The sequence below is a fragment of the Ammospiza nelsoni genome, chromosome 5, assembly GCF_027579445.1.
Source record: "Ammospiza nelsoni isolate bAmmNel1 chromosome 5, bAmmNel1.pri, whole genome shotgun sequence".
NCBI lineage: Eukaryota > Metazoa > Chordata > Aves > Passeriformes > Passerellidae > Ammospiza > Ammospiza nelsoni.
Genome location: NC_080637.1, coordinates 3,706,084 through 3,756,883, shown reverse-complemented (window position 1 = coordinate 3,756,883; position 50,800 = coordinate 3,706,084). Strand labels below are relative to the sequence as shown.

The window sequence follows — 50,800 nt, the reverse complement described above, 5'->3', positions numbered from 1 at the left end:
CAGAACAATCATTTTCCAGCCCCAGAACCAAGGACACCTTTGCAGCTTCAGGCCTAAAAAGTGTTAACAACAAGGAATTGAGGAGAGCTATCTGAGAGGATGGGATTTGATAACTTGGAGCTCTAATTGGACAATTAACCCCAATATGGAAATGGACCAAAACTCATTAAAGTGTGAAAACTTGTGTCCAGTTGTCCATCTTGGGTGTAGCCTCTGCCAGGCTCTTGTACTGGTCAAGATGTATCATTTGAACGCCTTTTAATAAATTCCTACTTTATTCTTTTAACTCTGTCTAGCCTCTGTTCCAGGCAGCCTCTCAAGGCATTGTGGGCTCCTTCTGATGCTTGTTGCCCTTGACAGCCAGTCCTTGTCATGAAGCTCTCCTCTCTTAGCTCCTCTGGTTTCCCATGTATTGGAAATTCCCAATTGTTGGTTATGATTTCTCATTTCAAAGCTCCACACTGGGGCTGGATGTTGCCAGAATGGAGCATTCCAAAGGCAGAACCAGGCTGTGCCACCATGGGGAGCTCACAGCAATGCCTGTGACAATCTGTGAGTGCCAGCAGCTCTGATCAGACAATGCCACTTTTTGGGGAGTGTGAGAAGCTGTGGTTTGGCTGTGCATGGACATTTGAGATGCCACAGCAACCAGGATGCAAACCCAGTTGCATTAAAATGGGTGCAGTTACTGTCTTTGTGAAAGTATTTAATTTTTTAATTTTCATGATCCCACTAAAGAGAAATTATACAGATGTAATCATCTTGGTGAATACTGAACAGCCAAGCAGGTAGATACTATCATTCTATTATGATAGATTTTTTCATATTATCTTTCATCTATTCTTTTATAGTCCAAGCTATATCTGCACATATCTGGCAGAGCATCTGAAGTACTTTCCACTTTTAACTTTAAATGACCTGACAAAAACACTCCAAATTGAGAAAGCTCAGTGTCTGGCTTTTATTAGTCACATCAGATATTCAGGTTTTCCACTTGCTCCCCGTGAAAATGACTAATGAGGTGTTTTTTGAGTGCCACTCTTTATATCATGCAGGTGACAGATAAAATGAAGATGGTCATGAGGGCATCTGAGCGAGGGGCAGTCTGGCTGATAGGAAGTAAATCAGCCCTGGAAATTGTCCTCTCTTTGGTCCTTCAACACAAGTGACATCAGCCTCTGTGGGACATGGGGACATGTGAAACTCTACCCAAAATATTCTCACTTTCAAAGGCTTATTTAATAATTCCCTATATTAAAAGTAATACAAAAAGCAAGTCAAACTCAAGATGAGGGAATGTTGACCTCTGGGAGCTAGAAATAAAGAAAATGAGGAGTTGGAACCATCCACTTTAGGACAGAGCCTAAAATTATAAGATTGTTTAATGTTTTCTTCAGAGGACTGCATAGGGTTATGGTTATTACCATGCAGGGATCAATATAGACAGGACTTCAGAAGGGCCGAACTGTGATAATCAGAGGTATCAATAGAGAAGAGGGCAAGTGTACATCCAGGAGAGATATAAAAGATCCCACATGTTGTTTTTTCATCTGATCTCCTGCCTGCAGTGTCACTGTACCCTTTCAAAGCACAAGATCATCCCACACACGATGGAATTCTGCTGGATGAAGGTGACCTCCAGCAAAATCTGCACATTTTGTGCAGTTGGTAAATACAATCAGATTCTAAACCAATTGCACTCACTGTGTGAGCTCAGCATTTTGGGGTGAGGACCCCTTTTCAGCCCTGAATGTCCTTAAGTTACAATGAGCTTTGTCCTGATCTCTGGGAGAAAGCTTGAGGCCGTTTGCCCCACATGAATGATTCCTCTGCAACTTCCAAAACCAACCACCAACCACTCAGCTGGATGGATGCAGGTGGTGAAAACAGGTCTGGCTGTAAAATGTGGACAGTTTCATTCCTTAGGGTCAGAGGAGAACTTCCTCAGGGCAAGAGTACTTGTGAGCAGCCTGATAAATAGCTGCTGTTTCCTTGGAAGAACAGCTCCAGGGCATGAAATATGAACTGCTTTATGGAAATAACTCCTGTATTTCATTAGCATGTTTTACTGTCTAGGTCACAACAGTAGAGAGGCATTGACCATCAGAGGCCCTGGACAGAACAGGTGTTTGGATTCATGTGGACATCTTGGACCTCTCCATAGTACAGATTTGCCAGCTGCAGTCCATTGCTTTCACCTTTAATTGCATTACCCTTCAAGAGTGAAACTGTGCAGAATCCAGCCCCAAACCTGCTGTGCTCCAGCATTTATAACCTGTGCACAAGAGTCAGAAAGATGGTGAGGGTCTGAATCCAGGACAATTTCTAGGTCATCTAATTGAAGAGATTAAAACTGGTGGTAAGGAAGTTGTTTTTGCCCAGGTCTCTAAGCACTGGGAGACTGTTATGGACACCAAGGCAACACAGGGCAATGTTTGGTGCTAATTATAGCAGGCAGAGTTTGTTCGTGCTAGTTGAATGCCAGCTGGGAGGTTTGGTGGGTGTCCTCAAACCAAATGTGACATCTGCAGCATTTGGGTGCTCACAGGCAGTGCAGTGAAGCAGCCACTTCACAGTGGAGCTCATCTCACCCCATTGCAGGCATCAGAAATAGGTCATCTGCTGTGACAGCAGACGGGTGACTAACTCAAAAGTCTGGGTCTGCACCAACATCTCATTAACTGACAAAATGTGAAAAACACCTTGTTGATCCAAAATTCTTTCCTCATCTTGTCTCAGCAGGTGAGCTCCCTCAGGAGAAAGACACGAAGTGCCCTGGAATCCTCCACAGGCCTGTCAAGTTACTCAGAGCTTTGCACCTCGAACATCCATTGTCTCCTGGTCAGGGAGACCTTAGAGCAGCATTCCAGTATCTAAAGGAGGCTCACAAGAAGGCTGGAGAGGCACTTCTCACAAGGGCATGGAGTGATAGGACAAGGGGAAATGGCCCTAAGCCAAAGAACAGTAGAGTTGGATTTTATATTAGGAAGAATTTCTTTACTGTGAAGGTGGTGAGGCACTGGAACAGGTTCCCAGAGAGACTGTTGACTTCTCATCCCTGGAAGTGTTCAAGACCCAGTGGGACAGGGCTTGGAGCAACCTGGGATAGTGGAAGGTGGCACTATGGCCAGCAGGGAGGTAGAAACTGGATGATCTTTAAGGCCCCTTCCAACCCAAACCATTCTGTGACTCTATAATTATATGATTTAATAATCCAAAGATCCCATCCCAACCCCACCCTTCTCCACTGCACAAATAGTGCTCAGTCAATGAAAATTGTTTTAGGTCAACAGCACCAACCCATCTTCTACTGGGAGATCTAACCCAATGCAAAGGGTACCCACCAGTGAGCTATTTATTTAATATCTCATCCATAATTTTTGGTCTTCAAGTGTCGGCTCTGTTGAACATCAGTGCTCCCTCATTAATTCATAATTGTCCCATTTTAGTCTGCCTCATCTACAACTGCTTGAATACTGGTGTCACTGGAGTATTTGAGAACCACTGAATGTGCATTAGGAAAATGCCCTACAAAAAATCCTACAGCAATCACAGGACATCATGGTTTCAAAATTCTGTCCCAAATCACCAGGTCTGACATCTGTAACAAATCTCAGCCTGGGTTACTCTGGCAATAATTGGAAGGATTGCACTTAATTCTGTAAGAAGAGGATTTGAGATTCATCACAAAGATGTTGGACAAAGTCCTGAGCCTCATTAGAAGCAAAGAAACAAGGCATGAACCCTTATTCTGCACTGAAAGAAAGGGTCAGGTTGAATAATTTCTGCTCAAGAAGGAAAAACTGTTTTCTGTTTCTTTAGCCTGGCTGAAGCGAAATGCATTGAGCTTTCTACACAGCTTTTCATTTTCTCACTCTGTACTTGCTTCCCAAGTGCCACACCAATTTTCACACTTGAACACCAACTTTTCTTGGTTAGCGGTTAAATCTAGAAATTTTCCAAGTTACTCAAGCTGAAGAACTTCTCTAAATAGTTCCCACTACTATTTGCATTTACAGCTTCTATTTTTTTTGCATTCCTATAAGTAATCCTCAAAAACCATCCAGTTCAGAAAGTTTTTTCACTCCCAGGGTAAGGCACAACATTAGAGTCTAAGACCTGAAATGAAACTGTTTGCTTTTAATTTCTGTGGCAGAGAATTTAGCCCCAGTTCTTGTAACATCTACATCAGCTTCCTACAAAGTGGTAAATTCAGGGCTGACTCAACAAAATTCACGAAGACAAGATTAACTGTGCCTTTACTGAGCTAAAGGAAGGCACTGAGCTCTGCCTTTCTAAACAGAAGCATCTACCCAGCCCATGAAGGTAAAGAAAATGCAGAAAGGCGCCTTCTGATGTGCAGCAGAAAGATTTCTAATGGTGATCTTCAACCATGGGAAGTTGATTTGGCAATTTAAGGGCCAAAGGTGCAATGGCAGTGGTGGGATGTGCCAAACTGAGCATTTGAACTTGCTCACATTTATCTCTCTTGATTTTAGATGCCTCTAATAAAGGGAATGTGCCCTATTTAAATAGTCCCCAGACTCCAGTGCTGGAAGGAGATTTGAGGGCTCATCTGGTCCATGCCTAGACGAGCTCCGTCACTGCCACTGCTAAGGCTCTTACCTTGTCCCCTTCTCCATCATCGTTCCCCAGACAGCTTCAAGTTCTTTGGTTCTTTCTTTTGGAAAAGGTTTTCTAGACCCTTTTTTAGTAGTGGGATAGAATATAAGTTAATGAAGGTAGTGTAGAAAGTAATCTTACCCCCTAAAGAGTTGCAGCTGGGTTAATTATTAAAGATTAGGAGCAGGCCTGACTTTAACAGGCCACAGCTGTTGCCAATAAGAAGAAGAGTGTTTTGAAAGAGTGGATGGGTTGGTTGTTTGAGGGGAATTGGAGTCAGCTGGTTGCTGGGAGAGGAAGAAAGAGTGCTTGGAGGTGCTGTCTATGAGAAACATCAAGGAGATATGAAGCTCTTGCACTAAGGAGACAACAATATGAAACCTTTGCAAAATGATGACAACATTTTTCATTCCCATTGCTGCTCCATGCTTTTCTCAGGGTGCAGTGCCCACAAGTAGCACCCTGTCTGTGGCTTCACTGTCACAGCACAAACCAAGAGATTTCTTTGCATGTGCTGTGCAGTTCAGGGTTAGATTGAAGTTTTTCATGTGTGACATTGCCAGCTGGTCTTCATCATCCAGGGAACTGCTGGAAATACTGAATAACCAAAGTCTCACCGTGGCACCACCTTTGAGTGCATCCTTCTCTTCTGGAAGTTAATCAGAGCCTCTCAATATGACCTTTCATTTGACACAGTTTTGAACCATTTTAAGGGTGCTTTTCTTTTTGGAGATTTTCCAATTAATTTCATACTCACCTCATAATTCATCTAGATTATATTTCCATAACTTTATAGGTAATATAAAAATATTACTGAACTAAAGCAAAGAAATGGTATCTTGGGTAAGAAGTTCACTGCAGGGTGCACTTTACAGGATTAAATAGAGTTGATTCACTATAACTTCCTGGTAAGAAAAAGGAGAAGGAGCAAATATGGCCATGCAATAATACACTTCATTTACCAGTTCCTCAATTTTTGTTTTTGCTCACTCCAATGGAATGATGAATGCAAATAAGAATAGGAAGGAAGTTATCTGTACTATTCAGCTGTATTTTCGTGAGAAAGTATTAAGGAACCCAGTCTAGGCATTGGTGTGTTAAGAACATTGCAGCAGTACTCACTACATGGAAACTAAATATATCCAAGAGTTTTTCATGTTCCTCACATATTTATCTCAGCATCAAAGAAAGAAATAGTTCATATGAACCATGATGACCCATATCCAGGATGTTTGGCAGAAAAGACTGTTCTCAGTCACTAAACAATCAATTTAAATTCCATTTTTACACCCAGTATGGATCTGCCTCATCCAGCTGGGGCTACCTAAAAGAGCTGTTGTGCTGGTTTAACAGTTGTGTGCAGATGGAAGGGAGAGAAGATAAGAGTGACTCATCTGGTGGATGCAGATGTTCAGAAGAGGAGGTGAATCACTCTCTAGATCTCTTATTGACTCTACACTGACTAAAGGAGGAACTCTGATAATTGTACTGACCATACAGCTCTCTCTTGAGTTGAGCTCTGTATGGACATGGTAATGATGCTCCATTTAAGGTGTGAAATTTATGTCAGCTCCATCTCACTTTTATGGGAAATAAAAAGTGATTAAAACCTGTTTGGCCCTTATAGATAATTAGGTTGGATGAAAATTTTCTGAAGATAATTTTAAGGGGGTGGTATAACTCAGGGTTCCCCAAACCTCTGCCCTGCAGCAGAGCTGGATGCTGCTGTGGAGGTTGGGAAGGGCCCTTGTGGGTGCACAATGTGAGTTCACAACCTCCATTACCATAATCTTAAGGATGCATAAGCAATATGCTGATTAATAGAGTTTAGGTAGCTGCTAGAGCCACCCCCACACCCTCCCTGGGTAGGTCTGTATGAAACATTATTCCCTTGAATACAGGACTGGTGTAAGAATGATTAACAGCAGAAAAGTTGACTAAAACACAAAGCTTGCTTATTTCTGTGAGTTACATGGATGTTTACAACTGCTTTGAACTGGGAAGGGCTGCAGTGAGATCACAGCGTTGCCTTTTCTTCAAGCTGGCTGAGAGACCAATTTAAGCAAAGGACAGTTCTCCAGACCAAATGAGTTTGTGCAGTTTTAAAAGCACTTACAGGATTTCAAAAAGCCCTTGTTAAACCTAGACCTAAGAAGGCTGTAGCTGTGTTTGTGGTTTACTCCATGGCAACTCCATTTCTGTACTTGTGACGTTGTGATATTGAATAAAAATAATCTTTATAATCTTGTCTGTGGTGGCCAGAGCTACGTGACAGGCTCTTTTCCTCCCAGTTCTCTGCTGAAACAGAGGGACTTACCTGAGCAGCAAAACTCTGCTGATCAGTGGAGGAAAATCAAGGAGCAACAGATATCCTTAATTCTCAAGATGCCTTTTTTCTTTTTTTTTTTCCTTCCACTACTTCCCAGATACCCACTGAGTTTTCACAGCACCTCCTGTCCTTTATTGCCACACCTAATTCTGTTGCTAACATCTCATGTTGATCATCTAAATTATAATGCTAGTTATGGTTTTTTTTCCTCATAAATCCCAGTTTTTATCTGTGCCTGGGTGCCTTTTCCCCTTGCTCTCCCCTCCTCTACCTCACTCTACTTTGGGTCTGTTGCTTGCAGAATCTGCTCTGGGGTTTTTTTGGTGGGTTTTTTTTTTTGGTGGTTTTTTTTTTTGTTTGTTTGTTTGTTTTTTTTTTTCTTTTTTTTTTTTTTTTCTTTTGTAGAATCATTCAGCAAACTGACCTATTTCCAAAGCTGGTTTGGCTAATTCCTCTCACAAACCACAACCGTTTTTTCTGACCTTTAAGAGGCGTAAATGCTGCCTTACAGCTCTTTGTCATACAATCTGTGTTAGTAGCAACGAGCCACCTGAAGTCAGCATTCATCCCAGTACAACTGACTGTGCTTTCCATTTATTCCTGGATAAAAACTCACCTTTTCTGATAAAACCTTAGTGGCTGTTACTCACCTGTGCTGAGGTTTGCTACCTAAAAACAGATGGCTGCATGAAAGATTGAGCTGGATGGAGAACTGCAGAAAACATCCCCCATCTCTGGGTTCATCATTAAAATAGTTGTGGAATTTAATAGTTAGGCCAAGCAAGAAATTGAAGCAGATGTTGGCAAGTGAAGGCAAATCCCTTCACCTCAAAAGAACAGATCCTGTATTTAGTAAGGAAAGGATAAAAAGTTTGGGATTTCTTTCCAGGCAATATAATAAATTTTACCAGCCCAGATGACTGCAGGGTTCAGGCAGTTACATATCTCCAGACATCTTGGAAAAAGGTGAAGAATTGGGTTCTAAGACTTTCAGACAGATTTTTCAGGAGTGAAACTCTCTAGGTCCTTCAGAGGGCTTTGGCATGAGCTTTTCCTATTACACTGTTAAATGTGGAAGATGATTTGATAGTGAAGCAAAGGCAGTAAATACTGTGGAGCACGAAGCAGCCCCAGGGTGAGCAGAGCATTTTACCCACAGCAGTTGCTTCAGAAATCTCACTTGTTCTCCATGCCCTGTTGCATTTGGATTTGAGAAGTAATCTCCTGGCAAGGCCTGCAGGAGGATTTGTCACCCGCATCACAAAGCTGCACAAAATCTCTCATGGAAAGAGCAAAGGGAGATTTGTGAGGAGAAAGGTGGCAGACTGATGGATACAGCCACAGCAGCAGTTAAAAATGTGTCACATCTGTTCCTCAGCTTGCCTGTTAATATTTAATTCATTGAGGAGTTATAAAGGAGAAATAAATGCCCAGCATGTAAAAATCATGACAGAATACCACAGATAGTTTAAATCTTTTCTTCTATAGTCTATCCCTGTTAATTACTAACAGGAAATAATTTCTGTGGAAATGGCTGAAGAGAAACTACATAAAGCATGATATTTCCAGTTTTCCACTGGCATTTGCAAAATTTTCACTGAAGCATGTCACACCCAGACAATTTAGGGAAGAGAAACCTTTTCCAAACCCGGCAGTTTCACCCTCATGTTTCTTGTTTTTGTTTGTTTTTTTAATCAAGCTGTCCATCCTTCAGAAGCTCAGCTGTGATTCAGAGAAACTGCGCACATGCTTCCATCAAAACCAAATGCAGTATGGCTTTATCATCACTAACAGAAGACCTCTGAAACCGAAAAGGGTGAGCCATGGAACCTTTTCTTGGCAGGTAGAGCCTGAGATCCATTGTCACACACCAGACATCTATTCCACAGCCCCTGGTCCATCTCTAATACCTGTCCAGCCACAGATTTGGGGCTGAGTGCCTGAACAAACCTATTAAAATCTTCCTGCTCCTACTGACCTCAGCTGTAGTGACATGTGAAAGAGCTGTGGAGCCAGGAGCTCTGATGTGTCAAACCACTTCCTATACACGATGGCACGCTGAGCATCGACTTTGGTTTCCTGGATAACAGACTAATGCCTGAACAGAAAGCAGCCTTTGTTCTTTCCTGTGGAGCCAGCAAAACGATGATTTGCTGACCAAAGCCCTGTCTGCACACGTGGGTGATGCTGCCAGACAGCCTCATCAGGCAGTAACAGCTCCTTGGCTTGGCTGGCAACAGCTCATCGCTTCTGAGAAACTTCACCATCCCCAGAGGTGTGGAGAAAAGATGGGGACAAGTCCCATGGAGCACAAGTGGCTTTTGATGTGGCTCTTGTTTGGATTCAGCAAAGGGAACAGGACAGGTAAAAGACTCTTTTTGCCTTTTGGGGAGGGAAGAAATGGTTTGGGTTTTCTGGTGGCTCTTAGAGCCACCAAAACTTAATCACAACATCCTGACTCCTTTCAGCAAAGGAATGGTGCGAAGGAGCTTAAGGAATTTATTATTCTAAGGAAATGAGAGAAATGGGTTCTGTGCCCACAAGCTGTCAACTGCAGAAAATCCAGAGCTTTAGAGGATATTTTTTGTCTGACTAATGTATGTATCCTCCAACCCATCACTGGAACAGTGGGCAGATCAAAGCAGCCTGAGGCAGCCCTTTGAATTTCCTTTTTCCATTTTGCTTGTAACTTTAGGAAACAAAAATAGACACTGAAATGCCAGCACCCCTGTAGGTAAAATTGATGGCAATGCTATTAGTTAAAAGATACCATCCAAATTTGCTATGGATACTATAGAAATGAAATATTTTTTCAGCCATGCCTTTCAATCAGCAGTGCCTATAAACTGTGAATGGAGACAGCTAATCCAATTCAGCATAATTTTACACATTTATAAATGGTGACACTGCTTAGATTTGGCTTATTTATTGTGACAAGTGGGTGCATTGAAAAATGGTCTGGTGATGCATTAGTGTATTTAAATTTAAACTGCTTTGTTCAAAGGCAGGGGGAAAAAAATCCCTTCCATTCTCAGCGCTCCATAAATCTGATATTTCTTTCTGTGTCTGAATGATGATGTCCAGGCTGAGAGGCATGAACAGACACAGCCTGAGGCAGGCTCTCAGATATGCTGGTGCTCTAACTGCTGATGGATCATCCTTAGCAGGGCTGGGAATTTTCCTCAGGGCTGGCCACCTCAAGGGAAGAGTGTGTTGCTAATGACTGAACTGATTAATGCAGGAAGGACCTGCAGGAGTGTTGAAGCCCCAGGTGATTTTATTCTCACTATTCTGCCAGTAAATGCTGCAGCTTCTCCCTTCACTGCCAGATGAGGAGCCAGAGCCCGGGGGAAGTGTTTGGTGCTGCGTGCAGGAGCAGCACCACGAGCTGCTCAGCCAGAGATGTGTCACTGGGATCAGTTCTGGGATGAGTCAGGTTCCCCAGATCACACTTTCTGAATTACTCTGCCTGGAACATGTGAAATTTCTTTCCGGCAGTTCTGGTTTATCAGAAACCGTTCTGTTTTATTGGAAAAAAAAATCGAGGGGTTTCAGAGCAGTTGCATTTTATGCTATTTCATGTAATTTTATTCACCACTGAATGAATTAATGCACAGGACTGCATTCCCCACTGTATTTCTAAGCTCTTCTTTCCTCAGCTTCCTATACTTATTTTCAATGTCTTTCCAAATGCTTAAACATAATATTTATATATATATTTGTAATTTCTCCCTGCACATGCTAAGGTAGAAACACCACCTTTCACCAATTTAGGGGTTTTTAATCATGGTTTTTAAGGCATTGTGGCTGTAAGACCTGTTAATTTAATTCCTTAGGGGAATCAACAAAGAGACCTGGGAATAGACATAAGCAAAGCAAAGGGAAAGGGGCTGGGTCAAACTGATCAGAAATCAACCAGGCCTCAGCACATACAGTGCTTTATTTTATTTTTTTTTGCCTCAGTATTTTCAGTTTGTTCCAGCACTGCAGGTTCAGTTTTGTAAATACATCCAGCCCTAGATGGGGTTTGTCAAAATGCACAATCAGGAATAAATATAATTAGAGGGAGAAGGAAATAAAAACCATTTGTTTTACAGAACAGTTTCACTGATAGTTCTCAAAGAGTTTTGAGAGGGAAAAGTCCTGGGGGACTGGGGAAGAGCAGGCATGGGATGATCATTCATTTAATAAAAATTAAACTACACCTCAGTGCTAAAATGAAGAGAAATACTGGTTTTCCTGTGAAGAGCATCACATTTATCTCATTTATCCTGCAGCAGTGCCTAGAAGCTGCAGGCATGGGGGTGAAGCCTGAAGTGAGGGTCAAACACAAGGTAAAATCTGCTCTGTGCTCCTACAGCCTTTCCATCTTGCTGTTCATCATACAGGGATACACTGAACAGATTTGCAACTTAAACCTGGAAAGGATTAAAATTCAGAAAAGAAAGAAATTCATTCATGTGAATTTCATTCACACAAGATGGGTACCAGATCTCAGTCATGTAAATGAGAGGGATTTCTTTCCCATTATACTTGCATATTAGTGCTGGCTCCCATGGATTTGGAAAGCAATGCAGAATACATTAAAGTTGTCAAACGCAGACAAATGATTATTGTAAGGTCAACTAGAGAGCAAATACCTTTATAAACCTTTCAGCTACAGTGGCCTTCAGCAACAAAGGGCTCAATATGCAGCTACAAGTAAAAAAATGTAAAAAGAAAAGTTTTAAAAGTGTGATGCTACTGAGGAAAGCAGATATTACAGACAGAGATCCTGCAGTACCTGCTTCTTGAGCTGGAGGAATTGTTTTCCCACCTCATCAGAGGTGAGATGTAATGTCCTTTTTCCTTTTATTGCAGAAAAAAATCCACTCTTTAGCTACTTCTATCAAGCCACTGCTCCTGACTTTGCTCACTGTTGCCTTCAGATTGTTGTTATTTTAGTCTCCCTACCTCTTCAACTTTCAGCTTTGTCTGCCCTGTTCTCCCTGTTTTATTAATGCTATTTCAAAGCCCAGCTTCTGGATATTTTCTACCCACGGATTCCATTCCCTGACCTTGGTCCTGAATTTTGGAACAACGTGGCTCACCGAGTCCTTGCTCCATCTCCTCCAATGCTTCCCCAAAACTCACATTTCCAAAGCCCTTCCATGACTTCCCTCACTTGACTCCCTGTTCCTCAGCCCTGCCAGGGGAGCAGCACTCAGTCACCTGCTGCTTTTTCTTGTTATTCTTGATTTGTAAAGTGTGAGCCTTCACATAAAGAATATATAACCCGCTCTATGTGGAAAAACACTTCATTTATGACATCAGAAAAATCATGTTCATGTGCAGAAAACTTCCATTTCACTTTTGAGATCTCCAGGGCAAAGTTCCATGATCATGCTAAGTCCCTAAGTCAGGTGAGATGAGTCCTTAGGGCATATTTGAAATCAAAATTTCCCCACTAGACCGTTTTTCCTTCACTTTTCCAAGACTGGGACACACATTTCTCAGACCATTCAATTCTTTTCAGAGAGGATATTCTCTACTGCCCTTTCAGCCCTACAAAAGGCAAGGCTGAGAAAATTCCAGACAAAGGAAAGAATCTGTATCTCTTCTGTTGTTTAAAAAGACAGTTTTTGTTTCTTTTCAGATGAAAATATCAAAGATATGTGGGTTACTGAGATTCTCTATTTAAGCAGAAGTGTCACACACCAAAACAAGGCTTTCATGTATGATATTCTCAAAACTTGGCTCTGTGCTCTGCTACAAAACCATGTGCCGTGGTTGCATTCAGAGTGAGCTCTGTGGCTTTACCACAGAACCAAGGATGTTATAAACACGCAGAAACAAAAACAAACGGTACCCATTCTTTACTTAGTGCACTTTCTATGCAGCACTCTGTGCCCAGGCTTGTTTTCCTTCCTCTTCCTTCTTTGTTAATGTTTCCTCTTCCAATTCCACATTCTGGGTTCAAGTCCCCAGCCCAGCCTCTCTGCTAGGGAGGTGGGAGATTATCAATACATCAGGTAAACCACTCTTATTATCAATATCAGCATGGAAGAATGTTCTTCCACCACTGCAGCTGATAAAAAGAAAGAAGCACCTTAAAGCTTTGCTTTGGAAAGTAAATTAGGAGTCTCTAGAGAGGTTTGCCCAGCTCCACTTCTCACAGAAGGAGCTAAGAATGTCACATTCCTGAGGCTAAATTATGCTTGGCATGACAAAGCTGTATCCACTGTGCAACCTGCTCTAGCCTTGCTGTATATAGAATTTTTTTGCATCAGATTCCACTGTCTAGGTCAATGGCAAACAGCTGCTCAGCAGGATTAAACCAAGAGGTAAGAGAAGTGCATTTCTCCCAAAACCAGTTTTCTGTGGTCCCAGTTCATATTCCACTTTATTTTACACTGTTTTTTGAACAGAGATATCTGGTACAGCAAACTCAGCAGGGACTGAACTGCCAGATCCTTAGAACAGGACATTCTTGTTCTCCACTGCTGGGAATATTCAAACCCACCTCCATCCCCCTAAGGCTGGTCTCTCCTCCATTGCTGTTTGCATTAAAACTTGTGCCTGGTCACTTTATCTGCATTGTATTTCTGTCACTTCCTGCAGACTCACTATTACTCAAATTATTGTTTAAGATAATCTCTCTATAATCTAATGAACAATTAATTATAATCTCACAAGTAAGTTACAATAAAATTGGGGTCTGTACCCCAACCCCACATCTGGGATCTATTTCCATCTTACAAATTCACATAAGCAATAAATGACATTAATGGGGGAAAGAATCCTGCAGAGCTGAGGCTTGCTTGTTAAAGGATCCTTTGGGAATAAGTTTTGAAGTAAGAAAAAGTTCATTACCATTTCAGTCCTGTTGTTGGTATCAATTCCTTTGCCTCGCCTGTATCAGTTTCATCTTCATGAGACTGCACCATTTAGAGAGCCCAGTTTCTCACAGCACATAAATCCCCAGGGCTGATTTAGCTTTTCAGGCACAGCTGGGGAAAAAAAATCTTCATTTTCACCTGGTTTGATTTGTTGTTGTCTCTGGGGAGAGGTGCTCTTCATCTCTGAACTGGGCGCGTGTGTGCAGTGCCTGGTTTCTTCCACTGCTTCTGCCCAAAACTTCAGAGCATCCACTTTCCTACCGATCCCATCCTACTGCCTTTGTAGTAAGGGGAAAATTGTCCTATTTTTGCACCTTGCTGCTTTAACTTGAGATCAGAGTAGTGTCAGCGCTGGTGACACACAGCCACGTGACAGAGGAAGTTCTGAGTTTGGGTTAGTGTGGCATGACTCACTGTCTGTGTTTTACCTAGCACTAAAAATACCTGTTACAAGTTTTCCACACTCACTTCTCGTGGACTAAAGGTGTTGTTTTAAAGCCTCATCTGTCACTGCTCTGCCAGCTCAGACATGGAAGAGAAACAGGAGGGAGGGAGGGTTTCATGAAGCCTGGTACTGCCAGCACACCCACCAAGAGCAGTTTTGTGGTTGGGTGACTAACAGAGGTGAATGGGAAATGTGAGGGAAGAAATCTGAAAGTGTTGATGCTGATTTAGATGCTGGGTTTCTTTCCCTCCAGTATCTCCTGTCTGATATCTGACAGCTCGCGTGGAAATCCCAGATGCCCTGAGACATCTCAAAGGGCATCAGACACCCCAGCTCACACCTATCTGTTGGCTCTGATGACAAGGCTTGCAGGTCTCAAAAAACTTTTCAAACTTAATTTAGGGAGCGCTTCAGCAGAACAAATAACTGCTTTTTAAATTGTTATGCTTCATGGCTGTCTATTGTCTCAATACACAAGTCTCCTTATTCCAAGGGTTTTTCTCCACCCAATCCATCATAAGAATTGAAACCACCTCCAGAACTTACACAAATGACGTAGGCACCAAAAATCCATGAATATGGGGAGAAACAGGAATTCCCATCTGCTTTAGGAGAGCTAAGTGTTCTCATAATTCTGCAACTGACAGAAAGGCTAAATCCCTGAGAACACAATTACACCAGCCTATCTGTTTGGCCCATTTACTGCCTCCAAGTGCAGAGAAATGGAGTCCCAGGACACTTTTGGGGTGTGGGAAGTGACAATAATTGGCAGGGGCTGATGAATTGAGTGAATGAAGGAATGAGAGAACAGTGGACATCAGGACAGCAAGAGAAGGAAATAGTGGCACCTTGTCATGGGGACGAAAAATTGGAATAAGTGCAGAGGGAAAATGAGGAGGCAAACAAAACATCAAGACATCTCAAGGTAATGTGAGGGCAGTATTTCAAACCAGTAACAGCAGGATTGCAACCCTGGAGAAGCTGAGAAGGGATGCAGAATCCAGGGAAAGCTGAGCTGTGCAAAATACCACAGGCTGTGAGGCAGGTTATGCCCAGATGGGCTGGCCTTTTAAAAGATGGACATTTTCATATCATGCCAAATCAAATTGATTGGCTACTTACCAGCAAGGTGAAAAACAACAAAAAAACCCCCAAAACCACAAAGCTAATCTCCCCTAAAAATGTAAAAAGTCAGAAATCTGGTGAAGAAAAAAAATCCACCCTGCCATTCCCTTCTCCCTGGATTCTTCCAATCCTGTGGCTATTTTACCACTCACACAGCAAAGATGTTGATTTTTTTTTAGTGGCAAACCATGTAGTTTCCTTGGGCACAAAGATGGAATGAAGTTTTAGGCACAATTCACTCCAGAGGTCAGTATGGTCCTGACCTCACCAGGTCTGCATCCTCTCTGCATCTTCCCAAACTATTCCAGGAGGTGCCATGACATGAAACTGAAGAAAGACATGGAGGTGCTGGAACAGGTCCAGTGGAGCTGGGGAAGGGTCTGGAGCCCAGGTCTGATGAGGAGAGGCTGAGGGATCTGGGGGAGCTCAGCCTGGAGAAAAGGAGGCTCAGGGAGGATCTTTTTGCTCCCTAAAACTGCCTGGCAGTAGGGTGCATGGATTACATGCTGAGTGCCTACTTTTTCTAAAAAGAGGAGTGTAAACCACATAAAGATAAGCACTTCTGAAAATATAGAAGATATTTTGAGACAAGAGCAATCATAGCAAAGGATATTTTGCAATATCTGTATTCATTTACAACTCCTCCTAGTGTGAGGACTTGTGCAACAATAAACCCAAAAGTTGACAACTTTGATCAAGCACATTGGTGAGAAGTATGGGAGGAGAAGCCAGTGTTTTAAAAGGTTATGATGGTTGCAAAGGAGACAGTTCTTGAAAATGGGAGCAAAATGTTTTATGTGACAATGAAGCAGTTAAAAGTCAAAGGGAGGCAGGCACAAGGTCACAACAAGACCTGGGAAATTCCTCTTCCAAAATTCTTTCTGGATCGGAGAAAGGAATATAGTTGTAAAGGTCAAAGAAGATACTGCAGTTATTTAGATGTGAGAAGACAAGAACTTGAGCAATGTGGATGAAATGAAAAGGCTGGATCCAAGAAAGGCTGTGTGTGATCCAGCTGCAATGTGGATGTTCACCTTCTCTCAAGTGCACCATTTCTGCACAATCTCTGTCTGATGTGTGCAAGTTCAGAAGAACCCAACATCTGATCATCAATTAAAAGAATGTTTGCCCTTTATGATGAGTTGGTTAAACGTTGTGGGTTTTCTTAAGAAGAGACTAATGAGTTGTAGGTTGGAGTGCCTTATGCTGAGATTCAGATCTGCAATCTGCTTCAAAGAGGCTTTTGAAGTCTTGAGGGAAACAAGCTTTTAGCTTTCAGGGAAAGTGAGAGTACATGATCTCAACTTGCTGCTGATCTGATAACTCTTTAATTTTAATCACCCTGACAGTCTGTGGTAAAACATGTGGTTAACTATTTCGGGTGCAGTCGCTTCTCTAAAAGCCACACTCTGATGTCATTTACAAGGCAAATCCTTTGATAACACAAAGGTACAAGGGGATTAAAACAACCTTTATGCAGATTAGCTGTTAAACTGCTCACATACCTTTCATTATTGGCTTCTTTAAACTTTGTGACTTACTAAACAGGAAGACAAAGTAAAGTAAAAAGGGCAGAAAATGTCGAAGTGAGGAAATGAAAGAAAAGGGCATTGCAGGGCTGGGGCTGGGAGTCACTGATTAAGTTGCTGTTGGTCTTTCAAGGAGAAAGGACTTTGGGAGTCAAGGGCAGACACCAAATGATGAACAGCTCTCAGGGACTCGAGGGCCTTTGGCAGTCATTCCTGCTGGTTGCTAAGGCTGCATTAATTATGGGTGTAGAAAATGTGAGGATATGATGACTAAGAAATTTCAGTCCTGATAGCTGTTGCTGTTGTGCATAAGCATAAAGGACCGTGGATCATGCACCCAAAGATCCAGAGTGCCAGGCCTGGTGCAACCAGACTATGTGATTCTTTAATTTATCAGCCTTTAGACCTTAAATAATCATTAAGTAGTGCCTTTATCAACCTCTGGGTCCCCAGCTCAGCTTGAGCAGGCTTTTTGAGTGCACTGAAATGATCTAACTGAATTCATTCCAACTGATTGAGAAGTATATTTAGATATGATTTGCTGATGACACAACACTTCACATCCTTGTTTTGGGACAAGTTATATTTAGGTTTGCAAACTTATTTCACAGTAATCTGCTCTTTGGTGTCCTCAGACAGAACGGAAAGTCTGTGCCCATTCCCAATGTTTGCTTATAGACAACTGCAACTTTTAATTGCTTACTTTTGCCTATTGTGCCTCACTCCATAGACTGAGGGCTGCAAACTCTGGTGGTGGTAGCTGCTTTCCAAAACAATTATTAACAGCTTCATTAAGAAAATGTTGATAATAATGACTCTTCATTAAGAAAATGTTTCATGTTGTCCATCTGCTGGACATGTGTGGTATTGAGAACAGGGCAGTCCTTGATCCATAAAGTAAAATGCCAGGCTGTCCTGATTCTCAGGCTTTCTATTTGCAGGTGCATGCCCACGTCTTCCAGCGACTGAATTTGCTGATGTTACTGCTCACATGTATCCACCACCAACCAAACTGTACTATGCGTGTGAGCCTGGCTATGACAGAGAATATGGTACATACCAAGGAATTGAGTGTAAGATTGAACAGCAGGGAGCTGTTTGGATATACAACCAAGAATTTAAATGCTTGGGTGAGTGAGTGTTGGGTTTTTTTCTATACATAGAGGTGTTTGTCCTCCATGTGTAACTTGGTATAAAACATTAACAAAAGATCTTTTGTGCTTATTTTTCTAAGTTAGAACTTGATGCAGTTTCATCCAACCTCTAGAAGCTTGGGTGTTCTGGCACTTTGTTCTGATATTTGTCTTATTGTAACTTAACAAATGTAATTTCACCACAGATAAGAAAAAATTGTTGTCAGGGGCTTCCACGATGACGTTAGAACTGACAGAGAAGCCAGAATTAGAATCAATGAGCATTGCACCCCAGAAGCAAGAAGACCTTTCAGAGTCCAAACAAAAAGGTAAGTAAGAGCTCATTCAATACTTCTCCTGGTGATTTCCATGGAACTAGTGTAAAAATGGTGAATAATTAATTATTTTGCAGAGCGAAAGAAACAATTTCTGTAATATCTTGTCTGAATAAGGTGATACAGTAAAAGCAAATGAGTATTTGACATCCTACTCAAGAATTAGAAAGGCTTGCTATGTCCTGCCTGTTTATATTATCTAAGAACACAAGACTTTCAAGAACAGAAGCAGCATGGAAAATCTGTCTGCTTTAACCATGTGCTCCCACAGGTTTCTGTGGTCCTCCCAAGACTATTCCACATGCCTTCATAAGGCTGCCTCAACAGCGTTATTACGTGGGACAAGTCTTACATTTCAAATGCCAGACAGGTTACGATAAGAGACCCCCCACCTTTGGCAACAGGACGTGCAAGGAGGAGAATGGCAAAATCTTCTGGACTCCCCTTGACATGAGATGCACCAATGACAGCACCCAGTGGCCACCACAGACCATCGAGCCAGGTAAGATGGTTGTGATGGTTGTGATTACACCACAGCAATGTCCTGACCTGCTCATGTGGAGTTCAGACCCCCCAGCAGTCATGGGGAGAGTGGGAGCTTCAAAAAATTTCCTAAAGAAGCCCTGCCACTGAGGAAAAGAAAGAACTCCCTTGTGTATTCAAACACCTTCCCAGAAAAGGGCTGAAATGAAGGCAAATCCTTCCTTAGCCTCAGATTTTGTCAACAGTTTAAATTTAAGGAATCACTCTGTCCTGCAAGTTCAATTGGTGGAAAATCATATGTATTTATATATAAAGGAATTGTTTATTAAGACAAATGAACAGGAGGTAACAGACAAAAGACTTTCATCAGAATTACTTACTATCCAGTATAAAATTAAAATAACTACTAGCAGATTATAGCATAATATTAAACTGTATCAAGATATCTATATTAAAGCCAACAAAAGAAATAGTATTGATTAGGAGTCAAATATAACTTACCACTGATATGATGATAATGTACACAGACATTAGAGTGAAGATTCCTTCACTCAATCCCTTGGGAAGTAACCATGAAATAGGTGTCCCTACTTATGGGAGAAAACTCCACACATTTCTAGGAAAATGTACAGATTTCTGCTTTGTGAAAGTTTATTGTGGCTTTTATATCTGTAAAATGAATGGCTGTCAACGAGAAATTCAGCCCATTTTGTCATTCCAGCCCTTGTGACCATACCAGACCACACACTGTTTCAGCATCAGGCCAGCACTTTCTCCCCTATTTCATAGATCTATTTCTCTGTGGCACCTGGTTCAGAAGTAACAATTTGGTGTCTGGTCTTTTCCATCATGACACCATTGAAAATTTCACTTGGTGCTATCCAGATAAAAGAATTTCTTGCTGTGATAGATACAACCCTTCAACAAACCAGTCCTAGAAAACAATACAGCCTATTGGAATTACATCTATTTTAAAATCGCAAATATTTTAGAATTTTTAAATTGGGATTGTGAAAATCATGGGACTGGATAACAAAAGAAGCCCCCTTGGCCTTTAATTTAATGGAACAGTAATTCCAGTTTCCTGCGAAATGCTCCCAAACCTTAGCAAGGTCAGGTCCTTGCAAATAGAGTACCAAATGCTTATTCCCCTAAAGTGTTGACTTTGTTATAATCTGATGTCTGTAATGAGACTGGAACTTTCTCAGTTCTCCTTCAGCATTCAGCACAAAAAATTTATCAAGAAACCACTATTACAGGACACCTTGTTAAAAATCTTACCCCATATTAGGGCAAGTTCAGACCTTCCCTTTCAGGATAAGAGAGAAATTCAATTAATTTCTTGCACCAGGGAAGGTTTAGCTTACATTTCTGGACAAAACCAGGTCCTGGTTGAAACCATGTTTTCAAGTACTAGCTTGACACTTTGAAAGTCATCCTTCTAGTCTTATATGAAGTAAAGCTCTTAGATGGATCCCATTCTAGTTCACTTCATGCCCACAATTAACAGGTATCAGGTAAGCAGATATGTTGGTATCCAGGCTGGAAAGATCTGTTGATGGCCAAGAAACAAACATGGCCATTTTAAAGTGTTCTGTGCAGAGGGAGAGCTGTCAGACTCCACCCTTGGAACTGCTTTGGTGCTGGGATGAGCTGGCTCTTTGCCTGACTCTGTCCTCATCACTGCTCTGGTGTGTTCTTCATCAGAAGAGCAAATTGATGCAAAAATCAAGAATTTCTCTCTCTCCATAGATTTGAATCTTCTGTCCTCTTTCCCTTCCTCATCAGGGACACTGCCAGTGACAGGTATGCCATTTTATTAAAGACTTCACTCCACTACCCAGAGCTCTTAGTTGGTCTTTCAGTTTGGTGTTCTATTCCAGAGAGATCCATTTCTGTTAGAAGAGCCACTAAATATGCTGCAAGACAAATCTATACCCATGTATTGTGTGAGAAGTTAGTAAAAACAGTATAAACAGATTGTTTAAGCACTTAAGCTTTTGTAAAGAAATTTTCAAATATTTGTAAGGAATGTAAAAGAAAATAGATCAACCAAAAGTCTGGTTTTTAAAATGGAACGATTTTCAGATTCTTCTCTGAGACTTCTGTGAATTCAGTGAATCACTTTCATTGGAAAAAGGCAGAAAAAAATGTAAACTTTTAAATGCTGAGGTTTTTTCACATTTTCAAAGGAATAAAAAAGATGGGCAAATAGAACATTTCCTCAGAGCTACACTAGTGCATTTAGATCAGTCTGAAGAGATTTTCTTCTCCCCCTTCCCCATCTTCCACTCAGCCATTAGCTGATGAAACAGAAATTATGTCTGACTGTGCACATGCTCAAGACTTTGCACAAGGGCTCTTGATTCCAGTAGTTTTGCAAACTACTCCAGAGACCACAACGTCAGCAGTCCCTGGTTATTTGACTGTGGTCAATCTCTAGTTGCCCAAGTCCCCTCTGGTTGGGTCCTGGGAGCAATGGGGAAACATGGAAAAATTCCTGCCTCTGGGCAGAGGGGCAAAATGAGACCCTATCCCTAATCTTGCCTGTTTGTCCCAGACGGAGTAAATGTAATAACAAAGATAACTCCAGCTGCTAACCATATTAATTTTCAGGTTTTACAGCTATCTGGTTTGTTCTGCTTATCATTTCCACTGCCTTTGTGTGACTGACCAAGCAGCCAATAAGGTAAGTGAGACAGAATGAGGAAAACATGAAATCTAACAAAAAAATCCCTAGAGGTGGAAGAGTTGTCAACTGGATCAGCCTTTCCCTATTGCACTGCTGAGATTTCTGGACATCCTCTTTGATGTTAAATATGACCCTGGATTTTGGGATTGTCTGATTCAGCTGTTAAATACTGGCCCAACTCGAGGAGGAATCAGAGTTTTTGAAATAAAAAAATCTTAGAACACGTTGCCCAGAGAGGTTGTGGACTCATCCCTGGAAGTGTCCAAGGCCAGGTTGGATGGAGTTTGGAGTAACCTGGGATAGTGGAAGGAGTCCCTGCCCATGGCAAGGGGATGGAATGAGATGGGCTTTAAGACCACTTCCAACCCAAACCATTCTGTGATTCTGTAATTCTAAAAAGAAGTCTTTGTCCCAGCCATTGTGGAACTGAGAATGGCAGTTCAAATAATGGGTGGGAGATTAATTCTGTGGGAAAATTAAGGTTAATTATGCAAATACGTTGTTTCAGATAGATTATGCAATCAGTTTTTTCTCTCTGGCCAAACTGTGGGAAGTCTGGGGGAGCATCTGCCAACACAACCACGTAATTCTGTTAACTTCATCCCTCTAATTTCAGAGTTGTGTCATGACAACTTTGTACTTCATATTTATTTCAATCTGGCCTCCTTCCTGTTTCTGTTACTACACTGAGATGCACCAAGGTTGTTCCTGTTCACAGGGTCCCCTGCCAAGTTAAGCCAAGATGTTCCTATTTAACATTTGGGAATTCTCCTCTTCTCCTCTCTCTTTGCTAATCCTCATCCCTGTTTCTCTTCATGTTTCCTACTAATCACTGCTGCTTCTTAGCTGAATGGGGACTTTTCTTGAAAAGTGGGACGGGAGGACCTTGTGAAACCACACTAAAAGTGAATTTTTGTCAATTCATGGCTGGATAAAGCCATAGAAAGTGTAAACAATGCTTTGAAATGTGCTTTAGTGAAGGTAGTCAACCATAGTGCATGTTGCCTGGGCCATTTTAGGATTTCTGAAAATGTGCTATGGGACAAAGTGTCAAGAATGATCTACATTGTACTGGCTCTGTGGTGGAACAGAGGTGAAATAGCCAATGCCAGATGAAATAGTAACAGACAAATGAAAGAGCAACTGAGACCCTAAATGGTGTCTTCTGCAAAAAATACTCTGTTGTTTTTCATAGTAAATATTGAAGAAGCCATAGAAAACCTGCGTTTTCCCATCTGTAGTAAAGTGGTTTTCCTGTTGTAGGGAAGACTTCTCAAGGATTTGTGGCATTCAGATGCAAACTTGTGAAAACAATCACTTGCCACAGAAGAAACCAGATTGTACCAGCGATCCCAAGACCAGCAGTGGCAAATGAGGAGGAAGCCTGGACACTCAAACCCAACGTGTGAAGGTGACAGAAGATGTTACAGCTCAACTCTTATGAGGACAGCATGACTTCTGACCTACAGTGTGGGATTCACATTCTCTGAACCTGAGAGAAGCAGTGAGAGAAGCAGAGGAAAGAACGATCAAAACAATTCTTATCTCATTTGCTGCTCCTGTGTTGTGCCAAAGTAGAATGCAATGTGGAGACTGTTTACCCAGAGTGATGGTGTTTTTTTTCCTTGGCCTATCAGGACCAAGTGTGTGTGCAGACTGTGGGTCAGCAGACAGTCATGAGATGCTGGGCAGTTGAGCTGAGTGCTTTGTGCAGATTCAGTTTAGATGTAGTGTAATATAACACAGAATAATATAGTATAATATAGTAATTAATTAGCCTTCTGATAAGGTGGAGTCCTTCTTGTCATTTCTCCCAGAGGTCGGGCAAAAATATCACCAATACTAAGATGAGGACTGCACCCCATCACTGCCTGCTGGGGAAAGAGCCCTGCCTGGAACTGCTTCCCAAACCCACTTCTCCTCCTCCTACCACACAGCAGATGTGTTTCTAATATAACTGCAGCCCCTCCCAAGCCACCAGGAGCACATATGGACCATTCTCCCAAGCACACTAAATGGTGCTGCTGTCATTTCAGCCCACACACCATCCTCCCCACAAATAGAGCAGCTTTGCTGGACACCTGGTGTCCCCCTGCCTCTTCCTCATCCAGGTGGGTCAAGCACAGGCACACTTTTCTCCTCAAATTGTTCCCCTTGGGAATAAAACCCCTTCACCCCCTGCACTGCAGCTGAAAATCTGACTGGATTCCCTTATGGTTTGCTATATACAGGCATTCCTCATCACTCCCCTCCTCCCAATTATTTTGGATTTGTGCCTTCCATGACAGTTCCTCCATCATTCCTTGAGCTCAGACAAGGATGATGCAGATCATGGCAGCCAATAATTTGACAGCTCCTTTCGTAGCTGCAGAGAGTAAGAGAGCCCAGCACAAAGGCATCTGAGGACAGGCTCAAACACACATAATACTTGACAGGTTCTTGGATTATTAGGAATTTGCAATGTCTGGATATTCTTCTGCCTCTTTTTAGCCATGTTCAGCTGGGTAAGTTGGGTTTCACCTGGATGAATGCATGTCATGGCAGGGAGTTGGAACTGGATGATGTTTCATGTCCCTTCTGGGTTTTTTCTGGGATAAACAATTCCATAAATCAATGAAACCCCAGGAAGTGTTTTTTTCCCCTTTTCCTATAGTACTATGGCTGCTTAAAACAAGTTTTCTGCAACTGTTAGAAGAAAAGGATGTAATGTGTTAACCTGGAATATCTGCATGTGTATGTACAAGAGCTGGCTTATACATTCCCAAACCATCAATGGCTCATGTTCTGCCTTCCTCACCTGTGCTCACTGATAATCACAATCTGTCTGATACTCTTAAACTGCTGTTTTCTGAAGACTTGTCATGCTTGAAACTGGAAGACAGCAGCCAAACCTTCTCCTCATTTTTTCTTTTCCTTTTTTTTTTCTTCTCAAAAATCAAGATAAAACCACTTGCTTTTAAATCTTTTTACATATCTAAGATCCAGAGTTTACCTAGACACAAAGTGGTTGTGGGTAGCCATAGTAATTAAATTCCACCTGCATATGAACCAGCAAGGGAAGGGCAGAGATAAATCACTGCATTTACTCCCTGAAGGATGGAGGCAGTGCAACCTGTTTACTTCCAGCTCAGAACCACTGGTTCAGCCTTCTTGAGCTTGCAGGTTTTTCTATCATATTTATATCACACCATTTCATTTGCTTGGGGCTTTGAATATTTTGTGAAGGTAGTGGGGGAAAATGTAACTTCATATGAAAAGAAAAACAAAAGGATGCCAACTTGGACTCCCAAGGTACAGTACTGCCATTGAATGGGGTTGGCATTTTCTGGACTTTTTCAGCAGCTGATGTAAAACCCCTCAAACCCACTGGCACAGCAGAACCATGCATCCAGCACTTGAGACAGATCAGGCTGATCTTGAGTATATTTTCCCTCTTAGGTCCCTTTGATATATGTATCTGCCATCTTGGAAGGTGCTTTAGATTATGAAGCAATTTGAGGCTCTGAGTTTACAATGAATCACAAATTAGCAGTTCCTAAAAAAATAATGTCAAGTGAAATCAGTCTTTGCTTAAATTGTTGCTGCTTTCAGAGTAAACATGAATGTGACCTGGATTGTCAGAAGCAGCTCATGTGCTCATGTTTTGGCCTTTAAGTATTCTTTAGAATGGATCTGATGTTTACATAGATATTAATCATCTGGATAATCTTGCTGAGCCACCCTTAAATAGCGTGCCATCCACCAAGGATATATTTGAAAGTATAAAAGACTTTATATGTTTGGGGTTTGTTGTTGGCAGTTGGAGCTCCAATATTTGCACAGTTGCTGTGTGAAATCTGAATTTGTAAATCCCATTGGAGGAGAATCCAGACAATAACCAAGCGCAACAGTAAAAATAAAACAAAACAATAGGGAAACTCTCCTATTGTGTAATTAGTTTGAATAGGTTTGGTGGTTCTTATGTAAATGGAGTGTAACTTCACACAATCCCATCCAGGTACACAAGAGATAAGTTCCTCAGATATCAAAGGAGGTTTAATCCTATACAACTTTTATAATAGGTGTGGCCTTTGTATCCAGAGGCTAAGATGGTTAAGGAAACATCTAATATTTACTTAATGTCTTAATCTGATTTTGGATGTAAAATTAACAATGAGAATAAATATTTAGGTATTGATAAATTTGCCTTTCCTCTTTTCTAAAAGCTACCAGCAAGATAAAGCACTTAGACTAGCAAAAGTAGTCTCTTTTTTCTAGATTAGCATTTAATTTAAGACAGGAAACTTCCAGGGGAACCTCCTGTGAGATCAGGAATGACCCTCATGCCTTTGGTCATCAGTTCCCAGGAAAAAGCCTCTCCCTGCAGGGTGAGATGAAGAGCTGGGCATTTTCCCTGGAGGAGCAGCTGGAGACTGGCCGGGCAGTGCCACAAACAGAACATCTTTCATGCAGAACCACACACAATACATTTGCTGCCTACATGAGAGAGATCCGGTGTCCAACCTAGGAGATGAGGATGGCATCTGCTTTGCCCAGGGGATGGCAAAGCACCAGGAAGCAGCTCCCAGGCTGCCTTCCCAATGAGCAGCCAAAGGTACTCCTGGATGGAACAAAGGAGTTATGCCCAGCAGAGGCCAGGTTATGAAAATGTCTTAATTTTCTTGTTTCCTTCTCTTCCAGAACAGCACTTGACAAATGGTTCATTTAATGCAATCTGAACCCACGGTGTTACTAGAGAACAGCTAAGTCAGCTGCATGATACAACACTTTTCAGTAAAGTGGCTTGAGGTAGCAGTGTCTCCTCACAGCTCCCAGCAAAAATAACTTTTTTATGGTGGCTAAAACCCTTGTGACACATTGGAGCCCAGAGCTCTCCCCAAAGATGGACAGACACAGAGCAAACTGTAAAATTACCCTGCCATGGCAGTGCAGCTGCACATTCCCAGAGAACTCAGGCGCTTCCCGCCCCACTGTAGGCATGGAGCAGCTCTGGGCTCAGCAAAGGGCTCCATCCCTATTGCCCATTCACAGCAGGCTCAGCAGAAAGCAGAGGCAATGCCAGCTGAAAGATGCCCGGCAGCATGCTTGTGGAGCTGGGGCAGCCCTGCGCTCAGCTCCAAGCTGGCTCCCTGGCAGAAGCACAGAATTATTTCTGTTGGAAAAGGCCTCTGGCATCGTGGAGTCCAACTTCGGACCAATCACACCCTGGTCAAGTGGACCATGGCACTGAGTGCCACATCCAGTCTCCAGAGATTGGGATTTCACCACATCTTCAGGCAGTCCATTCCAATGTTGAATCACCCTTTATGTGAAGAAATTCCTCCTGATGCACCACAAGAATCTCCGCTGGTGCAGGTCGAGGCCTTGCCCTCTCACTGTCTCGCTGGTTGTCCAGCAGAAAATGCAGATCCCCAGCTGGCTACAGCCCCTTTTCAGGGAGCTGTGGAGAGAAATGATCTCTCAGAGCCCCCATGTCTGGGCTAAAGAACCCCAGCTGCCTCAGCTGCTCCTCACAGGCCTTTCCCTGCAGGGCCTTCAGCAGCTCCATGGCCTTGCTCTGCACGGCCTGCAGAGGTGGCCTCGGCCCGTGGATCCAGCCTGTGCAGATCCCTCTGCAGAGCCTTCCTGCCCTCCAGCAGCTGAATTTTCCTCCAAACTTGGCACCATCTGTGATCTTGCTGAGAGTTCCCTGCATCCCCTCATCCAGATCATCAGGAAAGATCTTCAACAGGACCAGGCCCCTCCCTGGGGACAGCGCTTGTGGCCGGACGCCAGCTGCGTGTGGCACTGTCACCAAGGCTCTCTGGGCCTGGACATGCAGGCAGCTCCTGAGGCAGCCAGGAGAGCACCTCTCCAAGGCCTGTGCTGGCAGCTTTTCCAGGAGAATGCTGTGGCAGACTGTGCCAGAGGCTTTGGTGAAGTCCAGGTAGACACTTCCACAGCCTCCCCCTCATCCACTGGGCCGGTCATCTGGTCATCAAAGGAGATCAGGTTCGCTATTGTGTTTTGATTTTCTTTTCTTTATTGTTTGGATTGGGATGAAAAGAGCAGGAGATAATGTCTCTCTTTTTTGGTCTTAGTGTTTATTAATTCTTATTTGTCTTACAAATTGTGAGTTCTACAGGATTCAACTAACAAGATACAAAATGGCCCAGTATCTTTCTCAACCTGGTCTTTTAAGGCTGAACTATCCAATAAGGAATGACACCTAAAGTATATTTACTTTTAACCCAATAACTAATCACTCAAAGTCCACAATGCAGATTTTCTAGCCAATTACTTAATGCTACCTAAACCGATGAAGAGGAAGGTGAAGAACAACAACCAGCCAACACCCCAAAATCTCCATCTTGCTTTATATGCAATGTAATTTGCTATGTTCAAAAACCTTAATCCCTAAGTTTTTCGCCCTGTGACGTTACATACTTCTTTTCAAACTACACACCTGTAATTTCAGGGTAAACAATCAATTTTGGAAGCCTTCTCCACAGCCTCAGGTCAAATGCAGTGTTCCCAGCAGGGTTTGTGCCTTTCAACAGAGAAAGTTTAAAATTCTCAGCATCCAGGCTTCCAACAGTTCCCTAGGCAAGACCTGCCTTTCCTAAAGCCCTGCTGACTGGCTGGGACTGATGGCTTGGTTCTCCTGGATGTGTCCTGTGATCACACTCAGGACAATCTGCTCCAAAACCCTTCTGGGATGCAAAGCCAGCTGCACAGGCCTGTAATTCCCCAGATTCTCCTTACAGCCCTTCTTGTGGATGGGTGTCACAATGGTCAAACTCCAGGCATCTGGGACCTCCCCAGTGGTCCAGCACTGATAGAACTAATGGAAAGCAACAGTCCTCATGAATGGAATAGGGCAGAATCCAAGCTGATCCTTTTCACTGTTGGGCTTCCCATGTATTTCCAAGCTTGCTGGGGATGGCAGGGCATTTCTGATTACTGCCAGGGCTGAAGGTCCTAGGAGGAGCCTAGGAAGTTGACAGAGGTGGCACTGATGGGGTTGGTGTGTTGGTTTTGCACAGATGGGATTCTGGGAGTGGGGGGCCCACATAGGTGGCTTCTGTGAGAAGCTGCTAGAAGCTTCCACCATTGTCCAGCAGACCCAATCGGTGTTGGCTCTGTAGATGGACATGCTGCTGGCCACAGCTGGGCCAATTAGAGATGTTTGTAACACACCTGCAGTAACATATTTAAGAAGGAAATCAAAGAAAATTGTGGCGTTCAGTTTGATTTCCAGCCAGAGATTAGGAGGAGGTGAGAACCTATGAGGGAACAGAAATGGAGACACCATTGGCACCAAGGTCGGCATGCCACAGAAGTTTTGGGAGGACTGTGTGCCTGTGGGAGGACCTCATATTGCAGCAGTTTTGGTTGGGCTGCGGCTAGTGAGAGTAGAGCCACACTGGAGAAGTTCAAGGAGAACTGTTTCCTGTGGGAGGGACCCCACAGTGCAGAAGGGAAGGGACTCCTCTCCCTAAGAATCAGTAGAAAGGTGTTAGACCAAAGTTGGCTTTAACAAGCTGGTTGAGTCCTGTGCTTCCTTTTGTCTCTGTCAGCATGGGACTGATGTCTTAAACAAAGTAGGGTTTATCCAGAATGAGGGAGAAGGCCAAGAAGAAGCAGATCTGGTGGAGGTGGGGCAATTCCTCCTTTCTGATGGGGCCCAACTGAAAGAACAAAGCAGGGCCCAACAGTGGTCAAATCATTAGAAGGGGCCATAAACCATCAAAGACCCCAAAGTGTCCCCCAACTCCACAGTGCTGCATGACCCAATGTACAACCACTCCAAGGTGAAAAGTAGGGTAATCCCACATAGTCCTGAATTCACAGAACACATAGAACTCTTCAATGCAAAGGCCCCCACCCCAAAGGATCAAGAGTGAGGACATCAAAGTTGGGAGTCTTATTCCTGGATCAATGGAGGTAATCTCGTAAGTGATGTGGGCACCCTGGCACACTTGGTTCATGCCATTCACAGGAGAATAACTGGTGTCTGATGCTGACACTTGTGTGGGTGTTGTGGCATCCTCTGATTGCATTTGCACACCCAATGTCCTGCAAGGATGCTCTGGGCACTGTGACTTTACTGGTGGGTGTAGAAATTTCAGTGAGAAGCAAATTGTGGTTTATAGAAGACGTGGCCTTGCAATGCAGCACTGCAGCAAATCACTTTTATTGTAAGCTCTTGCAAACTCCATGATGGGGCACACATTGAACTTTGATAAGCATTGAATACATTTCCCCAAATCAGTTTGCCATCAATCTGCAGAAAAGCTTCAGAAGCAGAGCAGAGCATGAAGGTGTCCAAGGAGTGCAGCACAGGAATTCAGCTGTGGCTGCTCCAAGCTCTCTATGGATCTGATGCCAAAGCCTGCCTGATACAACAGCTGCTGCTCCCAAGGTGCAGTTTCAACAGCAAGCCAACAAAAGCATGTGCCAGGATCACAGAATCACTGAATTGTTGTGTTTTGGAGGGACTTCTCAGGACCTTCTAGTCCACACTCCAGGCTGCAGCAGGATCAGCGAGAGCAAGTTGTCCACAATCATGTATTGTTGGGCTTTGGGGATCTCCAGACATGGAGATCTCCAGACAGGATCTCTGGGCACCCTGAGGCGCCCTGGTGCCACAGCCTGGCCAAGGAGGTGAGGGACAAGTCAGCTGCACACTCTTGGGTACAGCTGAGGAGGACAGGACTTGTTCCTCAGAGCTCTCTCCTGCCATGGGCAGCAAAGCAAAGCAGCTGGAGGCTCTGCCCACATCTTTGTGCCTTTGAGCAGAGCAGGAGGTGCCCTGAGGGACAGAGCTGGAAACACACCAGAGAAGGAAGCAGCACAGACTCTGCACAGCCCATTTGTCCCCCTCTACTCTGCTCTGCTCAGACCCCACCTGCAGTGCTGCCTCCAGCTCTGGGCCCACAGCACAAGAAGGATCCAAAGCTGTTGGAGTGGAGTCCAATGGAGGCCATGAAGGTGCTCCAAGGGCTGGGGTGTGTCTGCTCTGGAGTGAGGGAGAGAGAGCTGGGGATGTTCAGCCTGGAGAAACTGCTGAGAGTGCAGTACCTCAGGGATCTCCAAGAGGGCTGGAGAGGGTCTTTGGACAAGGGTATGGAGTGAGAGAACAAGAATAAATGGTTTCACACTAATGGAGGGCTGGGTTATATGGGGTATTATAAATGATAAATCACCCTGAGCAGGCTGTGGTATGAGTTACCCAGAGCTGTTTTGAAGCAGTCCAGCTGGAGGAAATGGTCCTTCTTGGACGTCCCGGCCAGCTTTTTGGCACCGCTAGCAGTAGGTGGGCACTATCCCAATCTCTGTGGCTCAGGACAGCGCCTAAGGCATATGCTCTGTGCTATGACAGCAGTGTTACCGTGTGGTAGGATGTGGCTGGGCTCATGGCTACAGCCAGCAGAAATAAGAAGAGAGTGCTCTCCAGCTGTGGTGAATGCAGGTTTATTGAGTCCCAGGGGAAACCGACAGCCAAGTACAGCAGGAAGTTACAACAGCTTATAAGGAGGGAGGGACACAGGGGAGGAGTTAGTCCTTGGACGAATAGGGCTTCAGCAGGGAGTGGGATACAAATGATTGACTTAGGGAGAACACCAATGGGGATAAGATGAGGTTGGATCCCCGGCCCCTGAGCCAATCACTCAACGCTCTAGTTAGAAGTTTCTGGAGAGTTCCAGAGAGAAGGGTGGGAGTGCTGAGTGATGGACAGGGCACGGAGGAGGGATTTGAGAAAGGATACATAATCTCCAAGGCAACTGGGGAGGAGTTGGGATAACTGGCAGCATAAAGGAGGGAAGGGTGAACCAGGGCTACCATTACATGATGGGGGGAACAGAACAGTCCAACTTATACAGACACAACACAACACTGTTTTGACTGCCCCATCCCAGGAAGGGTTCTGTCACCCTGTTTTTTTAAGATTTTCTAAGCCTTCTGATGTTGACATTCTTGTAGTGATCATTCTCACACACTTTCTGTAAATAACTCATTGTTTTGAATTCCTTTATGGAGGAAGAGACAGTTGATAGACTGATAGTTTGACCAGTATCATTGGAGAGGTGTCACTGTCACCCCCCAATCCACTGTCACTTTTGGAAAACTATAAATGTTAGAGTCAGAAAATAAACTTCCCTTTTTTCCTTCACGTTGAGAACAGTGTTGTGTGTTTGTGGTTTTTTGTGTCCTATAGTGACAGGTTCAAGGCCAGGCTGGGAAGGGCTTGGAACAACCTGGTGTACTGGAAGTTGTCCCTGTCCAAGGCAAGCAGGTGAGAATGAGATGATCTTTAAGGCTTTAAGGTCCCATCAAAACCAACCCGCTCTGTGATTCTATGACATGTCGGAAAAGCCACCTAACCTTTTCCACTGAAGATATGAGGCTTATTGCCGGGGACATGGTTTCTCAAACAGAATAACCTTTCTACCGTAGAAATTGGTCAACCTCTCCTCCAGCTCCCCCAGTGTGATGGTCACCACTTCATTCTTGTTGTTCTCAGCGATGGCCCCCCAAGCACTTGTGGGCTCTGTGCCCACCAGGCAGCAGGCAGCTGACCAGATGTGGCTGGGTCTGTTCACTCTCCCTACAGCGATGTCAGTGCTCCCAGGCACAGCACCTGTGATCACGTAAGTCGTTGTACAGCCCTTGGTCATTTTGGGCATTGTTTTAGACTGGTAGATGTTCCACTGGCCCTTGTTGAGACTGCTGTCCTGGGGCACTACGTTGGTCAGGGTGAAGGTAGCCATCTTGCTCCCTAGACTCTCCATATGGTCACTGGGATTCAAATGGCCAAAGTCCAAATCTTTCAGTCCTTTGTAGTCATCAAGGACAGCCTGGCTCTCTTCGATTTGGTCTAAGATGAAATGATGTTGAGCAATGAGGTCCGACTCTCTTTCCATCTCTTTAAGATTTACATTCTTATCTATGAGCTGGACAGGAAAAAAGAAAGAGGTGTTAGAATGGGGAATGGGAGTAATGGAGAAGATTTCCCTGAAGCAGAAGTCTCTGATGGTCAAGATCCCATCTTTTGTCATCTCAGTGTAGGAAAATGTATGAATCAGAGAAAAATCATATACATGACCCTCCCACATGAACACAAAAGCTTTAAAGAACAAGCGGATCAGAATCTAACTGCTCGCAGTTTGACTTGTGACCTTTTGTGATCCAGCCTGCAGCCTGTGCTGGGAGCATGGATGCATGCACGAGACAAGGAGCATTTCCCACTCCTAGGATTGAAAGGTGACTTTGGTGGGACATCACCTCCCCTGCCAAATCTGCTTCCCTTTCCTCCTGTCTTCACAGCCCAGATCTGCCCAGGGATCCCCCTGGGCACACTGTGATTCTGTGATTTGATGTGGGGCTACTACAAGTGTACCCCAGTCCTGGAACACCAGAGGTTGCCTCCTGTAACCCCATACACAGGGAGATGTGTCAGGAAATCAGTCCTGGAGCTGAGGTTTCCTGGGAGGACTACAGTTCATTCAAGGATGAAGAGTTTTGCTCAGTAAGAAAAAAGACCCCAATTGAAGTGGAATCTGTTACAGCAGTGTTGAGAATATGTCTCAGAACTGATATGGGCCAGGGAGAATTTTCTGCCGCATCACTGAAAAGAAGTTACATTTGATCAGCCTCTGACAGGAGCCTGTAATCTGAAAGGAGTCCTGGGAAAACTAAATACTCTAAAAGTGCCTTGGAGAAAGTTAATAAAACCAAAGATATTTTGGGTGGCCTGAGTCCAAGGTCCAGGAGAAGTGGGAATTTAAATGCTCATCTCTGAGTGGCTGGAGAGTGATGTATGTAAGAGGGACACTCACCTGAGGCTCAACCATCCACCACTCTGGAGGTTTCTCAGTGTTTCTAGGCTGGAAGATGTAAGCAGAGTACACTGGAATTCTCCTGTCTCTGTCGTACAGGGTGGCATAGCGAAACGAGTTCCTGAAGCGCTGACAGATCCAGGCTGGGTTCTTTGGGTTCAGGGCATTATTTGGGGGAATCCCATCATAGAAGAACTGAGGACAAATCAAAAAGGGTGTCTCCACCGTGCTGTGTCCCAGCCAGAGGCAGCTGGCCAACACCTGCAGCAGCAGCAGCAGCCCCAGCATGGTGGCAGGATTTCAGTGAAGGGCTCTTGCTCCCCTGGAAAGCAAATGCAGAGGGACACAGCTTGGAGAGAGCAGGTCATGGCCTGGAGCCTTTTGGTGAAGGGGGACAGAGCTGGCAGAGCAGGGGATTGTGAGAGACGAGGAAGGGAGTCATTTCTGTCCTCCTGCATGAGGAAAAATCATGAGGGCAATAAGAGAGGAACATAAAATAGGGTTTAGGAGCCAAGAGGAGGCAGCAGTGGGAGCACTCAGCCTGTAGGAGGAAGGAGCCAAACCCACCAGGACTGCAATCAGCTCTCACAGCAAAGGGATCTTGCAACTGAGGCACAGCCCTGGGACAAGGTCACCTTTGCCCACCTCCCTCCTGCTCTCAGCACCTTCCCACAGCACACACCTGCAGCTGGGCACGGACTGTGCTCAGCCCCCTGCCATGCTCAGCTGGGCTTTAATCTCATGGGCCATTGGGCAGGCAAAGAACAGCAATGCTGCACTGCCTACAGCTCTCTGGCCCCATCCAGGCTCACACAGACACTCAGCTCTTCCAGTCAGACCCAACACTGAACCCCAAATCATCCACCTGGGCTCCTGCCTCTCAGCTGACATGGGGCCATGCGTGTCCTGCTGCTCACCTTGCATTTCCACGTTATCCAACCCCAGACTCTGAACTTGCAGGCACATGGAGGGTGCAAATGAAGGGGCCAAGCAGATGGCAGCAGCAAGCATGAGGGATAACACCACTATCTTATCAGCACAGTGGGTGCTGTAAGGCAAGCCCTGAGGGGCAGCTCTTGCCCTGGTTGCTTGGGATTCCTGCTGATGCCCATCTTCAGCTTTGCTGATTGATTTCCCGGGACAGGCAAAGGCACCATTGCAGGAATTTCTTGCACAGCAACCTGTCCTGTCTTTCTCAGTGGTGACATGATTTTCAGCAGTCAGTAAGGTCATTCCTTTATGAGAACACTGCTGAAAAGCTCCCTGGGATGCTGGCAACCACATGAAGAGCTTTGAGAGCCGGGATGCTTCCATTTGCATTGGCAGACACTCATTGGACAGATTTAATATCATCAGCATTTGGGATAAGGCAGCAGGGACAGGCAGCTCAAAGGGTTCCTGGCACACAAAACTGCCACAGCCTCTCAAGCACAAAGCCCACCTTGGGCTGGCCAGGGGCTGAGCTCAGCACTGCTGAAGGCTTGACAGTCACCTTGCACATTTGCCCTTGTCTTGTTCTTTTCCCTGCCCCTCATCTCTCCCTTTCCACTGGATTCAGGATGCTGAGCTGCACACAGCCCTGCTCTGACCCAAGATATCTGGTCCTTTTCCTCTTTTCCAGCCCTGGATCCGGAATGTGGTGACCAATGAGCTGGAAACTGAGAACTGCAACTACAAGTCTGAACTTTTTACAGTGCTCTGCAGAGCATGCCCAAAGCTGCCCCAAATCAAGCAGAGAAGGGTCTGAAAAGTCCTTCTGCGTGACCCACTCCATGAGACTGAAAGAGATCTAACTAAGGTAGTATCTAATATAACAGATTCATAGAAAAGAGCCTACCGTGAGAAGGAGCAGCACAGGATTCTGCTCGCAGCCCCAAAGTGGCAGAGGAGTCTCAAATGCCTCTGCTGCAGTCTCACACTCTCTGGGTTTATATGCTCTCCAGGAAGAGATAGTTGTTGGATTTCGCAAGAAGCTTTTTGAGTAAATTTTCCTGAGAATTTAGACCACACCTGTGTTAGTCCAGAGGTTTTTTGCAAGGTCATGGGTGGAGTTTCAGTACTGAATAGTCTCCCCCATCCTTCTTATTCAACCGTTTGTTAGATTTCAGATTAATTCAAAAGTGATTAATTATCAGGTGAGCTGGCTTGAGTTTCTTTCCCAAATCACTTCCTCTGTCCTTGCCCTCCTGAATGACAGAAAATGCTCAAGTCCTACAAAATTCATTGCATGCATAAGCTCTGATTGTTCCTTAGAGCTCAGCAATTCCAGCCCAGTGTTTGCATATGTATATTTATTCCAAAACTCAGGAAAGACTTTGAATATTGGAGGCATTGTTGAGGAAGGAGCAAGAGCTTACCTTGAAGCAGGGTCCCAAAAGAGGCAGCTGAATCATTCCTTCTGTTTTCTCCCTGGAGATAGGAGAGTTTGAATCCTCAGGAGTGCCACTGCAATATATACACAGGCATAAATTTGCCCCTTGTTTCAAACAGGGAATTCCACAGAAAGGAGAAGTTTTCTATTTTTATTTACAGAGTTTGTTCATACTCTCCCTGAAAGTGGTTGACAGTTGTTTTATTTTCCCCAGAATTTCTCCCAAATTTGCTGCCTTGCAGCATGGCATGTCAGGATCAGCTAACAGGGTCTGGTGGGTTCCTTGATCCTTTCATCAATCCCACCAGCTGCAGCTGCTGCTGCTCCAGCACCTACACGTGTTTCTGCTCCCAACAGAACAGCTCTGCTGACACTGGATGGACTGGCCTGACTCTGATACACTCAGATATTCACAGTCTGTCCTTCTGCAGCCTCCCTGAACACCATTGCCATGACCAGGCTATAAATATTCTCTTGCCTGGTTGCCATGGCTGTGTGACAGCTCCATGCCAGCAGCCTGGGAAGGAGAAGGCTCTGGGGATACCTCAGAGCACCTGCCAGTACTTGAGGAGTCTACAGGAGAGCTGGAGACAGACTCTGCACAAGGGCTTGGAGCTGACAGGTGTGCTGGGTTCAGAGATAATGTTTTTGTCAGTGGCGGGTGTGGGGCTGTGTTTTGGAGTTGTGCTGAGCACAGAGTTGATAACACAGAGATGTTTCTGGTATTGCTGGGCAGAGCTTTCACAGGCCAAGGCCTTTTGTGCTTTTTGTACTGCCAGGCAGGCAAGGAGGCTGGGGGTACCTGGGAGTTTGGGATGAGACACAGCCAGGACAGGTGAGCCCAACTGACCAGAGGATATTCCAGATCATGAGGCATCATGCTGAGGGTATAAAGTGAGGGGAAGGAGGGGAAGGAGGGGGAATTTGGAATGATGAGTTTTGTAGCTGGGTTTTGTAGCTTCCCAGGTAGCTGTTAGGTGGCATGGGGCCCTTCTCTCCTGGAGGTGGCTGAACACCTTTCTATCCATGGGAAATGGTGAAGGAATTCCTTGATGTGCTTTGCTTGTGTGCTCAGCCTTTGCTTTCCCTGTTAAACTGTCTCTATCTCCACCCAGGAGTTTTCCAGCTTTTCCCCTTCCAGTTCTCTCCCTGATCCTGGTGGTCAGGGATGGAGGGGTTTTGTGGGACGTGGCTGCTGGCTGGGGTTAAACCACAGCATTGGGACAAGCTGAAAGGGCTTGAAATGGGAGGAGTGTCGGTTTAGAAAGTATATTTGGAAGATATTTGTTACTGTGGGGTGGTGAAGCCCCAGCACAGGTTGCCCACAGAAGCTGAGACTGCCCCATGACTGCAAGTGTCCATGGCCAGGCTGGCTGTGGCTTGGAGGAGCCTGAGATACTGGAAGGTGTCCCTGCCTATGGGAGAGCACGGAAGTAGCTGGTCATTAAGGTCCTTTCCAACCCCAAAACATTCTGTGATTCAATGACCATTCATTCATTTAAAGCTAAACTGGACTAATTTTCTTCCATTTCCAAAGTCCAGGAATAATAGAATGACGAGTTGGTTGTTAAAACCATAAGTGTCCAAAAGAAGTGTGTTAGACCAAAGTTTGTTTAAACATGCTGGTTGAGTCCTGTGGTTTCTTTTGTCTCTGTTAACCTGGCACTGATGTCTTAAACAAAGTGGGGTTTAGCCAGCATGAGGGAGAAGGCCAAGAAGAAGCAGATCTGGTGGAGGTGGGGCAAATTCCTCCTTTCTGATGAGGCCCAACTGACAGAACAAAGCAGGGCCAGCAGTGGTCACAACATTAGAAGGAACCATAAACCATCAAAGACCCCCAAAGTGTCCCCCAACTCCACACTGATGCCTGACCCACTGTACAAAACCTCACAGGGGAAAAGTAGGACATTGCCCCACAGTCCTGAACTCAAAGAACGCATTGAACTCTTTGATGCAGGCCCCACCCCTCCAAAGGATCATTGAAGTTTGGGACATCAAAGTTGGGAGTCTTGTTCCAGGATTAATGGAGGTGTCTTATAAGAGATGTTGGCACCCTGGCACACTTGGTTCATGCCATTCACTGGAGAATGACTGGTGTCTGATGGTGACACTTGTGTGGGTGTTGTGGCATCCTCTGATTGCATTTGCACACCCAATGTCCTGCAAGGATGCTCTGGGCACTGTGACTTTACTGGTGGATGTAGAAATTTCAGTGAGAGGTAACAGTTTCCCATCAATCTGCAGAAAAGCTTCAGAACCAGAGCAGAGCGTGAAGGTGTCCAAGGAGTGCAGCACAGGAATTCAGCTGTGGCTGCTCCAATCTCTCTATGGATCTGATGCCAAAGCCTGCCTGTCTGATACAACAGCTGCTGCTCTCAAGGTGCACTTTCAAAAGCAAGCAAACAAAAGCATGTGCCAGGATCACAGAATCACTGAATTGTTGTGTTTTGGAGGGACTTCTCAGCACCTTCTAGTCCAGACTCCAGGCTGCAGCAGGATCAGCTAGAGCAGGTTGTCCAAAATGTTCTCTGCAGCATCTTCACATGTGAGGCACAGCACTTGGGCTGCAGCATTCCTGAACCCCTCCTGACCTGACCCCCAGGGGTTCTTGGCTGATATTCCTGTGCCAGAGTGCTGTTGCCCATCTGCAAGGGACATTTTGCCCAGGTACAGGAAGTGAGGACCTCATTGCAGTGATTGTAAACAGAAAGCCACCCGGATATACAACAGATAAGCTGTTCCTCAGAAACCGGAGTTGCAACTTTACAATGTAACCTCATAAAAGTTGCCAAACAGGGAAGTTTGTTTCCCCCATGGACCAAAGGATCTTTGCTTAGCTGCTTTCTCAATCAGAGGTCAGAAGATGCCACTGTCTTGATTGTCCTGTTTCCTTCTCTTTTGGGACAGCACCTGGCAACATGCTCAGTCCACAGATTGTGAACCATTGGTGTTAATGGAGAAGATCTAAGCCAGCTGCCTGATCCAACACTTTGCAATGAAGTGGCCTGAGGTCACAATGTCTCCTCAGAATTCCCAGCAAAATAATTTTTCCTGAGTGACAAAAATCCCTGTGACACACGGGAGCCCAGTGCTCTCCCCAAAGATGGACATATGTTGGAGAGTTTTGTGCAGACATGGCTTCAGGAAAAGGGCCATGATCATATACAGCTGGTTAAGAAGTAAAAAGGAGCTGTAAGCAGTAAGTTCTCAGCCTTTTTCCTCATGAGTAAAACAATAACACTGCGTCCTTGAGCAAATAATGAGAAAAACACAGTGAAAAACATGGAGTCCTTGAATGTAGTCAACAGCAGGGTGAAAAACAAGTATTAGCCTCAACAAGAAAACCACAAGTATTAGCAACAAAGGAGGGGTTGGCAAGTAATCTGTAACCAATTATGAGCTCGGCTTTTGCAATATGTATGAGCTTAATTAACTCTACTATAAAAGTATGTAAACCGGATCAATAAATCCAAGGCCGATGATGATAAATAGGATGTGCTTCTCTCCCTTCACTTCTGTCCGGCAGACACAGAGCAAACTGCAAAATTACCCTGCCATGGCAGTGCAGCTGCACCTTCCCAGGGAACTCAGGCGCTTCTCACCCCACCGTGGGCATGGAGCTGCTCTGGGCTCAGCAAAGGGCTCCATCCCTATTGCCCATTCACAGCAGGCTCAGCAGAAAGCAGAGGCAATGCCAGCTGAAAGGTGCCCGGCAGCATGCTTGTAGAGCTGGGACAGCCCTGTGCTCAGCTCCAAGCTGGCTTCCTGGCAGAAGCACAGAATTATTTCTGTTGGAAAAGGCCTCTGGCGTCGTGGAGTCCAACCTTGGACCAATCACACCCTGGTCAAGCGGACCATGGCACCGAGTGCCACATCCAGTCTCCAGAGATTGGGATTTCACCACATCTTCAGGCAGTCCATTCCAATGTTGAATCACCCTTTATGTGAAGAAATTCCTCCTGATGCGCCACCAGAATCTCTTCTGCTGCAGTTCAAGGCCTTGCCCTCTCATTGTCTCAATGGCTGTCCAGCAGAAGATGCAGATCCCCAGCTGGCTACAGCCCCTTTTCAGGGAGCTGGGGAGAGAAATGATCTCTCAGAGCCCCCATGTCTGGGCTAAAGAACCCCAACTGCCTCAGCTGCTCCTCACAGGCCTTTCCCTGCAGGGCCTTCAGCAGCTCCATGGCCTTGCTCTGCACGGCCTGCAGAGGTGGCCTCGGCCCGTGGATCCAGCCTGTGCAGATCCCTCTGCAGAGCCTTCCTGCCCTCCAGCAGCTGAGTCTCCCTCCAAACTTGGCACCATCTGTGATCTTGCTGAGTGTTTCCTGCATCCCCTCATCCAGATCATCAGGAAAGATCTTCAACGGGACCGGGCCCCTCCCTGGGGACAGCGCTTGTGGCCGGACGCCAGCTGCATGTGGCACTGCTCACCAAGGCTCTCTGGGCCTGGACATGCAGGCAGCTCCTGAGGCAGCCAGGAGAGCACCTCTCCAAGGCCAGGGCTGACAGCTTTTCCAGGAGAATGCTGTGGGAGACTGTGCCAGAGGCTTTGGTGAAGTCCAGGTGGACACTTCCAAAGCCACTCCTCTCATCCGCTGGGCCGGTCATCTGGTCATCAAATGAGATCAAGTTTGCTATTGTGTTCTTATTTTATTTTCTTAATTGTTAGGATTGGGATGAAAGGAGCAGGAGAGAGTGTTTCTCGTGTTTGATTTTAAGTTTTCATTAATTCTTATCTGTGTTGCAGTCTTAAAAAGTGTGAGTGCTGTGGCATTCTACTAAAAAGATACAAAATGGCCCACATATTTCTCAACCAATTCTTTTAAGGCTAAACTATTGAATTAAGAAATGACACGTAAATTACTTTTACTTTTAGCACAATAACTAATCACTCAGAATCCATAAGGTAGATTTTTCTAACAAATTACATAAAACAACCTAAATTCATGTGAAGAATAAAGTGAAGAAAAACAACTAGCCGGGGCCCAAAATCCTCCCTGTTTCTTTACATATATTGCTATATTCAAAAATGTTACATCCTAAGTTTTTTACCCTTTGCTGATACATACTTCTATTCAAACTATACACCTGCACTTTCAGGGCTATCAATCAATTCTGGAAGCCATCTCCAAGGCCTCAGGTCAAACGCAGTGTTCCCAGTAAGGTCTGTGCCTTTTAACACAGAAAGTTTAAAATTCTCAGCATCCAGGCTTCCAACAGTTCCCTAGTCAGGACCTGCCTTTCCTAAAGCCCTGCTGGCTGGGACTGATGCCTTTATTCAACTGGATGTGCCCTGTCATCACTCAGGACAATTTGCTCCAAAACCCTTCTGGGATGCAAGGTCAGGTGGACAAACCTCTAGTTCCCCAGATTCTCCTTCCAGCCCTTCTTGTGGATGGGTGTCACAATGGCCAAACTCCAGGCGTCTGGCACCTCCCCAGTGACCCAACACTGATTAGAACTGATGGGGTTGGTGTGTTGCTTTTGCACAGGCGGGATTTTTGTAGCAGAAGGGCCACAGAGGTGGCTTCTGTGAGAAGCTGCTAGAAGCTTCCACCTTGTCTGGCAGATCCAGTCCCTGATGGCTCTGAAGCTGGACATGCTGGTGGCCACCGCTGGGCCAGTTAGAGATGTTGGTGACACCTCTGCAATAACATATTTAAGTGGAAAATGAAAGCAAAGTGGCGTGTGCAGTTTGAATTGCAGCCTTAGATTAGGAGGAGTTGAGAACATGTTAAGGAAACAACATGGAGACACCAAGGTCAGTGGAGAGGGGTAGAGAGGAGGTGCTCAAGGCACCGGAGCAGAGATTCCTCTGTAGGCCATGGTGTGACTGCGATGAAGCAGCAATTCCCCTGGATCCCCTGTGGATTAATGGGAAATGCAGAGATCCACCCACAGCCCATGGGCATCCACAGGGGATGAAGAGATCCACCCACAGCCCATGGGGATCCATAGGGGATGCAGAGATCCACCCACAGCCCATGGGGATCCATAGGGGATGCAGAGATCCACCTACAGCCCATGGGGATCCATGGGGAATGCAGAGATGCACCCACAGCCCATTTCAGAGCTGCCCACACTGCAATGGGTGGGTGCTGGGATCCACTGGGAGACCTGGTGAAGAGAGGGGTCCCCTGCTCCCCTGCTGCAGCAGCCTGTCCTGGGAGGACTTCACCCAATGGAAGGATGACCCACTCCAGGGCAGTTTGGGGAGGACTGTGTGCCTGTGGGAGGGACTCCTGTTGCAGCAGTTTTGGTTGGACTGCTGCTAGTGAGAGTGGAGCCACACTGCAGAAGTTCAAGGAGAACTGTCTCCCATGGGAGAGACCCCACGGTGCAGAAGGGGAGGGACTCCTCTCCCTAAGTATTGGAAGAGAACCTTGGGTGATGAACTGACCAAGCCCCCCTCACTCTGACTGCCTGTGCTGTTGGTGGGAAGGAGGGAAAGGTTGAGGAAATAAAAGGTATTTTAAAGGGCTACTTTACTTATCACTATCCTCTGATTTCGTTAGTAATAAACTCAAATTCTATCTCCAACTTGAACAAATTTGCCCTTGAGGCTGTTTACTCCCAATCCTTATCTCAACTCATAAATATTGATTAATTATTTTTTCCTCTCCTCTTTCTGGCAGTAACAGGGGAGACTGAGTGAGCAGCTTTTGTGGGTGCCTGGTGTTTGGCCAGTGTCAAACCACGACATTTGTTCAAGCAGCCAGTGGCTCCAGAGCCTGGAAAATGGGGGCAGTGAGGCATGGCATGAGGAATGGTGAGGATGAGTGTGGTCCCAATCCCCAGCCAGTGTGCAGAGGTGTGTGAGCAAGTCAGAGGGAGCCTCAGCCTCAGGTACAGCAGAGGTATCTGCAGAGGGGCCTCAGCCTGAAATCACTCTGATGCTTTCATCCCAGCAGGGGCTTTGTCAGCATTTGATCCCAGCAGAAAAAATCCATCCAGGCAGAGGACCTGGCATGGTAGGAGCTGTCCAGCAAAGGCAGTGAGTGATGTGCTCACTTTGCTCTCCTAAAAGCAACATCTTCTCCCAGGGGTGTGTGCAGCCCTGCTGGCACAAGGCACAGCTCTGGCTGCTGTGGCCATGTAAGCTGGAGGCAAGAGGAGCAGAGCTCCATGGTGCTGCCAGGCCGTGCCCCGTGTCTGCCCTGGCACCTGGTGCCTGTGCTCAGGTGTGCAGAGCCCCCAGAGCTGCCCCTGGGGAACGGGCCTGGCCTCTGGCTGCTGGCCCAGCTGGGGGTGCCTGTTGCCCAGGATGCTGCAGCACATCAGCCAGCCCAGTGGGGCTCTCCACAGCTCAGGGCAGCTGCAGGGGCCCAGGGTGCAGCTCTGTATGCAGCTGAGGCAGGCCTGGAGCTCTGCTGGCTGCGGTCACAGCTGGGACACCAGCACACCTGGAGACACCTGCATGGGGCTGCCTCACTCTGCACCTCCTCCAGAACCTGTGTTTTAGAGCAGCCCCAAACAGGTTGGTCCTGGCTGAGCAGTGAGACCCAGCAGGACAATGAACAACAGCTCCTGAGCTGAGATGTCCAATGCCAAGCTGGGATGTCCAGGCACCTCTGAAAGTGACACAGCTTGCATGAGCTGTTGGCACCCTGGCACACTTGGTTCATGCCATTCACAGGAGAATGACTGGTGTCTGATGCTGACACTTGTGTGGGTGTTGTGGCATCCTCTTATGGCGTTTCACACCCAATGTCCTGCAAGGATTCTCTGGGCACTGTGACTTTACTGGTAGATGTAGAAATTTCAGTGAGAAGCAACTTGTTTTTTATAGAAGACATGACCCTGCAAGCCAGCACTGCAGCAAATCACTTTTATTGTAAGCTCTTGCAAATTCCATGATGGGGCACACATTGAACTTTGACAAGCATTGAATACATTTCCCCAAATCAGTTTGCCATCAATCTGCAGAAAAGCTTCAGAAGCAGAGCAGAGCATGAAGGTGTCCAAGGAGTGCAGCACGGGAATTCAGCTTTGGCTGCTCCAAGCTCTCTATGGATCTGATGCCAAAGCCTGCCTGTCTGATACAACAGCTGCTGCTCTCAAGTTGCATTTTCAAAGCAAGCAAACAAAAGCATGTGCCAGGATCACAGAATCACTGAATTGTTGTGTTTTGGAGGGACTTCTCAGGATCTTCTAGTCCACACTCCAGGCTGCAGCAGGATCAGCTAGAGCAGGTTGTCCACAATCATGTATTGTTGGGCTTTGGGGATCTCCAGACATGGAGATCTCCAGACAGGATCTCTGGGCACCCTGAGGCGCCCTGGTGCCTCAGCCTGGCCAAGGAGGTGAGGGACAAGTCAGCTGCACACTCTTGGGGACAGCTGAGGAGGAGAGGACTCGTTCCTCAGAGCTCTCTCCTGCCATGGGCAGCAAAGCAAAGCAGCTGGAGGCTCTGCCCACATCTTTGTGCCTTTGAGCAGAGCAGGAGGTGCCCTGAGGGACAGAGCTGGAAACACAGCAGGGAAGGAAGCAGCACAGACTCTGACCAGGACATTTGTCCCCCTCTCCTCTGCTCTGCTCAGACCCCACCTGCAGTGCTGCCTCCAGCTCTGGGCCCACAGCACAAGAAGGATCCAAAGCTGTTGGAGTGGAGTCCAATGGAGGCCATGAAGGTGCTCCAAGGGCTGGGGTGTGTCTGCTCTGGAGTGAGGGAGAGAGAGCTGGGGATGTTCAGCCTGGATAGACTGCTGAGAGTGCAGTACCTCAAGGGTCTCCAAGAGGGCTGGAGAGGGTATTTGGACAAGGGTATGGAGTGAGAGGACAGGAGGGAATGGTTTCACACTGATGGAGGGCAGGGTTAGATGGGATATTATATAGAAGTGAATTACAGTGAGCAGGCTGTGGTATGAGTAAAAGTTACCCAGAGCTGTTTGACTGCCCCATCCCTGGAAGGGCTCAAGGCCAGGCTGGGGAGGGCTTGGAACAAGCTGGTGTAGTGGAAGGTGTCCCTGCCCATGGCAGGCAGCTGAGAATGAGATGATCTTTAAGGCTTTCAGGTCCCATCCAAACCAATCCATTCTGTGATTCTGTGACATGTGGGAAAAGCTACCTAACCCTTTCCATTGAGGAAGTGTGACCTATTTCTGGGAACAGGCATTTTTGAACAGAGTAACCCTTCCACCGTAGAGATCGGTCAACCTCTTCTCCAGCTCCTCCAGGCTGACGACCTCCACCTTATTTCTGTTATTCTCAGCGATGGCCCCCCAAGCTTTTAGGGGCTTTTTGTCCCTTAGACAGCAGGCAGCTGACCAGATGTGGCTGGGTCTGTTCACCCTCTCATGGGATATGTAGGTGTTCCCAGGCACAGCACCTGTGATCACGTAGGTGTTGTTACAGCCTTGGGCATTATTTTCCATTGTTTTATACTCATACTTGTTCCACTTGTCATTGTTGAGAGTCCTGTCCTGAGGCACTGCATTGGTGAGAGTGAAGGTAGCCATCATGCTCTCTTTACTGAACTGATGGCCACTGGGGCTCAAATGGCCACGGTCCAAATCCTTCAGCCCTTTGTAGTCGTCAGGAATAGCTTGGCTCTCTTTGATTTGGTCTAAGGTGAATATGTCTTGCTTTATGAGGGCCCAATCGTATTGCATGTCTGGAAGACTATTTCTGTCTATGAGCTGGACAGGGAAAGAGAAAGAGGTGTTAGCTTAGGGGTATGGGAGTAATGGAGAAGATTACCATGGAGCAGAAGTCTCTGATGGTCAAGATGCCATTTTTTGTCATCAAAGTGTTGAAAAACATATGAATCTGAGACAAATCATACACATGCCCCTCCTGCATGAATGCAAGAGCTTTTAAGAGAAAGCAGCTCAGAGTCTGACTGCTCTCAGTTTGACTTGTGACCTTTGTGATCCAGCCTGCTGCCTCTGCTGGGAGCATGGATGGATGCATGAGACAAGGAGCATTTCCCACTCCCAGGATTGAAAGCTGACTTTGGTGAGACACCTTCCCTGCCAAATCTGTTTCCATTTCCTCCTGCCTCCACAGCCCAAATCTGCCCTGGGCTCTCCCTGGATCCCCTCACACAACACTGTCATTCTGTGATTTTATGTGTGGTTGCTACAAGTGTACTGTACAGGTGTACTCCAGTCTTGGAACACCAGGACTATAAACCCATGCACAGGGAGATGTGTCAGGAAATCAGTCCCAGAGCTGAGGTTTCCCTGGGACTGCTGCACTTGATTCCAGCATGAACAGTTTTGCTCAGTAAGCAAAAAGATCTCAAAGTGAATGGAATCTGTTACAGCAGTGTTGAGAATATGTCTCAGAGCTGATCTGGGCCAGGGAGAATTTTCTGCAGCATTACTGAAAAGTAGTTACAAATGATCAGTCTCTGAGAGGAGCCTGTAACTCCAAAAGAGTCCTGGGGAAACGAAATACTCCAAAAATGTCTCTGGAGAAAGTTAAAAAAATATCAAAGGGTTTTTGGGTGTCCAGGGTCCAAGGTCCAGGAGGAAAAGGTCCACCTTGGCCCCAGGGGGTGTAAAAGAAATGGAGGGGGACAGAGGTCCCAAAGGAGAGACTGTGCCTTTTTTGGAGTGGGACGATGCATCCTTAAAAAGACAACCCTCAAAGCTGCTCTTAGTCCGTGTTTCAGTGGTGGGAGCACTGAACATGAAAAGGAAGAGGTCACCATGGCCACCAGAAGGACTCCTCCCCTCTGGATGAACTGGGAATTGATTATCTAAGGGGTGGTGCCAGACTGAGTGTTGATGATTTGGGAAATGTATTGTATTGGGAATTTGGTGGGGAGGAGGAGATGTATCTGTGCAGTTTTCCTTTTCCTTGTGTGTTTTTTTTTTCTTTCTTTGTAGTTTAGGTTTTTTTTGTAGTTTAGTTAATGAAGTTTCTTTCCCCTAAGTAGGAGCCTGCTTTGCTTATTCCTGGTCACACCTCACAGCAGATATCAGGGAGAGGGTATTTTCATGGGGGCACTGGCATTGTGCCAGTGTCAAACCATGACACAAGCCATTCAATGATTCTCCAAAAACTGATAATGTGGAGGATGCAGTGATGCAAGACCAGAGTAGCTGCTCAAGCTCCTATGCCTAAGGTGAAAAGATTATTTTTTCTCATAACTTCAACATCATTTAGTTTATCTTTACAGAAACATATTTAGCTTTCCTTTGGAGTAGGCCATGTGGCTTCCTTCTCTGGCTCACATTCCCCCAAATGCCATGCTGCTACTCTGTCCTTACCAATGACAGGAATTGCTTCCTTTTCTCTCCTGCAGGTGATCTGGCCTGTTCTGCTGAGGTTTGTCTGAAGGACATTTGTGAGGCCTCTAGAGCTCGTGAAGTACTGTCTGTCTGCTGGATCCTTCTGGACCAAGCCTGAGCCAAAGGTGCTCAGGGGTCACTGCCCATAGGTGGAGATCCCACCCTTGTGACTGGACCAACACTGATGCTCCTCTGTGGAGACCCTGAGGGGCCATTCCCTGGTTTAGAGAGACACAAGAAACCTCCCCCAAAAAGCTGTGAGACCCCGTGGGCTCCTTCCCCTGTTCCTATGTCGGTTCCTATGCCCCTGAGCAACATCTCCCTATTCCATAATTGACCTCATCTTTCCACTGCCCTGAGACCAAGCTGACACCCAGGCCCCATGGCAGACCAAAATTTTCACCCTGTATGTGAAGGGTGCTGGGACCTGAACATTGCAATGCAGGGCTGAATAAAACATCTGTGCATTTTATGCCAGGCCCCTTAGGCTTCCTTACTCTAGATTATGCTAGCAGCAATTCAGCTTGTTACACTCCTCAATTTTCAATGCCAGAAATGTCACTCCAGAAGTCCCTGCACAGTTAACCTGACCCTCTCATGTCCGGTGCCTTTTCCTGGGGCCATCTCACCCCTTCTGAGTTTCTCCTCACTTCTCTCACACCAATCACAAAGCCTGTTTGACTCTTCACGGGGAGCAGAGAAGCTCTGCCAGGGATGCAGAACAGCTCAGGGCAAAGTGGGGATCAGATCCCAGCAGGACTGTTGGTCCCTCAAGTTTTGCCTCTCCTGGATGCCTTTTCCCCATCACTTGGTCAGCCAGCAGAGCAGGGCACAGGGAGGGGAAGCATTTGACTTTGTCATGTCATGCCAAGTAATGTGATTTGCTGTTCCTGTCAGGTGAAGGCAGAGAGCTGGGCACCTTTGGGATGTGATTCATCTCATGCTCCTGCTGATGTCTCAGGTGCATCAGAGGAACCATGTGGTGAAGGAGTTTGAAGTTCAATGAGGAAATTGCCATCCAGTGCATCCACATGCATGTGTGAACTGGAGTGTTAGGAAATAGAAGTGGTAATTTAAATGCTGCAGCTCATCTCTGAATGGTTGGAGGGTGATTTGCTGTAAGAGAGACACTCACCTGAGGCTCAACCATCCACCACTTTTGAGGTTTCTTGTCATCTCCAGGCTCATACTTGTAAGCAGAGTACACTGGAATTCTCCTGACTCTGTTGTACAGGGTGGCATAGTGATACGAGTTGTTGAAGTGCTGACAGATCCGGGCTGGGTTATTTGGATTCAGGGCACCATCTGGGGGAATCCCATCATAGAAAAACTGAGGACAGCTATCAAAGGAGTTCACCACCTCGCTGTGTCCCAGCCAGAGGCAGCTGGCCAACACCTGCAGCAGCAGCAGCCCCAGCATGGTGGCAGGATTTCAGTGAAGGGCTCTTGCTCCCCTGGAAGGCAAATGCAGAGGGACACTCAGCTTGGAGAGAGCAGGTCATGGCCTGGAGCCATTTGGTGCAGGGGGACAGAGATGGCAGAGCAGGGGATTGTGAGAGACCAGGAAAGGAGTGATTTCTGTCCTCCTGCATATGGAAAAATCACAAGGATGACAAGGCTGAAACCAAAAACAGGGTTTAGGTGCCCAGCAGAGTCAGCAGTGGGAGCACTCAGCCTGTAGGAGGAAGGAGCCAAACCCACCAGGACTGCAATCAGCTCTCACAGCAAAGGGATCTTGCAACTGAGGCACAGCCCTGGGACAAGGTCACCTTTGCCCACCTCCCTCCTGCTCTCAGCACCTTCCCACAGCACACACCTGCAGCTGGGCACGGACTCTGCTCAGCCCCCTGCCATGCTCAGCTGGGCTTTAATCTCATGGGCCATTGGGCAGGCAAAGAACAGCAATGCTGCACTGCCTACAGCTCTCTGGCCCCATCCAGGTTCACACAGACACTCAGCTCTTCCAGTCAGACCCAATACTGAACCCCAAATCATCCACCTGGGCTCCTGCCTCCCAGCTGACATGGGGCCATGCGTGTCCTGCTGCTCACCTTGCATTTCCATGTTATCCAACCCCAGACTCTGAACTTGCAGGCACATGGAGGGTGCAAATGAAGGGGCCAAGCAGATGGCAGCAGCAAGCATGAGGGATAACATCTCTATCTTATCAGCACAGTGGGTGCTGTAATGCAAGCCCTGAGGGGCAGCTCTTGCCCGGGTTGATTGGGATTCCTGCTGATGCCCATCTTCAGCTTTGCTGATTATTTCCCTGGACAGTCAAAGGCAGCATTGCAGGAATTTCTTGGACAGCCACCTGTCCTGTTTTGTCTTTCTCAGTGCTGACATGATTTTCAGCAGTCAGTAAGTTCATTCCTGTATGAGAAACCTGCTGAAAGTACCTTGGCATGCTGGCAAGCAAGCAAGTGGCTTTGTCTCCCTTCAGAGGCAGCATAGGTTTGGGAGAGCAGGGATGCTTCCATTTGCATTGGCAGACACTCATTGGACAGATTTAATATCATCAGCATTTGGGATAAGGCAGCAGGGACAGGCAGTTCAAAGGGTTCCTGGCACACAAAACTGCCACAGCCTCTCAAGCACAAAGCCCACCTTGGGCTGGCCAGGGGCTGAGCTCAGCACTGCTGAAGGCTTGACATGTCACCTTGCACATTTGCCCTTGTCTTCTTCTTTTCCCTGCCATCATCTCTCCCTTTCCACTGGATTCAGGATGCTGAGCTGCACATAGCCCTGCTCTGACCCAGGATATCTGGTCCTTTTTCTCTTTTCCAGCCCTGGATCCGGAATGTGGTGACCAAAGAGCTGCAAACTGAGAACTGCAACTACAAGTTGGGAAGTTTTACAGTACTCTGCAGAGCATGCCCAAAGCTGCCCCAAATCAAGCAGAGAAGGGTCTGAAAAGTCCTTCTGCATGACCCACCCCATGAGACTGAAAGAGATCTAAATAAGGTAATATGTAATATAACAGATTCATAGAAAAGAACCTACCGTGAGAAGGAGCAGCACAGGATTCTGCTCGCAGCCCAAAAGTGCAGAGGAGTCTCAAATGCCTCTGCTGCAGTCTCACACTCTCTGGGTTTATATGCTCTCCAGGAAGTGACAGGTGTTGGATTTCGCAAGAAGGTTTTTGAGTAAATTTTCCTGGGAATTTAGACCACACCTGTGTTTGTCCCGAGGTTTTTTACAAGGTCATGGGTGGAGTTTTAATACTCAATAATCTCCCCCTTCCTTCTTATTCTGCAGTTTGATATTAATTTTTAGGCAAGCCTGCTTGAATTTTTTCCCAAATCATTCCTTCTGTCTGTACCCTCCTGACTGACAGAAAACAACAAAGTCCTGCAAAATTCAGTGCATGCATAAGCTCTGATTCCTCCTTGGAGCTCAGCAGCTCCAGCCTAGCCTTTGTCCATGTAGATATTTTTTTCAGAAAGTCAGGAGAGATTTTTAATATTGGAATCAATGGTGAGGAGGGAGAAAGAGCTTACCTTGGTGCAGAGTCTCAGAACAGGCAGCTGAACTGTTCCTTCTGTCTTCTCCCAGGAGAAAGGAGTGTTTGAATCCTCAGCAGTGCACCTGCAATATATACCCTTTCAAAAATTTGCCCCATTGTTATAAACAAGGAATTCTACAGAATAGAGAATTTTTCTATTTTTATTCAGAGGATATTTTCACATACACCCTGAAATGTGCTGACTGTTGTTTGTTATAGTTTCCCCAGAATTTCACCCGAAATTGCTGCCTTGCAGCATGGTATGTCAGGATCAGTTAACTGTACACCCA

At 45.6% G+C, this 50,800-nt stretch overlaps 3 protein-coding genes across 4 annotated transcripts; 1 reads left to right on the top strand and 2 right to left on the bottom strand.

Moving 5' to 3' along the window:
- Positions 1 to 9,095: 9,095 nt before the first annotated feature.
- On the top strand, positions 9,096 to 25,753 carry LOC132073547 (interleukin-2 receptor subunit alpha-like). The gene is made up of 7 exons (XM_059472640.1): positions 9,096 to 9,316; positions 17,871 to 18,059; positions 18,269 to 18,391; positions 18,669 to 18,899; positions 20,633 to 20,686; positions 21,497 to 21,569; positions 22,836 to 25,753. Exons 1-6 carry the CDS (start codon positions 9,241 to 9,243, stop codon positions 21,547 to 21,549), a joined length of 726 nt encoding a protein of 241 aa, XP_059328623.1. The 5' UTR covers positions 9,096 to 9,240; the 3' UTR covers positions 21,550 to 21,569; positions 22,836 to 25,753.
- Positions 25,754 to 31,948: 6,195 nt separating this feature from the next.
- On the bottom strand, positions 31,949 to 34,895 carry LOC132073054 (endonuclease domain-containing 1 protein-like). The gene is made up of 3 exons (XM_059471743.1): positions 34,836 to 34,895; positions 33,395 to 33,589; positions 31,949 to 32,509 (listed from the first exon to the last, which is right to left on the bottom strand). Exons 1-3 carry the CDS (start codon positions 34,893 to 34,895, stop codon positions 31,964 to 31,966), a joined length of 801 nt encoding a protein of 266 aa, XP_059327726.1. The 3' UTR covers positions 31,949 to 31,963.
- Positions 34,896 to 43,579: 8,684 nt separating this feature from the next.
- Positions 43,580 to 50,599, bottom strand: LOC132073860 (endonuclease domain-containing 1 protein-like). 2 transcript variants are annotated; one of them, XM_059473136.1, is made up of 3 exons: positions 50,506 to 50,599; positions 48,141 to 48,459; positions 43,580 to 45,403 (listed from the first exon to the last, which is right to left on the bottom strand). In XM_059473136.1, the coding sequence occupies exons 2-3, from the start codon at positions 48,423 to 48,425 to the stop codon at positions 44,861 to 44,863; spliced, it is 828 nt and encodes a 275-aa protein (XP_059329119.1). In that variant the 5' UTR covers positions 48,426 to 48,459; positions 50,506 to 50,599; the 3' UTR covers positions 43,580 to 44,860. The 2 variants fall into 2 exon arrangements, with proteins under 2 accessions (XP_059329119.1, XP_059329120.1); XM_059473137.1 differs by lacking the exon at positions 50,506 to 50,599 and adding an exon at positions 50,009 to 50,161.
- Between the last annotated feature and the right edge of the window lie 201 nt (positions 50,600 to 50,800).

Coding starts and splice junctions, on each gene's coding strand:
- LOC132073860 (XM_059473136.1), bottom strand. CDS start 48,425: ATGCTGGGGCTGCTGCTGCTGCAGGTGTTGGCCAGCTGCCTCTGGCTG. Junction 45,404..48,140: donor GGTGGATGGTTGAGCCTCAG/GTGAGTGTCTCT, acceptor TTCCCTGTCCAG/CTCATAGACAGAAATAGTCT.
- LOC132073054 (XM_059471743.1), bottom strand. CDS start 34,895: ATGTGCAAGGTGACTGTCAAGCCTTCAGCAGTGCTGAGCTCAGCCCCT. Junction 33,590..34,835: donor CAGCCCCTGGCCAGCCCAAG/GTGGGCTTTGTG, acceptor ATTTGTCCTCAG/TTCTTCTATGATGGGATTCC. Junction 32,510..33,394: donor GGTGGATGGTTGAGCCTCAG/GTGAGTGTCCCT, acceptor TTTCCTGTCCAG/CTCATAGATAAGAATGTAAA.
- LOC132073547 (XM_059472640.1), top strand. CDS start 9,241: ATGGGGACAAGTCCCATGGAGCACAAGTGGCTTTTGATGTGGCTCTTG. Junction 9,317..17,870: donor CAGCAAAGGGAACAGGACAG/GTAAAAGACTCT, acceptor TTCTATTTGCAG/GTGCATGCCCACGTCTTCCA. Junction 18,392..18,668: donor TTCAGAGTCCAAACAAAAAG/GTAAGTAAGAGC, acceptor GTGCTCCCACAG/GTTTCTGTGGTCCTCCCAAG.